The sequence below is a fragment of the Paramacrobiotus metropolitanus genome, unplaced genomic scaffold (genome assembly GCF_019649055.1).
Source record: "Paramacrobiotus metropolitanus isolate TYO unplaced genomic scaffold, Prichtersi_v1.0 Parri_scaffold0000017, whole genome shotgun sequence".
Lineage (NCBI taxonomy): Eukaryota > Metazoa > Tardigrada > Eutardigrada > Parachela > Macrobiotidae > Paramacrobiotus > Paramacrobiotus metropolitanus.
This window is the reverse complement of record NW_026570237.1, coordinates 920,177-987,452: the sequence shown is the minus strand read 5'-3', so window position 1 is coordinate 987,452 and position 67,276 is coordinate 920,177. Positions and strand designations below refer to the sequence as shown.

The following is a 67,276-nucleotide window of genomic DNA, read 5'->3' as shown; positions in this document are numbered from 1 at the left end:
TGCGAATAAACGGCAGCCGGAGGTAGAACCATGTTGCAACTGCCAAGTAATGGGATATATAGAGACGGAGATCCGACCAAGATTCTGCAGTTGTTTGGAAGATGGAGACGTTGAGCGGAACGACATAACGGGCAGTAAAGACGAAAGGTCACCATCCGTAGGAAAAGTCCAAGTGAAAGGTCAAGGAGCGAGTGCGAACGCTAAAGGTGTAAAAGGTCAAGAAACTGACTTGACACTGCGAACAGCGCAGCAAAAGAATAGCGAACCAGCACGACAGAACTCCGACGACTCACTTGTGGATGCAGTAACGCTGCAACAGAAGGAAATGTGGCACAAAGTGACTTACAGACCAAAAGGGAATCACGGGATGTGGATACCGGTAACGCCGAAAGCAAAGCAAAAAGCGGGAATGTCACAAGAAGACTACTGGGACATGCGAGAATTGCGAACGCAACATGAGAGGAAAAGATTAGAAGAGTTGGTTACCGGGAAACCAGCGCAAAGGTCACCGAACCCAGTCCCAGTATTCGACGAAACTGAATACAAGAAGGCACTCGCCGATATGAAAGATTTGCGAAACGCACCGCCAAAGGATAAACCGTTGAATTATGGAGAAAAAGTTACCATACAACAGTTGGCAGGCGGCGGATTTGTCATTCAGCGCAATGAGAGGTCACAGGACTTAGCGCAAAATGAACAGAAAGGAAGGTCAAACGAGATGGCGCAAACGGAACAGAGTAGTGTAATTGAGAGGTCATGGGGTTTATCGCAAGCATTGCAAAAGGTTGCGGATGCCAACGACAAGTCACCAGCCAGAACAGATGGAATGTCCTCGCAAATTGACCCAACGAAAACGAACAACGAAGTATCGGCGAAGGTGATCGAATGGATGACTCAAAAGGGATATGACATGGTCAATGTCATATGGTATGAAAGGTCACCGGATGAGATAAGAGACAGCGAAGCGTATGAACTGAAGAGAGCTGACCAGATAACAAACGAAGTCATTGAGAAGTTACAAGATAAGAGTAAAGACGAACAGAAAGAGGAAACGCTGTATCAGATGATAACTGAAGTGACTAAAGGTCACACGACCAGCACAATAGCGAATGAGCAAGTGCACACTGTTGAAAAGGCCACTACAGATGAAACGGCTGTAAAAGGAACGATTAAAATGACTCGAGACAATTTTAATTAAAAAGACAATTTTACGACATCCGAACTGATGTCCCACACAGGATTGATAAGCGAAATACTGAAAGGTCACAGCACTTCAGCGAAAGGGCAAGTGCTTCCTGATATGGATCCGGGACCTGTATCGCTAATCTCTGTGAAATGTAAGATTCACACGTTGAAGATTCAAAATGGAAAATTACCCAAGAGAATCGAAGCATGTACACACGAAGTGAAAGTGGGAGACATAAAGGTCAACGCAATGCTGGACACCGGCGCCGAGACGTCGCTGATCAGCAAACCGTTTTGTGAGAGAATGGACTTCATATGCTCCCATTGCCACCTGACAGTCTGGTGAAGATAAACGGAATTAGCGGAACGTCAGGATTCCTGGTGACACATTACTGTGTAGCACTGTTACGTGCTTATTTCGTAAAGGCGCGGATGTTACTGTGAGCTTTAATGATAGAATAAGCTGAAGGATACAAATGTCAGCCGGCGCTTTACAAGCCGAGCTGAGTTCCAAAACACATATAAATAGATTAGGGCAGGCGCAAGAAAGATACTTCTATGATACACATATAAGGAGATATTATTAATAGTTAAGCTAATGTATACTCGTAACACTTCCTTCTTAAAATTAAGCTGTCCGCAGCTTAAGAAATTAACGAAAATAAAATGAAAATAAAATTCAAAGAAAATTGAAAATAAAATTATTTCGGCTTCCTCCCTCCTTTGGCTTTCGCTTCCGCATGTTATATCGTGGTTGCGGGTTATTCGTATCGTCCGGTTGCCTTTCATGGTCAAGGGTGTTATGTCCAAGCGGATTATTATCTTCCGGTAAATTTGGGTCATCGTTACTGAAAATAAAATCCTGACTATCGTCATTAGAAGAAAAATTTAAAGGAAAATTGTCGTCTGCTGATTCTTTAGGCTTATTAGCCAAATAAATTATTTCATCAAACTCTTCCGTATCCGGGTTGATTCTTTCGTTGAACTTTCGCAGGCGGTCAACATGTACAGTATCAATCTTTTTCGTCCATTGCGGTTTCTTATTTTATAGTTGACAGGAGAAGTTTGTTCGATGATTTCCCACGGTCCATGCCAATTCTTTAAAAGTTTCGTAGTTAATTTATTCTTACTGGTGATTGGCTGATCCATGTCGTTAAGAAGTTTAGGCGGTGTCCATAGTAAAACTAAATCTCCAGGTGAAAATTCTGTCTGAACATGTTGTTCGTTGTAACGCGGCGCATTCTTGTCGTGTGCTGAGTTGATACGAAGTTTGGCTAATTCTTGTGCTGATTTCAACCATTTATGTACTGTATCCACGTATTGCGGGATATTTTGAATTTCGTGTAATCCATCGTATTGCATTTGAAGGTCGAAGGGAAAAACAGGTTGACGTCCGTATAGGAGTTCAAAAGGTGAAAATTTTGTAGTTTCGTTCTTTGATGTATTGATGCACCAAACTAATGAAGGTATAAAAGCATCCCAATCGCGGTGATTAGAGCTGACGTAATGAGAAATTGCAACGCTGATGGTACGGTTCATTCTTTCGGTTAATCCATTCGTCTGGGGATGATATGCTGTCGTAGTTGCGTGTTCTATGCCCAGGTAATTTAATAAATTATCCATTAGGGAGTTGACGAAGTGTTTCCACGGTCGGAAAGGAGTCTTTTAGGTATTCCATGGCGGTAAACTATAAAATCAATTAAAAAATGTGCGGCGTTCGAGGCGGTTGCGGAGCGGACAGCTTTCGCTTCAACCCATTTCGTTAGGTGGTCTATTGCCACGATGAGGTAGGCGTTTCCTTTAGAACTTGTTGTAAACGGTCCAAGATAGTCGATTCCAACGGTATTGAATGGTCCTGAAACTGGTAGAGGTTGTAAGTATCCAGAAGGTTTACTATTCGGCGACTTCGAAATCTGGCAGGACTTGCACGAAGTTACATATTGAAAAACATCTTTAATGCAGTTTGTCCAATAATACTTTTGATGAATTCTTTCGTAAGTACGGGAAACTCCAAAGTGTCCGGAGGTGTCGTGAGCGTTCTTGAGTACTGTCTGTTGTAGTGCGGCAGGTACAACCAGGAGAAAATTCATTCTGTTGTCACGGAAAACAATACGATAAAGGATGTCGTTCTTGATTACAAAGTGCACTCTTTTCTGGCGGTAATTTAGTGTTGTCGTATCTCCACGGAGAGTGTCGATAATCTTTGAACAATACGAGTCTTGCTGTTGCATTAAGGCGATGTTAAAAGATTCTAGGAAAAATAAAGGTGTAGATAGCTGGTGTTCAGGTGGGACGTCTATTGCGTCATAAGGAAATCTTGACGAACAGTCGGCCATATTATTAACTTTTCCAGGTCTGTATCCAATTCGCATGTTGTAGGGGCGTAATCTTAGGATCCATCGGGCTAGTCGTCCAGTTGGGTTTTTCGCTTTCAGTAGTCCAGTTAAGGCGTTGTGATCCGTTATTATGTCGAAGGTCTTTCCAGGGTTTCCGACGTAAGGGTGAAAAATTTCTACGGCAAAAACTACGGCGGCAAGCTCTTGTTCGGTCGTGGAATAGTTCTTTTCTGATGCGGTGAGGCTTCTTGAGGCATAGGCTATTGGCTGAACATTTCCGTTGTTGTCCACTTGGTTGAGTACTGCGCCAAGTCCTAGCATTGAGGCGTCTGTTTCCAAAATGAGATTCTTATTCGGGTCGAAGTGTGCCAGGAGAGGCTTGCTGACCAATTTCTTTTAAGAGATTCAAAGGCAACTTGTTGTTCATCGGTCCACCGGAATGGTTGGTCTTTCTGAGTAAGGCGGTTCAAAGGATTGGCAATAAGGGAAAAATCTTTAATAAATTTCCGATAATGATTGGCAGCGCCCAGAAACGATCGCAGTGTCTTTAAGTCTGTCGGCACGGGAAACTTCTGTATAGTTGCTACTTTATTGGCATCAGGAGAAATTCCATCAGGTGTTACAGTATGTCCAAGGAAGTTGAGTTTATTGCATCCAAAGTGGCATTTTGAGGGCTTGAGCATCAGGTTTGCGTCGAGAAATTTCATTAGAACTTTTCCAGGTGTTCCAGATGAGCTTCGAACGAAGGGCTGTATACTTGAACATCGTCAAGGTAAACAATGACGAACTTGAACTTGAAATCTTTAAGTATGCTGTCCATTAGACGTGAGAATGTAGCCGGGGCATTACAGAGTCCAAACGGCATAACTTCGAATCTGTAAAGTCCTTCTGGTGTTAAAAAGGCTGTCTTGTCTTTCGAGTCTTCATGCATTTCAACTTGCAGGTATCCTGAAAGGAGATCCAGGCCGGTAAACCACTTTGATCCTTGTAGTACGTCTAAACAATCGTCAATTCTTGGAAGGGGATACAAATCTTTCTTCGTGATTGAATTAATGGCACGGAAGTCGATACAGAGACGGAGCTCTTTATCCTTCTTCGGGACTAGAACAATGTTACACGCCCATTCGGAGTTGCATGGAGTTATTATCTTTTCTTCTATCCATTGTTTCACTTGCTGGTTGATGAATTCGCGTTGCCAAGGGCATGGCGTCGTAAGGCTTGATGCACAGGGGTTTGATCCGGTGTCAATAACGTGCTTGATTTTGTTGGTTCTTCCAACTTTCTTTTCTTTCGAGGGGAATAGTGTACGGTACTTATAGAGTAATTGAAGCATCTGATGACGTTGGGACTGGGACATATCTTTGCCGAAATTAAATTGATTAGAAAATTCTTCTATGGAAACGTCTTGTGATTCCGGAGAGCCATTTTGTAGCAAGTCTGTTGGGCTAATAAACTTTTCATCTTTAAATTCTGTATGTGGATCCACTTGTATATCTGTACGTGCACGTGCTGCCATGTTGGCAAGGCCGGGAACGGGAGCTGCAGACTTATTCCGGCTTGTATCCAGTGTACGATGAACGTTCACGGCTGAACCGGCATTGTTGATGGAAGGTTGCGCGCTTAATGTCGATTCAGGGCCACGAAAGTTCAAGGTTGGACTAGGCAATATACTGTATGAAGTGGGTATGCGTACGCAGGCGACAGGAATTGATTCTTGATTCTCCGGGTTGACCAGCTGGCTATCTGCAAAACTTAATAGAAACGGTGTAGTAATTAAATAATCATTGCCCAATAATAAATCAAAAGGAAAATTATGTAGGATTGCTACAGTTAATTCGGCATTAAATCCTAAAAGTTGAATGTCCATGCGGCATGCTTCTATTGGTTGCACTACTGTATTAGAGACAGTCCCAAGTGAAGGTCCATTATAAGTCATACGAGTAAATAAATACTTTGATGCAACACGATCACTAATTAAAGAAATACCAGACCCAGTGTCTATTATAGCGATGAGTGGCTCATTGTTAATGAAAGAGTTAAATGATAATGCGCCTGTATAGAAATGACAGATAGGTATTAGTGACTTACGATCCACAGCTTCGTGAGCCAGGGAAGCTGTGTATTCAGTTTAAATATTGCGGAGCCGGCAGTGCATGAACAGTTGGCGGATGCAGCATACTGGCATACGACGGCTGGATATTTCTTTGGCCTTGATTATTTTTATTTCGTTGCCGGCATTCTTCAATGGTGTGATTGGTACGCTTGCAGTAGTTGCAGAACTTTCGTGTGTATCCTCTCTGTCCTCTAAAGTTTCTCTTCCTCCTCTGCCGAAACGACGGTTCATATATGGTCTGGATCCGCTCAGTGTCATCCTCTCAATCGCTCTTTCAATGGCAGTTAAACGATCGTCCATATTAGGATTGCTGTGACGTGAATCAGCGCTGTTATTGAATAAGGCGGCAATGACAGGATTCTTCACACAGTCGGCAACTTCTCTCCCACTGCTTATTCTGGTATGCTTTCTCTCACTACCTCTTTCAGCTTAATGAGGAATTCATTCGGCGTAGATGGCATATTGCTCACGAATCCTGACTTCAGCTGCGGTGGCAGCCCATCGAACAGCTTATTCACGACTTCGCGTTCGGTCGGCGAGTCAGAAATAGAATTGAGGTATCGCATGACATTGGCGTAGTAGTCGTTTGGATTACCAGCGTACGTCAGCGAGCGCTTGGTGTCTTTAGCCAAGTCGTAGTCAAACAGCTGTTTGGCGAAGGCATCGCGTAGCAGTTTCTTCATTTCTGTCCATGTCCCTTCAGCAGGCAGCGTGTTGTATATGCGCAGGGCAGTTCCATTGAATGCACGGTACAGATTACCGATTGCGTCTTCATTAGTCCAGTCGTGCTGTTTAATGCAAATCTCGTACTTTAACAACCAGTCTTCAAAATCTTCATCTTCTTTGTTTGCAAACTGCGGTAATTCTTTAGTTGGCACTTTCTTCTTATGCGTCTCAGAAATACCTTTAATGATGTCAGTTGCACCGGCACCGTTCTCTGCTAAACCGCGAATTTCATTCAGTTGTCGTTGTAAGTAGTCGGTTGCAGCCATTTGCGCACGGATGGCGTTTGCGTGGTTAACGAGCGTGTCCTCTTCTTTCGCCATTTTGTTGTTAAAATCCCGGTATCGCTTCGATAGTAATTCGAAAAACGATGTTTCTTGTGGTTGAATATAAGGTGGACTTTCTGGACGAGGCGGTGAGTCAGGTATTGGGTCGAAGAAGAGACGTGGATTATCTACTTCCTCTTTTTCGTTCTCTTCGTTTGCTTCGTTCGCTTCGCGTGGCTGGAGGGCTTTGGCTGGGCGGTTTGCTCGTTCAAGGGCGGCGTACTGATCGTGAATTGGTATAGCTGGTAAATGGAGTCGAGAACGAGTGGATACCCCGGGGTTGTTGCGAGAAATCTGCTCGAAGAATCGTTCGATCTGGTGAGTCGTCACATTCGCTAGCGGATGATTCGTCGTTGGAGAAGTATTCTTCTTCCCGGAACTGGACTTCTTCTTCTGCGGCATTAGCGTGAGACATTAGCTGCGTAGCGTACGTACCGGTTTACGACATAACAATCACTGGTGGAGAGGGTTGTAAGGTGTCCAAGTAATCCGAAAATACGTAAATAAATGATGGAAAGGTCACAAAAGTATCGCGGTATATAAAGATACTTTTTCAAAAAGAACAAAATTTGTCATGGGCACTCGTGTTAACTGAGTAAAACAGTCAACGGCCCCGGAGCCACCAAGTTGTTACGTGCTTATTTCGTAAAGGCGCGGATGTTACTGTGAGCTTTAATGATAGAATAAGCTGAAGGATACAAATGTCAGCCGGCGCTTTATAAGCCGAGCTGAGTTCCAAAACACATATAAATAGATTAGGGCAGGCGCAAGAAAGATACTTCTATGATACACATATAAGGAGATATTATTAATAGTTAAGCTAATGTATACTCGTAACAGCACCAGTGACCTTAAGAAAAAAGACTAGCGAACACTCCTTCTACATCCGACCGAAGTGTGACGACGTACAGGTGTTATTGGGATTCGACTTCTTGGAAAAGAAATTTGTACTAATGGATAATGAAGGAGAAGAAGAGAAAGAAGATGACCCAAAACCAGTTGCCAAAATTCAAGTCGGAAAGGTCACCGAACTTGTAAAGCAGACGGGAAATGCCCAAACTCCTAATAAAAAGCTAATCCCAGTACCAGAGGCACCGGGAAAAGAAAAGAAAAAGATGGTACAAAAGGAATTGTCGGTATTTGAACAAATGAAAGTGTTTCATAAGGAAATCGAGAATACGTTAAATCGGTCACTGCTGACACAAAAGGGAAGAGAAAAGGTCATCCCAGTACCAGAGGCACCGGGAATGACAAAAGTGCAGCAGAACGAAATGAAAGTGCAACAAACTGAAATTACCACAGTACCAGAGGCACCGGAAAAGACAAAAGGAAAAGGGAATGAAGAAAAAGTTATCCCAGTACCAGAGGCACTGGAAAAAGGAAATCAAAGGTCACCAGCACCAGAGCGTACTTCGAATTTTTTCGAACCACGATCTGCTACCAATGCTACCAATGACAAAACGTCACCAACGCTTGAAGAGATAGCTGCGATAGAGAAAGAAGCGGTAGCTGCAGCGAAACAATCGCTCGTGCCTGGATTGGAGTGGGCAAAGCCTATCCCAGTACCAGAGGCACTGGGAATAAAGATGACTAAAATCTGGAAAGACAAAAAGAATGAAAGGTCACGCATTCCGTTAAAACAAACAGTTGAAGAGGAACAGATGTTTGCGAGCGAAATCCGCAACAAGGCCATTGAACAGTTGAAAGGTCACCGATCCAACAAAGAACCAGAGGCTATCGAAATATCCTCCGATGAGGGGAGCGTAGTTTCAATTGAACAGGAACAAAGAGATCAAATGGAAAAAGACAATGGAAAGGTCACCCAGTCAAATAGGACATTAACTCCAGAAGAACGAATTGGGAGTTGCGGACACGGCTACTACGAGGATCCGCGTAGAGTGCAACCACAATGGGAATGCACTGAATGTTGCCAAGAGGCCTCCCAAGATGACCTTTCAGAATGGTCGAGATGTAACGCTGCACTGGCGATGACCTTTACCAGGGAGGAAGCGAACTACGCTTGTCTGCATGACGTCCCTCCGTGACTTTATGGATCTCATTTTTAAGTCGTACAATTGATACGCACCTTATTTAAAAGAATGAAGCAGTATTCCTAAGTCGTACTTGATACGCACCTGATTCTCAAGCGGATTGTGATGAAAAAGTCGCATTACGTATGCGCAGGATTGCTTAACGGAGCGGAATGGGCCAAAGTGCGGAAAACGGTGGACAGGACCTGTGACCTTTACGAGTCAGAAATGGAGGATCCTAGTCTACATTTTGATTAATACTTCTGTTGATCTGTTTAACTGTTGATTTGATAGTATTTTTTATAAATGGATCTCTTTATTCACATCGTGTTAATCAAATTGTGCTTTACGGAATTGATGTGATAAAATGGATTAAGAGAGTTTGATGTTTTTGAGCACGCACAGACACCGGCGACCGTCGTCTTTTCGTGGATTCTGGAGAGTGTTGAGCCTCAACGGAGCTCGGCATCCCCCCCAGAGGCATGTGAGGCGAGGGATCACTAGCGTTCACGCCTGTGGCGCTAGGCGCTACGCCATCGGATTATGTGTCTGTGTTGTGTCTCGCTTACGATTGGCTTGCGTTTGTTAGTGGGCGCGGCATAGTGCACGTGCTGCACAGTGTGGATTTGGCTCTACGGCCTCGTCCCGAATTCGAAGCGAATCTCGTTGCGTTACAGCAACTCCACCTCGCGAGGTGGCTTCGCGTACCGTATCTGTAGGCGTGGCCACTGCATACAGCCACCTCGTGGGGTTGAGCAACCGTACCATAGCGAGATTCGCTTTGAATTCGGGACAAGGCCTACGATTTACGATCGAGCTGCGCCGATCAGTGTTGATTTTCTGCAGTCCAGACTTTCAATTTTAAAAGTTAGCAATTAGCTACGCGGCATCGCGTGTTATTTCGCTGTTCGCAATACAGGTAGCATTGCTCACTACGCGGAATCAGTTCTGTTCTGGTTGCCGTATATAGATCACATTGATCTATCATTAGACGGGGTTCGATTCCCCCATCGGTGCCTTTTTCAGCCGTTTCTCGGTTTCCCTCGGATTGCGCCCTGCTTAGACCCGTAACCGGAATGGCATTGCAAAGCGTTGGCCGATTACACCACCCGAGACAAAACCAAACACAGCCGATTGTAGAGCACACCGATCCGGAATTACAATCGTTTCCCATTGTAAATCTGCCCAATGGTAAGCCTTTTCGCTCAGTAAGTCTACAAAACACTGGGAAAGGTTATTGTAGGTCCTTCAATGGTTTTACGCTCTGAGACGACAGCAGAAAAATCCAGCCGCGAAAATCAGATTCTCTGCCTGTCTCACTTGAACGATAAACTCGAGCAAGAGCTGCGTTATGTCAAGGCTAAACTGCGGAAAAAATGTAGCCGGATTCGATCGTTTCGTCGCCGCTCTAACACGGTCCCATATCCAGTCAAAGCATGCGGGAATGCTGATGTCCCGGGCGTCGTTCTCCCTTCGACCGTTTATCCGGATCCGGTTTTAGCCCGTACCGGTTCTCGTTTACGAAAGGCGCGTGCAACAACTTACAAGTTACGATGTCAACTGAAGCGCTTACGAAAACGCCATTGTACGCTACAACAACGCTATGCTGGCGGGGATGGAAATGTCGACAGATTAGAGCGGGATTTTGCAAAACTGTCGCAAGACTCTGCCGGAACAGTACAGCTCGCTTTTATATTTGGATTGCGAGCAGCAGTTGACAGTTGTCGGGAATTGCAGGAAAAGACTGCTGTATCACGGTGTGTTCACGGCGGGATTGTGAGCCGCTATCTCGAATTTGTAAGCCCGAAGTTAAGAGATCACAGCTAGTGAGCTACAAAACGGAAATAAAGCGGAATTGGCTGTTGTTGCAGATTGCGACGATTGCGGAACATTTCTGGAGGGGCCGTGCTTGCAGCATGCTAAATCAGGCGCTGATAAACCCGTCATTCCCTACGCTGTCGCCAGCCTCCCGGACGTTCTCTATCTGGACTGCCCGGATTTGTCATGGTCGCCTTCGTCACACAGTGGTAAAATCCCATCATGCACTTATTTATCGACCTTGCCGTATTGTTAATATGATTGTTTTAAATCATGCTTCATACGAGCACGTTTCGTCTATCTGATTTTATTTTCGCCACAAAAATTTCTGGGAATTATCAAATGTGCAACATACTGTAACAACCTGGTATCACCAGCAGTTGTAAGTTTCTTATACAAAAAATTTCATGAAAAATTTGGAAGTGGATATGAATAGCATGCTCCTATCAACAGCATATTAAATTATTAATTGCCAGTATTACTGATTGCACGAATCAGTACTCAAAAGTCAAAATCAGTACTCAGGAATAATAATTCTCGTTTGAAATTGTTACTAACTGTAGTCATCCGCTACGCCGAAACTGAGGTGAATTTTATGTACTTGAAGTATAGTTTTTGCCCATTGCGAGTTAGTGACTCGCAAAAAGTTTCAGAGCTTGTCAGCCACGAGTCGCTGTCGCTTTGTATTTGCAGGCGTGTCATTCGAGTCATTATATGTTTAGAAAGAGCCGTGTTCGCCCGGTCCTCTCTTTCCTCCAACACGATATTCGGCCCGTTAGTGGGATCCGTTTCCGACACAAAACCAGCGCAGTTCGACTTTGTATGTGGAAGTGCCGGGAAAAGTTCGATGCGCTATTTCCAGCTGGACAGCAACGACACGTCCAATTGGATGAAGTTCGTTAGGTTTGCAGTGACCCCGGAAGAACAGAATGTGGTCGTTTACGAGGTACAGCTCCGGAAAAATCTCGGGCATACCGTTATAACTCTGGCTGAATTTGAACTGATTTTGTCCCTCAATTTTTTCCCTTAACTGTGACTATCATAAGATTTTTTTGTAAATGAACAACGTGATTTTACATAACTGATTAGAGGGATTTGAGTTCCGATTGCTGTAGAATTTTTGTTTGATTTCCTTCTTTTATACATTTCGTTTTGGATCATCTAGCAATTTGATCGTAAACGATGTAGATTTTGTTATTTAGGCCGAAAGAAATGATCAGTCAGCCGACTGCAGTAGCAGCGTAATCTTAGTCACAACGCGAGCAATTGCTGAACATGGGGAATTGAAGATAGGTTATTCGGTTGATTATGCCAGAATTATCGACAATCTCAGTCAGGAAAGGAGTTATGAAAAGACAGGTAAGCCAGGGGCGTATACTGGTTTATTTCGAAATGAAAGGCTAAGTTTTGCTGTTGACTTTGCGGCAGGGCTTCCGATATTGTAAATTTCTGTTTGTAGAGAAACGTGCTGCAGGATCCGTGTCACAGATGCGTTCTGTGTCGCCCACAAAACGATTGCGTCGAAGGCCGTCAAACCACGATTCAGTCAGTTCTCCCGATGGTGCAGTGCAGCACACGCCGACAACCGTTCTTCCAGCTTATCCCGAATTCCCCCCGAGCCTCCGGTTGCCATCGCTACCGATCGTTATTATCGGGAGAATTGTGGGGCGCCGAGCGATGATTCCAACGAATCCGATGCAGGTCACGGTTAAAAAGAATAATTTCGTTGGCTTTTTTAATGTCCCCATCGGTGTTGTACTTATTTTTCTTCTATACTTCTATCAAATCTAGTTGAATTGATTGCTAATTAATTGGATGGGTAGTGATTGCATAATGAGCCGGTTTAAATTTCTTTTCGCAGAAGAGAACGCAGGAAAGCTGACGCGCGGCAAACACGGCAACGCTAAAAACTGTACCAGAATGCCGATGCCCATCGAAAAGGACATTCCGGGGAATTCGGTACCTGTCTCTTTTGGTGACCTCCCTCCTCCCCTTCCGGTGCTCTCTAAGAGCAGTGATTCTGTCTGTGAAAAGTGCGGAAAATCTTTCAGAACGAAAGCGAACCTGAAGTCGCACTGTGCGAGTTCCGTGCATAGTCAGATAGCTTCTGTCCCGTGTCGCAAATGCACCAAATTGGTCAACCCTAAACGAATGAAGACGCATGTTTGTACAAAAAAATGAACAGCTGAAGTTGCAAGCGAAAAATCAAAACTGATTATTGATAGTACGTGCAGTGTACGGTGTCATGATCTGTTGTGTCGCAATGTACGTAGTCACTGAGCAAAAATATAGCAACAACTGGTTAAAAAGAAACTTTAACAGCACGGCGAAATCATTACGAAGCTTCGTATCTGTACTTTATAAATTTGATGTGTTGCATACCACCTGCTTTCACTTCCATAACCACATAATGAAAATAACATGGATAACATTGATTGTATTTAAACACATAGTAAAATACATCAAAGTTGTTCGCTTTATTAGATGTCTTCTGGTCTACCTTTGTTTATTAAACATATTGTCTGTTTGTTTGAGTCACACAACCAATGCGAATGCGGGCATGCAGTTGTAGAAGCCTGTCATGAAGACAGTTCCAAGAAATCTAGGCAAAACCTAACACACTTCCTGTTTACAAGAGCACAGACAATAGTCGGCAGCGGGCACTTGGATGACACTTGTTAATATGCGGAAAGCAGTGGATGTCCGATTGTCGTAATATTCCGCTATCTCGAAACCATGCCTCGTAAATCTTCTCCCGGAAATGACTGGTAATCTAGTCCGGAAGTGCTGATTATTCAGTTGGTTACCGACTTCACACATAGAGACAACAGATGCAGGATAAATTAGCTAGGGTAGGAAGGAATAAACGAATGCAGCTGTCAGCTGATATTTTGTATATATAATGCGTAATTAACATTAAATCTTCTGTTTATTGCGAATACTTCTGCAAACCATATGGTTGCCATAATTTCGACGGTTTCCGTTGTTACTTTTGAAGAACTGTTGAAAAGCACCGTGTAGGTATTTCCGGACGATATTCGAAACGGCAACACTACCTATCGAAAAATGAAGGCAACACTACTCTGGTGGAAGTGGATTCTTTTGTGCATTTTCGCCGTGGCACTGGTTCCAAGCCTGAGCAATGGGCAATCGGTATGGGAGTTGTGCATGGGTAAGTGGGCGGCACTGTCAGTTTCCTTATTTTCATACGATCCGTTTAGTGCTAATTCATTTTTCCATTGACATAGTTTGGTGCTCCCAAATCATGTGTGATGACGGGAAGCCGGCGACCTGCGAACCCCCGTCACCAGACTGTCGGTGCCGTTAAGCGTTGATGTCAAAGAAAACCCTTATGGACAACCGTGTCGTATGATTGGTCACCTACTCTGCGTAACTGTATATATTTATATGCTACGAGCACTGCGTGATTTCTTTCGGTATGTCTTAGTGAACCGACGCTTATTAACGTCGCTCACCTAATAACGTGTGTCGTACTGTATTTCGCGACTCGTGTTTGCCGAAACATTCGTGTTTTCTGTACTTGCTTGGGAAATTGATCGACCGCCGTCCGAGGGTAGAAAAAGCCGCAAAACAAATTAAATAACCAATATCACCAATATCCTCGTAAAAGGAATTTTGTGTTGCAGCTGCAAAGTTGCAGCGCTATCGCTTGCGCAAGTCACATAACAAAATACTCGTAGATTACAGATGCTGGTTCATAATTATGCAGATGTCTATTTATCTGACTTTACTTTTTTAAGCAATAAACGATGCTGCGTGTTACGATTTGCGAATAAAAGGGTTTGGCAGTTTCATCGGCAGTTTTGTCCACAGCAGATGCAACAGATCTTGATAAAATAAATGCTTGATTTACTGAAAAATTATCTTCCGCCGTTTATTTGGTACTGCCATCAGTGTCGCTTGCATCGCTCAAGGAATAACTGATATCAATTTCCGGATCCGTGGAGCGCGCAGCTGAGCGGCGCAACTGTATAGGCCGGGCTGCTGCGACTTCCGGTTTGCACGTCTGTTTCCGCATGAGGAACTTGGTGCAGGACGTGTTGCGTATATCCCACTAAGAAATTCGCAATACATGAGCATTGCGGTAGACAGTTAGCCGAGAACTCGTAGTGATGAAGTAATTATACAGAGGATCATGAGGATGTACTCCATCATACAGTCAATTATAATAATATACAAATATCGAAAAACCTCTACAATCACCGGCTCAGATCTACGTATTTAATTTTGCCAAATCGAGAACATTACATGCCTAAAACGACTCACCTGGTCTATTACAACGTTCTCCAATCCCGAATCTTCGTCATCAAAGACGTAGCAGCTGAGGGCCGTGACCTTTGCGTCCACAACGTCGTTCTCGGGATTCTGATCCGAGCTAAAACGAATAAAGCGATTTTAGCAAAAAAAGAAACACACAAAGTCACCGTTTAACGGAATTGAAAGACGGCCTTGATTAATTGGCTATACCAACCAGTTGGGCTCCTAGCGTTTTAAATGAATTTTTCAGCAGCCACCTGGATTGCACTTGTTTTTACCTTCGTGAATTAGGCAAGTTCTGCTTCTTTTTTGATTTAGTTTGGTGATTTATCATTACCATTTACCGGAATATACATATTGTAAACCTATTGTTAGAATTTTAGTTCCGTGTCAAAACGATCTTAAGCTTTATGCGCCTTTTTCTGCCAAATTTGAAAAGATCGGTTCTTAGTGTAACCTTTTGTTCACCTTGCATTCAAACTTTTCGGAATCTTATTTCGCCCACAACTTTCCAAATGGATGTTACGCGCACAAATGGTTTTCACACCAACGTATGCAAATCATTTTGGCGTCAGAATGCCACAAAACGATGCAAAAAAGTGTTTGGGAGTGCGCGATAGTGGAAGTTTTCGTGTATGTACCCAAACTTGGCAACATGTAGCGGGCCACTTCCCTTAACTTACGTGAGACATAGCTCCAAGGTGACTTGTTTGGCATCCTTGTCACATGTGACGAGCTTCCTTGTCACATTGACATTCCAGTTCGTTTCGCGTCTAACACTGTGCCTCTTTCGTTCCGATCCCAGCGGCGTGTCTGTAGTCGCGGTTATTGCACCCACATTGCGGTCTCTATTGTACCGACAAGCCACAATCGCTCGGCACCTGCCTGGTCCCGCCGTACTCAGCGCCACCGTACTGGCCGGCAACGGCACACTGAGGAACTGTGGTGCAATCTGGTCGGGATCTACACGGACCGTCTGTGTCTGGCCGCTCTCAAAGGTCACCTGCATCTGGCACGGTTTGCTCTCGTGGACGAAATCCAGAGCGACTTCGCTTATGGCAAACAACGATATAATATCATTCTGCAACGGAAACACAACACACTGAACATAAACAGCCGGTTTTAATAAAGGTCAGTTAATTCTGGGCGCCCTGAAACTTGTGACCGAAACTTGCAAATACGAGCTTTTTGAGTTGTTAACAATATGATTTACGAAGGACGCAAGTCTGAGCGTCCGCGACTGATCATGTTATTAGAAACTTTGCTAAAAAGCAAACGGAAAGTAAAAAGGCGATGTTGGTACCGCATACCTGTACCGCTTGGAAGATATCGCGGGGACTGCGACGTGATGTCAACCAATTAACAATCGGTCCGACATCCGTGGCAATGGAGAAATTATTCAAAGCCAGCAGCGCGTACGCAGTCGTCTCCACATCGATATCAAACGATAATTTCCCGTGCTTGACCTTTGGAGCACGCCAGTACCGTACTCCCGGGGCGTACTGGCTCAGAGCCATCAGCATTTCCGCACATTGGGCAAACGCCACACTGCCTACTTTCCGTAGAGCGAAACACGTAATCGCCACTTCGAAGGCGTTGTTCAAGGTGGGAAGCCGGCGTTCTAATGCAGCCTGTGCGTGCAGCAGGAGTCAACTGTGCAGCTTGGGCGTACGCCAATAAAACAAAAGCAGTTAGGCCGACGCCACTCCCGGCGCCACCTTGTTGGGCAATGTCCGAGACGGTGCCGCGTTCTACAAACTCATCGCGGTCGGCATCAAACCGGCTGTCCAGAAAGGTCACGGACTGCAGTAGCGCCGCTGCGTTGACGGGAACGATATCGCTTGTTAACAGCTGCGCGCGAATCGCTGCCGCGGTTAACCAAGTCGAACCTGGTACAGACCGGCTTCCCAGAAGGCTGAAATGACCATGTATCAGGACGTTTTATTGATGTACTCGCACGGTTATCTGCGTCTACGTACTTGTATGAACCGTCTTTTGTATTCAGAAATCGCCGTAACGCTTTCTTCCGCACTGAAACAGCAGCAAGTTCTCAGTGTATGTGAGATTATGACACAAAGGTCATACGGGAAAAATATAATACTAGCACTTCAAGAACTGTTAAAATTACGATCAATGAAAAACGTTTTATGATGCTTAGCAAAGAACACGTACAGTCTGTTATATTATGGGAAAGCTGCTCGAGCAACGGTTGTAGCCCGCCCTGACTTCCGCTCGACTGAATCCGCAGGAGATGCTGTCGTAGGTAGCCAATGGACAGCAGCCAGGCGACCGTTTGCTCGCAGGATTTGCGGTTGCATGTTCGGTACTTCACTATACGATCGTAGTCTTTAACATTGTCTGGTGCGACCACTTGTTGCGCTAGCGATCCCCACGAATCACCTGCAGGGCACGCATTTGTGTGAATAGGAAAAATGGTCCAATTAGATAATCGTGACTGCAGTAATTATACTTAGCTGGTTCATTTTAAAAACCTAATAAAACGAGCACCGATAATCTGCAGGATGTGCTACACAGGACACAGCTTGTGACCTTTAACATTTAACTACAATTAGTAGCTCGCAAGTACTTTAATTGAGGTCTTACTGAACATCTGTAAACTGCAGCTTTGCGAGTCTTCTGCAACGGATTCACTGTACGACACCAACGGTAAGGCTACGGTGAAGCCGGTAGAACTATCGAGCAAATATATTTCCGTTGTATTGATCACGCTAACGCCGCTTTGGATGACGATGATGTTCTTCCGTAGCCGGTCAACCACTTCGTTGCCTCTCAGCAGCGAAGCTGTGACGGTTTGTATGCCGGCATTGTAGGGACCGAAGCGGAACTGGTACGAGCGCGCACTCTTTCCATCGTACTGATAGTCAAACGCGAATGTATTCTCGGGGAACGGATGCCCGATTTCCACCACCAATTTCCAGGCTCCATTAGTCACCGGAACAGAACCCATAGCGAAGACAGTGGCTGACATGAAGACCACTTCGTGTTCGACCAGCGTACCGGCAAGTGCATTTCGATGTAGAAATCTTGGAAGACGCTGATCTATACGAAAAGCAACGGCAAAGTTCGATCAGTTGATCGATGGTCCAGTATTTTCAAAATTTAATGTCATACACAAAACTTAATGAGCATGCACGCCATGCAGCTACCTTGCAACTTAACCACCAATTACTCGTACGAAGGCGTGCCCAACGTTTGTGTTTTATTACGCCCATAAAACGGCGCGCTAAATCCGTCTTTTTGCTAGTTACTTTGAATATTGTATATTAAGTTTATATTATAAATCCAAAAGCTGCATTAGTTTTCATTTTTTTCCATCGCTCACCTCTGCTGGAACTGTGGTAACCGCTAATGGCTCATCGGAACTAACAGCGAACGCACTAAGCGTCCATACTGCAGTATCGTCTGGAATCGGTTCCAGCAGTCGCAAAGCTCCATGCTCACTAACAAGAGATTGATATCATGATCAGATCATCCGCACGGCTCAAGAAACGATCCGTAAAATTAATGAACCACCGTACTTGGTAACGGCGGTCCGAAACAGGAAACTGTCGCGAAAATCTTGACGAAAAATTTGTACCGGCGTGCTTTTTTCTCCTGTAAATATGTAAAAAAATAATTGACCTAAATAAATTTCAGGCAATTGACCTATCGTGCACGGTACGACTTAAATTGTCGGGTACCGCTGCGTACTTACGCTTTTGGGCAGGATTACAGCCACCAGAGTCCAAAGTGAAGAGCTGGGCAACGAGACCAGCGCTCTAAAATTGGGAAATTCATGATAGTGGGTTGATACTGCGGACTGCGATTAAAAGTAATCCGATGAGTGCGCCAAGGATCACTAGCTACGTAAGTATGTACTTCGCCGCACTTTTCTGTTTTGTTATTACAATAACCCAAGGGTTCTACACTTATTAGGGTACACACAATTTAAGCGAAACTAGCTTTGGTACGGTTGCTCAAAACCACACGAGGTGGGTGTATCAATTTTAAGATCCACAGTATGCAGGCATACATGTTGTATGCAGTGGCCACGCCTATACAATGCGAGCAAGAAAGGAAGCTACGGGTTTAGGGTGTGCGTTCTAGCGAAGACAGCGAAAACCGGTTTGTACAGCTCATACGCGCACAGACAGCCACACTCATACGCGTGTAAGTGAATGCGAGCGGATTAACCAACTCGCACACACATGTGCCGATCGATCGATACAACGAGGCAGCATTCCGCTTGCGCTTTCTGGCAGCACTGAAATCCTCTGTCTTCGGTCTATTTATAGTCACAACAGAGAGGCTGCATTAATCAATCAGCCTCAGCGGGCAAAAAAGGCTGTTCGCAGGCTTTTTAACATAGACCGTAGCCTCCTCAGTTAGTCAGATTGTAGATACGGTACGCTATATCGCAACTGGAGTGGCTTCGAATTGGAGACCCACCCTTCGTTAATCAGTTTTCACTGCTCATACATGCAGTATCCTCAAACGCAACTTACTGAAAATGGTGACAGGTCAGCGACGCCATTTACCGTGTCGTACAGATCGTCAGTCGGTAGTTTTTGGTTCACAATCTAGTTTCATACGCAACAAAAATCGTTTTTATAGCATTAAGCTCACCGCAAAGGAACAGTTTCTGGTGGTACCTGTTTAGCAATACTATCGAAGTCCGGGTCCAGTTGGCGAAGGCCCTTTTCCACTGCTAGTAAGCCTACCAGCGCGTTCTTTGTGGCGCATACATCTACTTGAATTTTCTCACCACGTCCTGGCAGAACATGCTTCCGGCTCGCATTCTCGGAAGTGACCGTCAAGGTCATCTAGAGAAAACCGTTGTTCTCAGCTGAATTGTCGAGATTTATACAAAAGAGAAGCTAGAATCTGGAGCATTACGCATGAAAGATACCAATAATGGCTTTCAGGGAATTATTTCTACTCGGTAGAGGCGTAAAGTCTCGGAATTTCAGCTAATGCAGGGTTAAATTAGGCATTATGAAATATACCGCCGAGTCGCTATTAAACATGCATTATACTAATCTAAGTATACAGTCAGCACAGGCTGTAGTCCGTGTCCCAGTGCCGAAATATTTTCGTCGAGTTCGACAATATTAGACTGCTGTTTATAATTACCCACATTTCTGAGCACGGAATTCTGCACAACGTGGAATTCTGCCATGTCGCTGCCAACAAATCCCGACGCTATATGATATGCTACAATTCGGGTCAGCGGCGCCATTTCCGCTGTGACCCGCAGAGACAACGGTCCGCTCTCCTCGTTGACCATATTGTAAGTTGTCGTAAACAGAATTCCGGATTCGCTAACCACCTACAACAAAGTTCCGCCAATCTGTTCTAATAGTAAGTCAGTATCGTACACTGAGAAAAAATAATCAATATACCACAACATCCATGGAAATGCAGCCTTGCGCACACTCCAGTGAAAACTCCACGACATCGCCTACACGGTACGTTCGCCCCACGTCAGTCCGAATGGCGGCGAAGTTCCCGCTGTGCTCTTTAAAGGTAAACACCCGAATGGCCTGGGCTACCCTGCATTTCAGTTCTATTGAGCCGGCATTGGAGGGCGTTGTCACTGGTACCACCAGTGTATTACTGTCAAGCATTATTGCGTTGTCTATCTTTAGCTGGTTCTCTTCATTCTCGTCCTCCTCTGGGTCTGATTCTTGCCCGTTCAAGCTAGATTCCACATCGATTTCCATTCGGCCGCTGCACGGGGTGGGGTTTTTGCTGGTGAGAACGTACGGCTGTCCGTCGTGCGTTATGGCTTTGATTGTTACGTTGAACTGCGTGCCCGGTTGGAAGGTTTGGTACTGAGTGGAAGCGATCAGTTTGAGCGGGTCGCAAAAAACGGGTACAGTTATTGCAGCGCTGAGGCTGCGGGTTGTGGTTGACGCTTGCGCCGTGACCTTCACAGTTAGCAAGTCTGCGGCGGTCGCGCTATTCTCGCACGTGATCTTATCGAGAATGATGGGTAGTTGGAAATGACTGGTGCCATTGACGCTCTATCAAATATGCACTCAATATTATCAAACAAACACACATTCTGCTGCAGCTCGAAGGAATTAGTAAAGGTCATGTTTAAAAAGATTGGTTCGGTGAAGCAGCCGTAACCGTCTGAATTTTGGAGCAGTGATTACCGGCACGTAGCAATAACATTCTGCCATGTACCAAGTACTTAATATAGCGTGAAAAGGACTGGCACCCAACGTTTGACGTCATCACTCTCGCATACATGGGAGCGGCTATGTAACTGCATCATTGAACGGTGCGAGGCCAGTTTGTGTATTTTTTGTTTTTGTATCTGAATACGGTTACGAAGCGCTTCGTTGCATGCAATTGTTCACCGTTGCAAAATTCAGATAAATACAGTTAATTCACACAAAGTGCCTCGTACCTGTGGTAAATATGGCCGATCTGCTGTTTTTGACGTGCTCAGGTTAATATCGACGATGCCAGAGATGGGCTGTCCGAAATAGTCCCTGCATTAATAACTTTGCAATAACTGAGACATTCAAAGAGATCGGCATGCATGGAAAAGGCAACCGTATTTTGCATGATTTTACCTCAGCGAAATATTCACATGCAGGTTGTTGTCGCTTCGCATGACGTAAGAAGCACTGCTGACATCCACGACAAATCGGGGACGTTCTGTAACAAAAGGATGTGTTTGTGGTTTGGTCATTTTGATACGACACGACTACAAACGGCAGTAAAAAGCCGACTCGTAGTAGCGCAATAATCTGGGATACGAGAATACAATGCGAAAACGAACTTCCCGGCAGTCACATGGGAGGAAAAACCAAAGTCCGCATAACGTAATCACTGTAATGTTATTCATACGAATAACTCGTATATTATACCGTAATCGGAAACCATGATGCTTTTAACGGCTAGCTTGACACGATCTGACGTCGCTACAAGGACTGCCCATTCTCCGGGTTCAGGCTCGAGTGGCAACGGCCCAAAGGACCCGTTGAAAAATCCCGGAACTGCAAACAAAAGCATCAGACATCAACACCTCATACTGTTTTCCTAATTACAGTCGGCATCCATTTGTAGCCGGTTTTGTTAGTCTCTCGGCATGCATATTCTTCTATAACTGAAAGGGTGGCACCCACATTCGTCATACTGCCAAGTCTGGTCCGTGTGCTCTTCAAAGTCGCCTGTGGGATTCTACAACAAGGAGGTAGGTATCAAGAGGCACCGAATTTCAACGAGGGTAGGTTATGTAGGAAGTATCCTACTTGTGGGACCGCATTACAATAAAACCGCTCGAGTACGGCATTGGTCAGGTTTAGTCGCTCACCTGCAGATATAGACCAAGGGAAGGAACATCCTGAGCCAACCGTAGTTTATCATCCAGAACCAGAACGCGATAGTTAATGATATCTCCCGGTCGGTATTGGGGTTTGTCGGTCTGGATAAGCACATTACGGTGAACCGTCATAAGCAACAAATCCCTAGTCGCGTTCTCCGTTATCGAATTATGGGTGATCGACACCACCAACTGGTATTTTCCATTGTGGGCCACCTCGCCGACCTGAAAAACGACGATAAGTATTTAAAATACCGTTGCCCGTAGGTGTATTCAAAAAACTGTTGAGCGGTCCACACTTGACCAACGCTGCAACGCACCCTAAACACAACAACCAACAACTATTGAGAGCTTTTTTCAGTTGCGTAAAAGAGTCAAAACCTTAATAATGGAGTTGTCTGCGACTACAAACAGCATCAGACAGTTTCAAAGAAAAGCGATTGTTAAAAAAGAGTACCACTGAAGTGTTAAAACAAAAACAAAAAAGAAACCGTTTAACTGGACTGTTAAAACTGACCCTTACCGGTAACCACAAGCGCTTCGTTTCGTCGGGTCGCAGATAGCTGGAATTTCGTGATATAGTGCTATGTATGACGGTATTTTCAATGCTGGCTGTTACGTGAAGCAGAGGGGCGGCCGATGATTTGACAGAGAGCTCAAAATTGTTGTTGGCCCGAAAGAACTGATGCCCAAAGACCAGCACTACGCCATGATTGCCATCATCCTGAGCTTGCGACAGTCCCGACAATGCCAGTACAAATAATGCCATTAGTACAGGCATTTTTAGCTTGTTCTTGAACTGTGAAGCAGTCAAAATAGCACTATGTTGAATCTTGCACTCATAACACGGCACTACCGCCTGCTTTCCGTTGCTGCTATCTTTGACTACGACTACGAGTACAAGTACACTTATGACAGCGGCACTGTTATAATATTAAACCGAAAAACAAAGTTGTAAATGGCTGTGTTGGTTTCACGCACCAACCGGGGTAAAGGTGCAGATGGAAAACGGTGATAAATGTTAACGTTAGACAGTACACGCGGAAATTACGCGCATGCGGTTTCCTCCGCACTGACACTTTACGCACGTAGAACTTATAAGGTATATACTATACATACGTTAAATGTGTGTGAAGTTTTTCAACTTCCTGTTTTAATAATTACCTCTTAGGGACTCGCCGATGGTCAGTAAAACACGAAACAATGTGCGCAAAGACAACATTTTAGGGAGAAAAATCTGTTTAATTTTCCGAAGAGCATTCGATGGATTTATGCAGATATTTACCGTAGAAAATCACACTGTTAGAGGTAAGTCAAACAACAATTATCACATTTTTAGCGCTAGGATTAGTTTCATTTTGAGAATGCAAGCATTCTTGGTGAGATAGCGAATATTGTTCGTAGTACGCTGCTGGCGATGGATAAACCGTCTCGTTAGTGTCGCAGTTGAACAACGTCCGCATCGTATCCACATGCACAGCCGTGTTAACAAAGGAATTGGGAATATGATAAATGTCACCTTTGGCTCGCGACTGGAACAATGCGGGGAACGACTCCATCCAGCAGTGAAACCAGCTGTGCTTTCCGCAGTGAAGGTCGTATAAATACGATCGATAAGCCGGTGACCTTTGCATTACGCTTTGACCAGCGTAATCCAGGGAGAGACTTCGCAGCTGCGGCAGGTCACTGAAAGCGTTCGTCTCCAGGTTGTATATGGTGCAGTTTTGCAAAGAGAACATTCGCAGATTTGGCAGATCTGTAAAGTGCTGCTTTTGGATATCCAGATCCACGCAGTTGGACAAGTGGAAACGCTGTAAATCGCGAAAATTCATGCTGAACGGCACTTGGCTTGTTGAACGCCGCGTGCAGTTCTGTAGAAGGAGGATAACAACCAATCTGCTAATTCTGTGGAATATCGACCATTCTAAGTACGCCTCGTTGTCATATAGAAAAACACCGACGGGGCGCGCTAGCAGATGGAAACGCCGAACTAATATCTCGATTTCGTCAATCGTCACATCCTGCGTACAACGCATTATGGAAGCGTTAACATCCATTTGTTGCTGGAAAGTCGTTGAGTGCCGACAGTTCGTAGGATTTTGATCTGTTTCAGGGTAAACAGTCGATGATGGAGCCGGTTTTGTGCGATGTTTTCTTGTAGAGGATGGTGTTCGTGGAGCAGCGTCTACGAATACATTTAATTGGGCATAATTTAGTTTCTTCTGGACAGAATGGTTGAATTCTAGACAAAGCACGATGTTATGCGCGATTTTCTTGACTGTGAGCGATGCTTCTCCATACATAAACTACAGTCGAGATAATCTGATTTTTTATAGCGACCAATTGGTATAAGTGGAGTGCTACACTACAACTACAAGTCTCAGTAGAGTAACTGTCTTAGTAAGTACTACTACACTACAAGTCTTAGTTTTAGTCCGCTTTCTGCCAATTTGAATTACGGATCCATCGAGCAGTATAATCGTGGTAACGCAGTTACAAAACCGAGTCCTTTTCGTACCTGTGGCGGTTTTGGAACCGGGCGTGACTTGGCACTTAAACGCCACTCGAAGTTTAACGAGGTCTAGTTCGCTCAGAGCGTGAAAAGCTCTTGGCGCGTGCCGTTCTTAAAGGTCATTATAGGCTGCGACTCATGGATGGCAAACTGTGGTATAAATTCGTTGTAATGCATGACGGAGTGGATGTCGTAGGGGACATTGTATGTCTCCATTCCGGGCAAAATCTGAAACTGCTGCTGGATGATGCCGTCGGGTTTTATGTTGTTAGTATTGATATGCACGTAACGGTCTCGATCGGGGCGCTGGTGTTCATGGGAAAATCCCAATGCGTGCATGATTTCGTGGATGATGATGTTGACATGCATGCAGTCTGCTCCCAGTTTAATCGTTCTGGTGCTTTCTCCGGTTTTAGTGAATTCATCTAGACAGAATTTCCTAAAATAAAGTAACGTTTTTTGAAGTCTCGTCGCTAAAAGTATTATCGCTGGCGAAAAATGATATTTGTGGAGTACCATTTACAAGCAGTTCAGAGCACGGTGTACCGACTGTGAAGTGTGAACTTACGATTTCGGGTGAGGGATAAACTGTATGTGTATAATCCCAGTAGGCTTTCTTAACTCCTTGAAGATGATACAGTTGTCCGTGTACAACGATATAATACGCATTGATTGATTGATGGTATTTTTCTGTTCCAGATCTAACAGAAACAGACGTACGTACATCGTCGGTTCACAGCAGACGAGTGGTCTCTACTTCTACAGTTTTTGCAGACTGAGCTGTAAATAAGAGCTCCTGTGCGCCACGTTATCCATTTAAATGCCTGTCAATCCACTCTTGCAGTCGAAATACAATACCGAATATAGACGATATTAACTCTGCTCCATGACTAAGTGCATTTGTTACAAAGTGTTACTTACTTTTAATTTTGGAGTCGAAATAGTACGAAACAGTGTTTTGCCGCTTGTTAGGTGTAGCTTCCGGCTCGCTCTCTATTCGAGCAGTAGTATCACGCTTTATCAAGCCTGAAATCAATTTATTAAAATTTTAGAACCGTTTTAGTGCACGTTGTCGACGAATTTATAGGCCAAATCAAAGGCTGTTTAATACACAATGCCTTCTTTTTACGTTTAGGCTTCCCAACCTGCACAATTTTACTGCATCACATAATTATAAAATACGGTCAAAAGTGAGAGGAAATTTCTTGCAAAGCCGGGTACAGACTCATAAACATCAATCGGCTCGCTCATATTTATTGACGAAGTGCTTATTCGTACTCGTACCGGCTTTTGATAACAGCACGTGATGGCCTGCGATGACCAAAATGCAGACAACAGAAAACACAGCCAGTCCAAGCGTTTTAATATACATTGTCATATTGGTGAGTGTATCCACGGTCTACTCAGGTTGTTCCTGATAAAGCTGTAAGCAGAATTCTGGGGACAGAGGAATCTAGAATGTCTCAAAGGGAAAATGCTGATTTTCTTGCAGTATGCGGAATCTCCATGGAGCTGCTGAACGTACAATAATAACAATTATTATGGCTTTTTCCGTGGAAGAGCTGGTGCACGGCACTTTAAAAGAAATTTTTAATATTCACTCGCGTGATTCCAAAGAAAACCGCACGGAAAAGCGCAATACGAGTAATAGACGTCTGGCTCGTACAATGACAATCGACGGTTTCGCGATATAACGTATTTATAATTATACTGGTATCATGAGTGGTATGTGTTAAACGATATTAAAAATAAACTTCATAGTTTCAAACTGCTGTAATATACGTTCCTCATTACAAAGACGTCGTGTGGTTTATACGGTCATGCAAATCAGCCGGCGTACAAAGAGGTTTAAATTTTTTCCATATTATCTACAACAAGAATCCATCGAATTATTAGCGCAAGTAGAGTTTCTCAAATTTCTTGTGGCATGCAAGCCGCTGTAGAATCGTTTGCGATGTAACAGTTGTCAGCGGTTTGAATGCCGGCTTTCATTTCCGCTCCTATCACCCATCAATCTGCACTTCTTTATCGTCTCACGGGATCTTTCGACGTTATTTTTGTCGATAGCTCAGACTTCTCCATCTGCTTCGCTTCTACATAAATGTAACTGCTTGCTATCTTTTCGGGACTGAGAGGTTAATAATATTTTGATCGTTGAAGGTCGAGTTAGTCCAGTTTTCCGGAACCCTGCGCCGGAATGATATTATCCGCACTGCTATTGTCGCTACTTCCTTTGACGTGGGCGAGACAACCGCGGGTGCATTGGGCAGTGACAGCCAACGCGACAGGCAAAGATGTTGTTGAAGACGTGATCTATTTGATCAGTAAACTTCAAGTATTTCCTGATGATCATGATGTTCTCCGGCGAATCGCCTGCTTTGATTCGGAATACGGGGCCAACTGGGAAAATCTGGCGAAGAGTAAAACCGGAATATGGCCGGTATGAAGCACATATGCATACTTCGGTAAGCGTGTTACTGGAAACACGTTTCTATACAATACATGCATATCCAATACGTTCCTATAAAATTGTACAAGAGGCTAGTACCTTATAACGCACGTGTCTCTAATAATAATGTGATTACCGAAGTATGCACCATCATTTATGTGTATTACTCCCCAAGTCGTCACCCTCACTGTCAGTAATGCATTTGGCTAGTAACAGTACCAAAAAACCTCAAAAGTGATGCTTAAAGATTGTTTGTTCATCATGGGTGTTGTCAGTAGCTAATGTGCTTAATTGTGAGCATTGTGCCGTAGATTTCACCCAGACGGTTCTTTCTGACCCGTGAGCTGGCTGGTCAGCACAAATTTCTACAAGCGGCGCATGCTCAAATCAAAAAAGAATTCGATATCAGTTGGACAGATGTTGATTCACTAGATCTACTCAGGCCACTTTACTCCGGCATTGCAGCTCGCTTGACCATGCTGCTGTGCAGCAACATTGAACCGAGGCTCAGCATCCCGGACGCGGACGATGATCTGGCTGCGTACTGGCGGACCTGCGCCCATGCGGTCATCGAGGATAAATTGGTCGAAAATCGTAAAAGGGCTTGCACAGTGGAGAATTGCGCAGCGCGTATGGATATGTGCATTATGGTGGATTCGTCGGGCAGCATCGATGCTGTAGATTTTCAGCGATCGCGGCTGTTTGTAGATGATTTACTCTTCTCCTATGACGGAGAACAGGTATGCTGTTGTGTTCCGTCAGGCGTCAGGTAAACTTTTTTGTCAACATGGCAGAAAATATTCGCAGGATGGTGTTTTTGTGACATTTTCTACGGTATTTTCTAACCTAAACTTTCTAACCTCTTCTAACATTAACTTTTATTACCTGAGTTGTGAATCTGTAAGTCATAAGATTGAAATGATGTTATCAGAGCTAGAGCATCTTAAGTTCAGCTCGAACTGCTTCCAGTGCTCGCTCTGAGGGAATAATTCAATGCATATCCTGAAAAGGATGAAAGGTCACTAATGCAGCTATAATTTACGATATCATAAAGTGCAAACGCGGATTTAAACCCATTAGAGTCAAAATTTTAAAATACAAAAACTTTAATGATTACCTGCATTCCCTTCCCTTGCTTGCTAAGTTGGCTAGAATTTTGAGCAGCAGAACACGGTAAGCCGATTAGATAGAAATTGGATTGTTCCACCTTTGCTTTGCAGGTGCGTACGAACGTGCTGCTGTTCTCAAGCACAGTACTATTTGTATCGAACTTTAACAGTACCACCGACGATCAACGTGCGGCAGTAATGCGTGCACCCCATTTACAAGGAGGAACCGCAACAGCGGACGCTTTATACTATTGCTACTACGCGCTGCAGAATATGCCAACCATATCGTCAGCCACACCCAAAGTCAACCTCCTTCTAACGGACGGTGAGTCGAATGAATGGACGCATGAAAGCCTGAACTCGGTCCTCTTGCGGACTGCTGCGGCCAACATAGTGTCCTTTGCAATCGGCGTCGGCTCATGGCTTAACACGGAAGAACTGAAGTCCATTGCCGGTAACCATTCTGAACGTGTTTTCAACGTCCGTACCGCATCAGATCTTCAAAGCCGACTGGGACAGATCCGCCGCGCCACCTGTCGGACGCCGCAGACACCCGAGTTCGAGCAGCCATACGAGGAGGCACTCGGAAAAGATGAATGCCGCCCTATCAAGTAAGAGATACAGCACAGCAAAATTCTAGACTCAAGCGTAACTTATGTACCGAATATCTCTGTCACTCTGTGAATAAGCCATAATTATACACTATACAATATAGTGAATATACGTAGTTATTCACTGTCAACTTTATCAGTTTCTGGTACTCGTACAGCAGTTCAGCTTGTGGTCTAAAGCTGGAGATCTATCATAAATGCGCGCCATGAAAACCACAATAAGCCAGCGCTTTACGTTATTAAGGTCTTTTGAATATTTGTGCAGGCTGCGTTGTTTATTAGTTTGTCGTTTCCGTTACTCGTCAACTCATTTAAATTTGATCCAGTTGTGGTAACGCAAATCATAAACTCGGTACGCATTTTCCGCACACTGGAGAACACATTAAATTAACGCTTTCTTTTGACTGCTGCCTTGTTATTATATAACCACATTTTTTGTTACGCTAATTAATAATACGCCATTTATTAACATAATAATTATGGCATGGACCTATGGCGGATTGACGACCTACACATAATTACAGGATCGACATTCCCGAAGAATTAACTGAAATTGCTCTTGACGTGAAATGTACAGAAGGCAGTGTCAACATTCCCTACGCATGGGGCTACGAGAATCCATCGCGGGCAGCTCACGACGGCATCTGCCGCGCTCCGGGTTGTATTATACCGCGTCCGCAGGAACGATCCCGCCGAAGTACAGCCACGCTGCCGAGCCAGCCGAGCGACACTGCTAAATCGTATTTGTACCTCAGTGTCATTGGAGAGGAGAGTTTTAACAAATTCATTATAACTGCCAAGGTGATCCGGTCACCACCTGAGCCTGTTCCGTCTGTTGAGACTGTTGGTGAAATGGTTGGCAGCGATGTGGACACAAGCGATATGGTGGACGCTGCCATGATCCATCTTGTGCGTGAATACAATCGAATCGAGTACATTTGGTAATTTTGTCATACTTTTAGGTTTTCTCTCAGTCAATTACTACTGAGTGTGAGCCAGTCCAATGCAAAACTTCAGTCAGAAAACAGTTTTGTGATTTTATTGGTCCGCATTTCAAAAAAACGAAGGTCAAGCCGCTGAATATGAAGCGCAATCGTTGCATGTTCAATCTCTGAGAAATGTTCAGAATAATGCCAGCAAGAAGTTAATCGAAAACATTTATTAACGTTACTATTTGGGAAAATAATTTATTTCAGTGTTCCTGAGTCTGTGTGATGCTCAGGCCATTTTTCGAAGAAGAAAATGCCTTAAATTCCCGCTGCGCTCGACAATCTAAGTGTAAACGCTCCCGTACGGGTTTGTACAAGAATGATCGCAATCGCTCACTAAGGAATTCAAATACGTAACTACGTCTACATCGTATTAATCAATGTATCGTAACACCGGTTACACGTGGCTTCTCACAACTAGCCTGAGCAAGCACGCACCGAAAAAGTGTATCACCCGTCCCTGTACGAAGCAAAGGTCAATGTCCATCTGACGACTGTTCGCAAAGTCTCACAATATATATATACATATATATGCTGTCATGATTATCCGCTTGTTACACATAAGCTTTTGCACTTGGATCATAAACTGGGCACAATAAGAAACTTGTTTTCTAATGTAATTTAAGCAGTATTGCGCTGCTTGCCGTTGTGGTCATTACGGATCGAAATAAAGATATACGAAAGGAACCTCCAGAAGTTCTATGCATTAACTGTGTTCTACTACAGTATAGCATTTCGTCATTGAGCGACTGAAAAGTTCTTCAATTTTTTAACATCGAGGATAACAACCCTTTTTAAATGCGGCTTTTCAGTGCTTTATTAGCGGCTGTTGCATTGCTTGTTGATGTCGGGGAACCAGCATCGTGTAAGTATAATCAGGATATTTGAAATGCCGTCACAACTCACAAGAATATTTAATAAAGCATAACTTCTTGCTAGTGCCGGTTGCTGAGTAATGAATAATTTTGGGTGCGTTCACGAGAAAACGGCCCGGTAAATGGTGTATATCCAAGCACCAACTAAAATATAAACTTCCGTGCCCCTCCCAAACACTTTATGTCCTGTTTCAATGCCTTGCTAACGTATTTCTTAACTGTTGATAGATCGGCACACTATGGAAGAACGTTGTGGGAGTAAACTATTGCTCTCATATTCCACCAAGAACCTGCATAAACGAGGAGGCGAACTCCGATTCCAGAAAATGCCGCCACCCAATTGCAATGTTACCATCGGACTCTTCCTTCAGGGATCGGAGCTGCCTTCGCAGAAGGCAATTTATTTAAATGTAGTGTAAGTTTGACATATAAAACTTCTGTCGACATAATGTATGTCACGTACAGAATACAGTCCCGAACGTCGATTCCGTATACTGATACTTTCCATATTTCACAGGCAGTTGCACTTGGGCAGTGGACGATCGTTAGCCATCGTTGACAAGAGATCTGGACATAATATCTTGTTCAAGCATAATACGATACGAAGCGCACCGCATGCCAAGAAGTTTCTACCATCCGTGGCGCACATTCGGTCGATATTCCAGGAGCATCCTTCTCTGATGATTGTTATCAAAGGGGATGCTGGCGCTAGTGTCCCCGGTACCAGTTACTTCGCTACTATCGAGTACACCATTCTGACAAGTAAGTCGAGTTCTCGGCTTTCTGTTGTGTGTAAGTACCGTATTTTTAGTTATAGAACTTGCGCTTTTAGTGATTACTGGTTACTAAACGTTGGAAATTTCAGAAGAGCGATCGAGTGACATGTACTACTGTCAACCGCTGGATGGTTTCATCCCCAAAGCCATGTGCGACGACAACCAACGCCGGATTAGTTGTCCAGTGTCGTATAGTCCGAACAGCGCCGTTAGGGAACACAATCTATTGCAAAGCCACCCTTGTAATCGCAACCAAATCAACCTTCCACCTACCCTTATTGATACCGTTTCCTTGGTCGGTGGTCAGTGTACGTTAACAGCTATAATTACTCTTGTCTACTGGCTACTGTACTAGTGTCTAGCCTTTTCGATTTTTTAATCACTACTACGATATTTTTCTAAACAACCGGTCAATTTCGCTGTATAATATATATTTTTAACAACCGGTCACCATAACCTTTTTGTTCCCTACTCCTCCCTCATATTTATTCAAATAACCGGATGGAGACCCAAAATTGCACATTCTGTTTCAGCTGAGATCAGCAGTTAATCTTTAAAACGCCACATGTGGACTGGTGATTAGTTGTTCAAAATGTAAAGTAAGAGTGACCGTTTGTTGTATCTGTAAATACCGAATGGTAACTTTCGTAAAAAGTAAGTACTTCTGTACATAGATTCGCAGTACGTATATTTTTGATTAATCTCATGTACAAGTACAAGCATGTAAAAATGCAATAATTGTCAGGGAAAATGTTTTCGAGTGGCTTTGTCATGTGGAAAAACGAGAAGAACACCATGCCTCTGGTGTTCGATATGCGAAACCTAATTGTGAAAATGCCCAGAGAGCTAAAAACGTCGACGTAAACATGCTTGGCAGCGCATATCTGAACAAATTGCTCAGTTCAGTGTTTTTGCAGCTATTGGCACCGTCGGTTATTTCCTGTCTCCATTGGCTCCCACCCAGCTATCATACAGGCTTCTACTTGGTCCCCTCACTTTGGTAATCAGCGACAGAAACGTTGAGCTCGTCGGCGATCATGCGGACGACTTCGACGAAGTCATCATGAAGACCCCCGCTCACAGTCTCATCCACCCCAACGCCACACGCCTCACGCACTGGGTCTCTTTTTCATCCCGCAGCGCCGGCGACGACGCGCCACCTTTCATCAAATTCGGCCACGGCTACCAGATGGTAGGGAACATTCTGTACCATTTCCGTTCGAAAAGCAAAAACAACCACGACCCGACACTGCGGCAGATTCGTACCATCTCCCTGGGTGATCACATTCCTCTTTTCGACAAGATGAAACTGAAGAAAGAACCGGTATTGGTGGATCTCGAACCGATCATCATCCCCAACGACCAACTGACTTTAGAGCATCTGGCGTCGGAGAAGTTCTACATGTCGCCTAACAGCTGTCCCATTGTATCCGGTCTTCTATCCAAAGTATTAGCTGCCAAATTCACTCAAGATCATCTAGACGCGATCACCTTCTCACTGAAAACACCGGGTTGTGTACTGCATAGTATCCTGCAGATGAAGCAGAGCAAGAGCTTATTCGGCAACGCCAATTCTTCGTATATTCGCATTCCCTTGCGGCGTTCGCTGTTGATTTCCCCCGGACAGGATATGGTGCTGGAGGTGTGGCCAGCACGACACTGCAGTCCGGTGCACGATCACGGCAACTCCACGGCCGTCATCAAGATCCTACAGGGCTCCTTGAAATCCGAGTGGTACAATCCCATCGTTAACGGCAGCTATGAGCCGCCGGAGTTGATTAAGGCGGAGACGGTGTACGCAGGGAATATCACGTGGATGCGCTCGGATCTGTATCAGACGCATAAACTGATAAACGAGGATGATCACACGCCGGCGATTTCGCTGCAGGTGTACCGGTATGAAGAGGGCACCGGTGCGTATAACGAGGATTTCTTCTACTATAAAAAAGGTCCGGATGATCCGTATCTGGGGGCGTTTTTTCCCAGTAAGGATATCGATATTAAAGAAATAATTCACAAAGATGGGAAAGTCATGAAGGAGTATCTCGGACAGCGGTGTTTGGGTTTCTGATGAACTGTACGGTACCGAACGAAGAACTGTATTGTGGAACGAGTTTTGAATTGTTTGCTCGAGGCCGATGTCAGGACTTATAATACCGGATGACCAGCTGATGTGAAACTGATGAATACGTACTGCTTTGAGATCGGTTTGTGAATGATGCTGTAAATTCAAAACCGATTTCATCGAAACGGTTTACCTGGCACATTTTTCAGTACTGCGGTTTAGTGCTGTTGTTACTAATGCTCACGATTCCATGTTTACTGCATTGCTATGGCATTCGCTACGGTAGACTTGTCATTATCTCATTTTGGTTCAGTGCTATTACTCAACCCATAGTACGTACCAGAGTAGCATACCAACCATCGTAAAAACAAATATATATAAATTTCTTTGGCGTTAGCCTAAGTAGTGAACTCAGGAGTCAACGGGGTGCCATCATAATCACAGAAGTACCCATCGGAAAACGCCGTTAATTTAATGTCGACCAGCTGACTGGATTGTGTTGTTATCTGCCAAGAACATCAGCAGTATCAAATCTCAGAATGCAACTCAATGATGTTTCGCTACTGGTCAGTCTCGGCTGCAGGGATTCTCGCTAAATAGCGAATACATTTCATGCTGTCCACCAGTCGACAACGCAACGGTCTCGTTGGTCTCACAGTCGTACAGCACCCGCAGTGTGTCCACGTCCACCGCAGCGTTCGTAAATGATTTCTCCGTATGGTAAATTTCCTTTTCCATTCTCGACTGGAAATACTGGGGAAACGCCTCCAACCAACAACGAAACCAGGCAAATTTTTTACCACAATGCAGACGATATAAAAAGGCTCGAAAGGCTGGTGACCTTTTGGTAATGCCGGGACTTGCATAATCCAGCGATAGGCTGTGGAGCTGCGGCAGATTACTAAACGTGTCCCGGTCCAGATGGAGAACCGTGCAGTTGTGCAGCGTCATCATGCGCAACTCGGCTAGTGTGTCGAAATGCTGCTTGCGTATATCCAAATCCAGGCAGTGCGACAGCTGGAATCGCTGTAGTTTGCGGAAACCCAGAATGTACGGTGTCTCGCTCGTTGATCGCCGCACACAATACTGCAGGTTGAGAATGACAACCTGCCTGGATATAGGTTGGAATATCTGCGGCTTGAGGTATTTTTTGCTGTCGTAGAGGAAGATACCGACAGGATAGTGTAGACGCTCGAAGCGGTCGATGAGGATCTGCAGATCGGCATGCGTCACTTCCCAGGTGCAATGCAAGATGGAAGCGTGAGCGTAAAGATGTTGCTGGAATGTGGTGGACTGGCTACAGTGTTCGGGATTCTGCCACGGCGGTACAGTGTCGTCTACTGGAACTGATGTTGTCGCCGCGGGGGTTGTCGCGGACGATGGAATGCTCTCATCAGTATCTATACAAGCACACTTTTACAGCAACAAGTGCATCGATTCACAAAGCGTAAAAGCGTTTTCAAACGGCGGATAGTGACCTTTAGTGTTCTTAACGTGGCACTGGTATGCTGCTCGTAATTTCGCCACATCGAGCTGGCTGAAAATGTGGAACAGTGGCTGGCGTTCCTGCTTGAATGTTATCACCGCTTGCGACTTGTTGACAGCGAAATGCGGCTCGAATTCGTCATAGTGCATTACGGAGTTGACGTCGTAGCCGAGGCTGTAGGTTTCCATGTGCGGGAGAACGCGAAACTGTCGTTGGACGGATTCGTCGGTCTTCAGGTTGACTTCGTGTATGTGGACATGACCGTTGCGATCGGGACGCTGGTGCTCGTGAGAAAATCCCAGAGCGTGCATGATCTCGTGGACGAGGATGTCCAGATGCAGGCACTCGGCGCCCAGTTTTATGGAATGCTGGCTGTGCGCATGGCATTCATGCCTAAAAAGATTTATCCCCGAACGGAATGCCGTTTTTCCATGTACGGTAGTAACTATGTACAGTCTAGATACTGTAGTAAGAGTATCACTGACACTTGCCAAACTGTGATCGGAGCGGAAAGTTTGTGTCGGTGACACATATAATCTGAAGAATACCGTATACCTTTATACTTACGGTTTTGGATGGTGTTCGAAATGGATATGCTTTGTGCTGGTTTTCCGCGCTAGTTGTTTGAATTTGATGCAGTTCTCGGTGTAGAGTGACACGATGTTTAATGCTAGGACGATCTTGTTCCTTGCCGTTTCATCTTTGAAATATACAAGTATGTAGGCATATATATCAAGGTATCAAGGTAAAGATCTATATTACAACGGAAAACCCCGTACGATCTGGTCAGAACAAACCAAAAAATTAATCGAAAAACAGCTAACGCCATTCGATTCAGCATGTCTGGAAACCGTGTCACATGCATTTTGTTTGACAATTATCCGCTCCGGCTCCCGTTCACAGACGCCGGTGCCGGTAGAGCTGAAAGCTCAAGGAGACCTTGAAAATAATTTCAAAGTCCGGTTGAATGGAGCAAATTTTAAGTGGTACCTTTTTATATCAATAAATTAAAAAGGTTTAAATTTTTGCTCCTACAGCCAATTAGCAGAAACACAAACGATGCTGCTAGCGGATGGCTTCGTTTCTATAAATCGCTAACAATTTAAAAGCGCTCAAAAACATAACTTAAGAATAAGAAAGCTCGTGAAAAGCCATTTGAAGGTAGCTGCAAAAGAAACTGACCATAGTAATCGTTCAAACGGCCTGACCTTTCATTGCAGTCCGAGCAAAACTAAGGGCAGTAATCAATTACTCAGCATAATTAAATTAAATTATTCCTTATAATACGGAATAATAATACGGTATCTACATTTTAGATCTTTATTACACGAAAAATAAAAAGGGAATTCACCCAGCTTCCACTATTATCCAGAGCCCACTGCCCAATAGGTGAACGAGTGACGGAACTACCACTACTATCCAGAGCACACAGCCCGCTAGGTGAACGAGTAACCGAACTACCGCTGCTGTCCAGAGCAGGGTGCCCGCAAGGTGAGCAAGTGACCGAACTTCCATTACTGTCCAGCACACGAAGCCCGCTAGGTGATGGACCGAACTAATCCCAGCATCTATTGCAAGCATTCTTCAGGTTGAAATTAAGTACCTGGTGGACTCAAAGTCGGGAGAGAAAAATTAACAAAAATCTCCTTCTGAATAAAAGTGAATGCGTATGGGTGCACAAAAGCCATAAATTCAGTTTTTGTCCTATCTGCGTTTTAGTGCTATTTTCGGACCATTTTGTTTCCCTGAAGGAATAAGCTGTTAACTTAATAACTGAATGAAATCCTTTGAATAAACCGGCCGTAGACTGGGGATCACAAGAAACGCGGAGGCGAAGCCGAGGCTGTTTCTTGTATGTATTAATTCAGCGTATCATAACAATTTGTATGATTGTGCTTAAATTATTCTTCGTTTTTTTATTCTTCGTTTCTTTATTCTTACAAGTACCTAAATTTGTTAGACTGGGTCTTCTGTAATTGCTATCTTACAACTTCATTTGCTAAAGCATTTCTCGAATGACCGAAGAAACTGTCAGTAATCAGTGTACTTTAATTTCCCTTTTTACAGTAAAAGTGGACATCCTGACCAATTGAATTGTTGCGTTTAGGTTCAACATCTTATTTATATTATTTAGTGAACGTATTCAGAAAAACTAAAATTGTTACATACAAGTACATTTTAAAAAAAGTTTAACGTATTTTTTAATGGCTTCGACTGGCTTTTGTTCACACCGATATGTTCGAGTGCTGTGGTTTGTGAACATCCCATATTATTTTATTACTCGTACAATATTAAAATAATTATATTACATACATGTATTGCTTACTAATGGTAAGTACAAGTGCCGAGTTCGCATCAATGTCATTTGCCATATAAAATTGATTACTCAACCAAAGTACACGGGAAGCTTTCAAAATCAATTGCGAAATGATGTGATTCAAAACGTTCAAAACCTTCTGACAACGTTTAAACCGGAAGCGGAAATACAGTAGGGGCGTTGTTTTTTAATCTTACTTACTAAGCCCGGAAGAAATGGAATAGGAGATGGCATGGTGCCAAAACTGCCGAAAAAATGGGCGAGATGTTATTCCCGGATCGGCATCTGTTGTGAAAACAATGGTCCCATGTTACGCTGTACAACCTGCAGTAAACAATTCTACAACGGTTTTTATTGTTTTTAATCTGGAATGAGGGAATAAATGGAGTACTTGCACTTCAAGACCGCGCTAATTCTCGTATCAGGTATCGAGTTTTAACCACTAAAATAGGCCGTGCATGTATTGTACATACCGGACATGTACATAATGCTTCCAAAGATGGCGCAAGCGCTAAGAAAAACAACACTCCTAATGACGGTCATTATACATTTCCAGCCAGAACGCACAATTTATAACTGCTAGTTTGCGCGAATAATGGACTTATCAGTCATAATGTACTAATATACTAACAGAATAATTAATCCCGTTTCCCAAAAACTAACTGCCAAACCGTCACAATGCATACAAGAAAGCGTAATACTGTACACGAACTGCGAACATAATTATTATTAGTATGCCTGTACACTGCCGTCGTGTACGTAGTAATTTGCCTATGGGATTCAAAGCAATAAATTCAGTATTAATACGGCTGCTCTCAGCGCGTGAAGAACCGAGACTTTCGGGGCGGTTTTGAGCACACGCGCAAAACGACTTTGTATTTCACTGATTTGTATCAGTTCATCTCTATCCACTTAGCAGTACAAAGTACGTGGTTCCGGAAACTGACAACGAAAGCTATGGGCGCATGTACAGTATCTGCGCGACCGACTACTCGAACTACTGAAATTGTTTTTGTTGCTTCTACATGTATTATTATGAAATTTATATTCTTCAGGATGAGGTGGCACGTAGGACGTACATTACGAGTTTGAATAATCTTTGCCTTTTAGGTATTTGGCAGCGCGCCGTTAATTCATTTGACTACTGCAAAAGACCATCGGTCAACGGATAAAATAGAGCAATACTGCAAATATATTCATTTTGCAGCGAGCGTAGCGAAATGCTACGTCAAGAATAAACTTTTGCCTTTCGCCTCAAAAAGCGTTAGACATCATGTTTCCAGTTTCACAGCATTACGTATGATTGCCGTGCGGCTATTCTGGAGTAGCCATACGATTACAAAAACGTAATAAACCAAAAACAAAAGCTCGATAATAAGCGCGGAAAAGACCGCTGCACTGCTAATGGGTGCGAAAACTGATAGATATGCAATGATTGGCATACAAATTTTTCTAAGTGACGCGAGAAACCACGATTGTCAGCACAAAAGATGTCAGGAGAATGGCAAGACTGGCTCTCATCGTGGCGGCGGAGTCTTTCGCGGGAGGAACGGCAATTGTCCACGCACTGTCGCTGGAAGGTAACGTGCTGCTTGGTATGCTGACTGTGACTGCTCTTTCCACTGATGTTGTTTCTTCAGTCGTGGTGAACCGTGAGACGGACGGCGATTGGCTGGTTGGACCGACGAATGGCGATTGACGTGCATCTGCACTGGACACTGCATTCGTAGTGACCTCATCAGAGACAATTGTAGCCTGTTCAGACGGTACCGTGGTAGAATGCAAAATCCCGCTCGTGATGTCGTTGACGGTTGCTGTGGTTGTATTTGTCTCCAAACTGGTAGCCGCAGACGTTGACAGAGCCGACGTGGTGACATCGGTAGATGCTGTGTTGTCTTCCGCAGTTGTGGTCGACGTGTCGACCTCGTCCGTTTCTTCGGCGTCTTCGTCCGTCGGCTCGTCGGTGGGCACGTAAGCAGGATTTTCCGCTGCTGGTTGCGCGCTAAAGGTGATGTTATTTAGGTCCTCCGTGCCGATGATGCTGATGTACACATTTACTGGGGCACTTTGGTTGCCAGTTGCATTTGAGGGAACAACGTCGCGACGCGGCCGCTGTCTCGGGTATCGGATGACGCAGCCCGGCACCGTACATACGCCGTCGCGGAGAGCCGGTGATGGGTTCTCATGACTGAGGCTGTAGTATACTTTGGCGCCGCCTACCGGGACGTCCAGGGAGATTTCGGTGTCTTCCGTTATTTGTAACCTGCAGTCAAATTAGTCTTATCTATTCGCTAAAGAATTCACAAATAAAGTACACATTGTGGTAAGTTATTAACTAATTGACCACTGCTCTAAACGCGTGTTTAATTTGCGGGTTAAAAGTCTACAAGCCCGTTTCAAAAATGAGTGACCACTGTAAGCGTGCAGCACATAGGCCGCCTATAACGTATGAAGAGGATAACGTATGAAGAGGATTGTAGAGCAGTGGCTATATGCAGTGCTGTGTTATGGTGGATGCAGCCAGTGAATTAAACTAACAGCAAACCAGGGGCGTAGCGCGACGTAAGTTTTAACTGGCTCCAGCTTGTGTTCACGGAATTTCACGGCTATATATTATAGTGGTCACCCGTTTTTGAAACGGGCTGGTATTTCGATATGCGCAAGCCCGTCCAGAAAGAGAGATATAAGTGCAAGCGTTGGGTATGCGTTGGCTGCAGTACAGCACGCTATCGTGACAATATTGTCTTCTTCATACTTATGACCATTGCACTATGATAATTAATCTGCTTATCCTACGCAGACCGTTTATTTCGCGAATACATTTATAGCTCTTTTTCTGGACGATTTGATACTTGAGCAAACGCGTTTCATCCTTTCCCAGCGTTTCCAACACTTTTTCCCTAGGCCGGGGTGTCTGCGGTGTTCGGCAAGTAGCCTTGTGAATTTGTCCCAACCGGTGCTGCAGATCGGTGGCGGCGGTGACGCTGAACACCCGCTCAGCCCGGTTGCCGGCAATGGTCAGTAGTTCGGCTTGGTTGGGTGCCGGGCCAACGCCGACAGCGTACGAAGTGATGCTCGCTAACGCGCTTTTCTGTAGAATGGAGTCGAGGCTTTCGTATCGCCATTCGTTGGACTGGCCATCGGTTAGGAGGAGGTTGACCTTGGGCGTTGCGGCCGTGGTGGTCGGCCTGTTCTGGAGTACGCCGTAGCAGTGGTGAACGGCGTCCGCGGTGGCTGTTCCGCCTTGAAGATGCGGTGCGCTGGCGATCGCTGCCAGTTTCTCCGCTGTAGTGCTCTTGAAATCGGTGACTTGCTGAACAGCACTGGAGAACACCACGATATGAGTACGTACCTACAATTTGCGTGTAAAATTTATTAAGCAGCCAACAGGTTTATACGTTCTACCAAGCTGCTTCGACAGGTTCGAATAAAAAAAATGTCGTTTCTGGTATTTATGTGGCTCATAACCGCCTCGAGTAAAGAGCGTTAGCTTTGTAGAGGCTGATAATTTTCGACGGAACCGGAGATTTCCTTACTTACCAACCGAATTCAGGTTAGACTGCAACTTTTTTTTGGAAGTTTTTTCTCCATACTTTATGATCGTTTTTTGGCGAATTTCCAAACTTTTTAACCGTTTCTAACCGTTGACATCTCTAAGTTTGACAAAGCAAAAAAATCTGTAAAACGATTCTTTGGAATTTAAAAAAATCTTTCATGTCAAAAACCGACTTTGTTGACGCTGAAAAGGACTCCGTTGATGCTGCATTATTATTACGGTTTGTGTTCTTCATACATTCTCGTATTTACTGTCAGTATTCCTCCGCCGTATTGCTTTGGAAAATTGCCGTAAAAAGGTTTCAATGATTGCGTACCGAGTCGTTGGTAATAACAGGCTCCACCAATTAGCGATAGTTATTGCAATTAGTTGTAATAGTTATTACAGTTAGTTGCAATACAAGTAGTTGTATTTTTTGGTAGTTCAGCAAGCCGTGACAAATCCAATGAATAGCGTGAGGTCCGTACAGTTCACGCCTAATTCACTGTACGAAAGTGTCCGAACTTGAGGGCCGAGGCTACATTATGGTACTTTAATGTTTAGTGAGTGCTTACCGAATCTCTTGTACGCTTTCCATTATTGGCGTTTTGCTGAGGATCGTATGCGCGCAGCAAATCGCGTACAAAGTCTCGCGACCGTTGGAAATCCTCCGTACCAATACTTCCCGATGCGTCCACCATGACGCATATATCCATGCGGACGCCACACTGTCGGTCAGTGCAGGCCGGCATTCGGCTGCGCACGACATCCTCCGCGAGCGTGACCTGGGCGCAGCTTTGCCAGTAGGAAGCCAGGTCGCTGTCGGATTCGGGAATAGGCAGTACCGGTTCGATGGTGCCGCAGAGCAGCATGCAGAGTCGCGCCGCCAAGCCCGAGTACAGGGGGATCTTCAGATCATCCTGACGTACCGAGCGCCACTGGATGCCGAAACTCCGGTAGATTCGGTCGTGCTCCGCCGCCAGGAAGCTGTAGCTCTGCACATTCTGCGTTGATCGGAATCGCTCGGGAGATATCTATGGTGCGCAGCACAGGCGAACATTATCTCAGCTACCGGAAATCGATTTCGAAATTCTGTTTTACTTTGTCCTTGGCGCCAGGTTTTAGTAAGCAGTTGCATATATTTGCACTTACATATGCAGTTTTAAAAACCAGTAATTTAAAAACTGACTCTATAGATACATGCTGTGTATACGCAGGTTTTCATAATTCTGTGATGCGAGCTGCATACCGTGAAATTTGCCTGATACTGTAACTGCAATTGTAAAAGATTTCATACACCAAAAAGAGGCACTTAAGAAAACCAAAAAACCGGTAAACTTCGTGAGTCTAATTATACGTTTTCCCGGAATACTTCCAGTAATGTCTTGTGTGAATACGAAAAACAGAAGCAGTAACGAAAACAAAATCAAACATTACTGAAAAGGAAAGGAAAACATGACTATCCTGAAATTAAGATTGTGTGATAAAGTTTATTTTATTTAGCTGTATCGCACGCATCAAAATATTAAAGTCTCAAACGTGCCTGCCATATCCCGGTGGCACTCCGCCGTAAATCCTGTCTAACGGTTCCGTATTGCGATGCAAAACAGGCCAGACGTCGCAAGAAGTCCTTATCGTCGCCGTACACTTTGCCAATCTGTTCCACTACTGCCTCCACCACAGCTCTCCCGTATTCGCCGGATTTACGGGTGCGATCGACCTTTCTGGCCGTCACCGCGGCCATCAGAGCAAAAGCCACAATCCACCACCACCATAGCCTCATTCTTAATCTAATCCTTGAGATAGTGACGTGCGGTGTAGAAAATTAATTTAACACTAGTCGATCAAGGCCGTTATTCTAATAAGCCGGAATAAACAAACTTCCGTTCCACTGTAAGCGCGCACGTTGCCGGCAGGTACACCGTGATACTGACAGCACCGCGTAATACTTGGTAGTACAATACTGTATTGTACGCTAAGTCTTAACACAGAGTATGCCGGCCGAATAGCATGTGACTATCAACTAAAGCGCACACGCGTAAAGCCGGCTCGATCACACGTCAGTTCGAAAAACATGTGGCGCACATTTCGGTGACCTTTGGCCAGCGCTTCGAATTCAGTTCTCCGTCACAGGTGTACCGGCATGGTAACGGAATCCACAAGTATGTTAATAAATATTTTCCTTCCCCGTTGCAGTAAAGGCTGTTTTGGTTAATCACTGCCCGTGATCTTTGCTCGTTATCACACTGCGGTATCTTCGTGTCAAGGCCAGTGTTGACATCCTCACTCGGCGTGTCGCGTATGCTGTTATAAAGCACAGCTTGGCTGCTCCTCACTGCCAGGCTGCTGCCCATAGCGGAAATGACGATTCTTGTAAGTATTTTGTAGGTTTGATACGATCCGAACGGATGCGCCGAGGAACAGCCGCCATAAACAAGTATCATCAAACTGATCAAATCATCAAAGTAAGTGAATAGTTTCAAAATGGCCAAACACGTGTCCCAGGTGGCATTGTGGTCCTTAAGTTATTCCTAATCAAAATATATGTAACATTAGACACACACCACCTCATAACGCTAAAAACCCGGTTTTTTGTTGTTGGTAATGTTTTAGCCTGCAATTAGCGGAGTTTTTCCACTGATCAGCGCTATCTCTGCAGATCACACATTTGCGAGCGTTGAAGAGTTCTGGACAAGAATTCATTGAAAATGTGCTATCTGTGGGTCGGAATCCTTGGAATACTTGCCATGGTGATGGTGGATACCGCAGCAGAAAACTGTACGGCAAAAGCTACCGATATAAAACTACCTATACGATCTGATTTTTGCAACGGCTTATTTGTCAACTATATACGCGCGCGTACATCATATCGACAACTGAATGAGTAGACTTGATATTAACAATAAAATACAACTAATTTAACAGGGTGCGACTATTGTCACCCCCTTGCACCCCCTTTTGACTACTGCCACTCCTTAGTTCTTATAAGGCACAGTAATTCGCATTAGTGAACCACCAGAAAGGTACATAGTACAAAAGCTGCCGGCAACCCCTGGATGCTGTTAAGGCGGAAAGAGGGGCAGCATATGCGCTTATGACTCGACGCTGCCGGCGAAATCCGCGGTACCACCTCTGTCGGCACCACTGATTAAGAAAGTGTTGAGAAGTGAGATCAACCGGAAGCGAGGACATCGGATTTCTTTTTTCTTGGAGCACCAAAGGAGTGGCTATAATTGTGGACTTTGGGCGATCGCATTCGCTGCGGAACTCATTAAATTTCCTGTGTCCATAAGCTTGGCTTGGCGCCTTTCCGTGCCGGTGCTGGTAGGAAAAGAAATGAAAAAAAATTATAAGCAATAAATTGAAAGGTGGTGGCAATAACCAGAAGGAGGTGTGTATTTTATTTAAATAAAGGGGTGACAATAGTCAAAAGGGGGTTGCAGGGGGGTGACAACAGCCATTTCTAGGTAATTTAATAACCAATATAATATACGTATGTACTGCACTAGAGCAGTTTAATTGTGAACATGTTGCACGCATTTCAGTGTTTAAATTTTTAATAATATCATGTTAATTCATTTTAGTTTTCATTACCTAATTATTACTCAGACTAGGTTCCTTAAATCCTTACACATAATAATTATGTATTATTGATTCCGGTATACCTGCAATGTATCGCACAGCTGTTTGCAGGGTTATTAGAACGATACTGCGGCAGAACGATCCACATTGGCTGTTCAACCGTTAACAACACTGGTCAGATGTCCTTCTTCAAATTACCGCCCAACCGCTGCACAGTGCGTATCCAGGTGTCCGCCCGGTGTGCAGCCGGTACTGCGATTTTTTTACAGCCTACGTAAGCACAATATAAACAATCTACTTATGTAATACAGCATTAATTATTAAATTGTTTTCTTATTAATATTATTGACTGTCTGATTGTAGTCGTGCATGATATTATTCATATGTGGAATATAAAATTAGCATCGTCATATCACTTGACTTAATGGTTGTGATAACCAACAAGCTGCACCGCCGGGACTAATCATTAAGTAATGATTGTCTGTTATAGGTCTTATGCTCTGGACGCTTCGCAAGAATTACAAATACTAGACGATACGGCACCCCAGCGGAAATTGCTCCATCGTATCGTTGGTCAAATGGATAAAGCGGACACAACCGCACATATCGTTTCCGCTTTCGGACGTACCTCTTCGTTGCAGCTGATTCTCAACCCGTCGTCCTCAACCACACAAAAACGACGCCCGGTAGTTTCCCTACGTTACGCCCTCGCAACCAGTACGTATGATTCGGTATGAGCAATATTTCGCACTACTTCTGCAGCTATTATCAATAACTTTATTGTCGTTTGCATATATCGAGTAATAAAATCTGACAAACAGCAGCACAAAATAAAACTTACGTACATAAAATATTAAATTATGTCGCTTAATACACTGTACTTACAGACTAATTATTAAGTCCCTGTTTATTATAGCAAATACATATATGCAGACTGTATTTTAAATATTGTACTTGTGTCGCGTATCACAAATAATCGAAAGGAAAGTAAAGCGAAGATATGTGGGTATTATTAATTTCGGAAAATTCAGATGGTTTGAATAATGCAACATAATCCAATCATGCTAACAGAGTATTTATATTTAATATCTATCAGATCATTTATTGCTCAGTATCTGCTGAGTCTTAAAAATTTTTTTACCAGAATATATGCATCCCAGCGGCCGGATGCAGTTTTGTCCTATCATCAGTGCCTATTTACCGTCGACGGTGTGCCGATCCCCCCAAGATTGTGCCTGGTGCCACGACACTCTGACCACGCCCCACTGTGACATTCCCATTAAACATCCAGACAACCGCGCCCTGGCAGCCACCCTCAACGCCACCATCATCAGCTGCAGCGCCACCGTACCTACCGCCGAACTGCTGTCCCAAGTCCAGCGAGCCGCCCGGCAGCCCATCCGCCCGGCGGGCATCTTTCTCACGGACCACGCCCATATTTCCTCCCGCATCTTCCACCCTATCGCCGCGCATGTCGCCGTTCTCCTGCTGCGCAACTGCCAGGACTCGCGCACTACCGGCAAACTGGCCGACCTTCAATTTAATCGGTTGCTGCGGTTTCATCTGTCCGGATGCCGGCAGCTAGATGTCCGGCGGGATGATTTTGTCGCCACGCCGGAAGTGAGGATGATCGCGTTCCAGAACACCACCATCAAACACTTGGAGCAGTGGACTTTCATGGACCTACCATATCTGCAGGCGCTGTCGTTGGAATTCGGCGCGCGGGCCGGCAAAGCGCCTTCAACGGCCGATTACAAATACTACTTGAACCGGTTGCACTGCGGCTGCGAGTTTGAGTGGTTTCGTCAGTGGATGGATCGTAACCCCAGGTACAGGACAGTTACAATAGTGCATACTTGTACATCTTGAATATTTTAATTCACAATATAATTAAACGAGCGTCGATCGATTACAAAGAAAACGCATTCGGAATAGCTTTTCATGAAAGCCGTACTTGCGGGCCATTGTTAAGCTTTACTGCAGAAAAACTGGGGCGGTCATTTATTTTTTTTAGGACTAGTGAACTACTAACAAAAGCATGTATCCGATTTAATTAGTTAAAATAATTATAAAAGATGGAATATTTATCAAAAGTGATACCAGGTTTTGTTGTACCGTCGAAAGTGCCCTCGAAACCCAAATAGCCATTTACAGATATAGTATATATACATGCAGAACATTTGTACATCCAGTACAGTACGTTTACAAGCATGTTAACGCGTTCTGATATTTTATTTTGTTTAAAATTATTTGTTTACACATAGTCTTAAAGGTGTTAAAACAACAGCCGGTAACGCTATGCATACAGGTTGAAGTGGGTATGCGTTAACACCATTTCGATGTCCAGTGTATGGTAATGAATGCTCACGCCAGTGACGCCACACGATAATTAAGACATCGACATTGCAGATATATTCAGTCCAAAGCGGCCCGAGCGGTGTACCACATCGATAACTCTTGGACAAACGATGCCTTTCCCTCCAGTATGCTGCACTCCCCGTTTATCTGTCGACGTGGAGGTCCAACTGTTGGATATAAATCGTCCGCTTTTTCTTTAGGCGACAATCCTTGCTTAGTGTAGCTTGCACGAAATTGCATTAATCCCACGGGGCTTTGTTGCATAGTCCTTTTTCTAGTGTCTCAGTGTCTGTGACCTTGTTTATTCATTTCGCCATTAGATGTGTCTGAATACTGTAATTTATTACGGCTCTGATATCGATGTCGTAATGTTGATCACTTGTCTCTGCCTTTTTTTGTCACACTATCTATATAATGCACAATCCAGGTACGAATGTACGAAGATGCACAATCCAGGTACGAAGATGATAAAATGCGTAATATCCGGCGTGCGCACCTTTGAACATAAACTGTTATCGTGCATTTGATCGTTATTTTCTACTGTTGTTTTTCTCTTTACGCATACTTTCATGCGCCATAATAATATCATCTTAGTATACTGTATACGGTACATACACACTTTCAGCACTACCAAAATTGCCAGCTCTTATACGGTTATACCCATTGCATGCCAGTCAGCGATATTTAAATCATTTGGCAACCGGAAATGATTGCCCTGGTGTTTATCACTGCGCTGTTGTTGACATTTTCCGGCTTCTCGGACGCCATCACTGACGACGAGAGAGACCGGGAGATGCTGCTGGTCTACGCTCACCGGTCATTCCAAGCTAACAGTCTCTTCCAGATCACCAGCCAATCCTTTATGCGGTCGACGTCGCAGCTGACCGCTACCATTCAAGATGCTACGCGAAAAATACTTGCCAGCAATGCAACCAGCATTTTGTCTATGAAGACGGAGCATCTTGCTTTAACGGTAATTAAGTATAAGGCTTACGCAATTTACGCTAACGTTAACCTGAAGTTTGTGATGTTTGCAATGTACTCTGTACCCAAAAGCGCATCCAAAACCGAAGCGAGCAGCTTGAAACCAGAAATATGATTGTATGTTTTTAACATTAATACACAAAAAAGCTGTTAATACAAAAAAAAATTACGACATCATTCAAAATTTTAAACAGTCCCGGTAGATCCGGTGGAATATGCGACGGAAATCTAAAAATTTCAGAAAATTTCATGGTATTGACGCGGTGGTGGTAGGAAGCGTCGTACATGTAGACTTTTGTACGAGATTGGTGTTGCTTATGTCGCCGCTAATTGGTTGATAATTGCTAGCTTCTGTGACTCACTAGCGCCAGATTGATCCCATGTTAATTGCGGCGTTATCTCTCTTGAATTTTGATATGCAATTTAGTCTTGACTGGAACATCTATGGAATTGCAATTTAATAACAACATCCTGAATCTGAGATCTCTCGTGTCTTCTAGTAGCGAAAGCAGTAGCGTGTACCTACCGGAAGTCACATCCCTTTTACTAACTCTGGATAATTACATCTTCCAGATAACTCTCGTGCACGTAGGAATAGGTAATAGTTTGGTAAGTAGAGCTTCGACATAAGAAAACATTTATCTTTCTTATTTTCCCACTTTGTCGATTGAGTAAGGTTTGGTCATCTAGTGCGGTAGTCGTAGTGCGACTTCCGCATAGCATGTCATGGCGCCCACCGGATTGTAACAACCCCTGGGAAACTGGTAAAGTGTTGAGTCTTGGTCGAAGTGGTAGAACCACAGGGATCCTCAGAGGACCTTGTGAGGATACGGTTCCTAAGTGGGACTGTACTGTGGTTTTGGTTTTCCCCAGCTTCTTAGAGGAAGTTTGTGGAGGACACGGTTCCTAAGTGAGAACCAGGTGTCTGGCACGGTTCCTAAGTGAGAACCAGGTGCCGGGAGTCTACAGGTGTAGATCTCCGATTGTCTGAGCGTACCTGGACGCGGGTACGTTGGGCGATCTTATTTGGCGCAAGGCAGAGGAATCTGTACTTGTACGGCGTATAACGTTCAGTTGTACTGGGAGTCGTAGTGCGGCTCTGGCAGTAACTGCGTTAGCCATCTGATCTAACGCTAGTGGCGTGTAGGTCAAGGTCAGTGATCTCTATCAGTAAGTATAGAGCTATTCGCTGTAAGCAGACAGAATGTCTTCAGAAACAGGAAATGCGGATGGCTCAGTGAGCGTATCATCCCAGACACCTGTTGAAAGCAGAAGTACGTTGGAGGAAACTTCCAGCGGAAAAACAAGCAAGTCCCGAAGAAAGGGATGTGTATCTGCAAGTCAATTTGCAGAAATGTTGGAGAAAGCAGATTATCAGGTTCCTCCAGTAGTGCAGTGGTCTGCACCAGAATCAGGAGACCTGGGAACATTTTTCACGCGGTGGAAAATTGTTCTTACCCGTACAGGAGAGTTAAGTCAGGAATGGGTGACTTATAATGCAGGGAAGTCGGATCGGAAGCCAGCAGGCTATGATCATTGGATCATGACGGGACGGAAAATCCCCACCAGAATTACGCATCATTTGACACTGGCAGATTATGACCTGGAGTACGGCACAGAGTTGCTGAATATTTGGCATAAATATTTAGATGCCAAAAAATCTGGGTCAGTGAAATCAGTACTAGTGGAAAAGGAGGTCAGTGAACTACCTCCAAGTGCAAGTGAAAAGCAAACGGAAACTGATACAGATAATACGGGAGACAGTATTATTGTGGATGATCAGTACCCAGAAAGCACGTCATCTCAAGATTCGCGACTAACAATAGTTGATCGTTTGGATTTGAATGACGTGATACAACTTGAAAAGGAAGTTATGGGAGAATCCACAATTGCACAGTCGCAAGATGATGTGGAACAAGTGAAAGATAAATTTGATCTAGAAAACCAGCTATTAACGGAAAATAGTGACGTTAAACTGGAATTGTTGGAAGAAAAGAAGAAGTACAATAATCTGAATGATTTGTACAAAAGTTTGGTTTCTGAACACACGGGATTGTCTGACAATTTTGATCGTTTGCAATCTTTTGCCGATCAGTTGAAAGAGGAATTAAAAAAGGCAAACCGTATAACAAGTGATTTGCAAAAAGATAAAGCAAATTTGGAAACGGAAAACAATTTGTTGAAAAAGCGGTTCAACACTGAACGTGACACAGCAAAAAGTGTCAATGATAAATTAGCAGTTGAAAAATCTGTGTTTGAACGAGACAAAGCAGAAGCACAAAGAATGCTGAATAAAACTGCTGAAAATTTAAAAGAACAGCACAGACAGTTTATGGAGGCTAAGGCAACTTTTGAAGCAAATGTTGCAAAGTTCAACGCAGATAGGGAGAAGGCAAAAGAAACGGACGGACAGATCGACGAAGGGTATACTCGTCGACAAACGTCACCATTGCGCTCTCAAATTCAGGAAATTTGTGGCAACATCCAAGATACGTTGAATCTTGGGAAGGAAAAGCCAACTGCTCAGACAAGGAGCGAGCAAAGGAATGAAGAGTACAGGTACATTCGTTCCAAAGTGCATAATATGCAGGAACGATTGGGAGATGACCGTACTCCTTCACCTACGATAACGGAAGCGGACACAATTGCCAATCAACACTTGGCAATGAAAGTCTTGGAACTTGAAAAAAGAGTGAAAGCGCAGGAAGAAAAAGGCACTAACCCAGAGGTAGTGCAAAATACGAAGAAAGTTGAAGAAACTTCTAGTTCAGGCGCACTTACCGCAGAATCATTGGCACAAGCATTGAAAGGTGCCATAAAAAGCGATGTAATGTGGCCGGAGAAATTCAATGGCGAGACAGATGCCAATAAAGTGGAAAACTTTATCGAAAGCGTGGAGAACTGCATAAAGCATAATTCTTGGACAGATAAAGAGATCGTGGATAAGTGTTTATCCAGATGCCTTACAGGAACTGCGCAAAGTTGGTACAACGATAAGTACCAAGCCCATAAGACGGAGACATGGTCGAAATGGAAGGAATATCTGCGAGAGCACTTCTCAGATGAAAAAGACATTATGGCCGTCAGAGATAAAATTGGTAACAGAAATTTTACCAATGATGACACGCCAAATACGTATGTCGACTGGTTCACAAATTCATTCAAAAAATTGAAGTTGAGTGAAGTCGAGCGCACGTATTATCTGAAGCAAGGCTTGAAGCTGTACCGGTATGGATGGTACAAATACATGGAAGAGCAAGACGTTCAGGATACGACAAAATTCCTGAATTGCTTAAAACTGCAGTGGAAACTGAGGAACAACAATCCGAATATTAAGGATGTTGACGGAAACAAGGGAACGGATAACACTGGCAACAGAAATAATGCCAGAAGTAATTTCAATAATTCAAGGAATTATGGGTCGAACTTTTCGAATCAAGGTTTCAAGAAGCCGTTTGTGAAACCAAATACGTATCAGCAGAATAAGCCTGATCAAATTGAAAAGAAGGAAGATCAGAAACCGAGCACCTCAGCGTCAGATAATAAGCCAAGAGTGAAAATTGACTTCGCTAAATGGTATTTTCCTGACGGGCAGGCGATATGTTTCAAATGCCACGGTGCGCATGTGAGCAAAAAACGCGCTAGTACTGCACCCCCGAAGCCGATCATGGCCGAACCGCCTGATCACGTGATCAAACAGTACATGATGAAGAAGTCGCAGACAAAACCGGAAACTGGTTGTGTGGAAGCTTTTGTGGAAGCAAATCCCACAATGCAGGCTATGGCTGCGGAAAAAAGGGAAAATATGGTAGATTATGAAATAAGTCCTACCAATTACCTCCCAACACTTGATGCACAAGCAGCGTATCTATCGTTGCGGATTAACGATACGGAGTACGTACGTGTTATGCCGGATACGGGATCAAGTTTGTCATTGATTCCCATGTCTATTGTGGAAGCATTGAAAATTAAAGTATACCGATGTGACGATCACGTTAAAGATATCGTGCTGTCTACAGGTATAGCTGATGTGAATCCGATTGAGCCATTATGTGCATTGTTTTATGTACATATTTTTGGCGTGTGGTATGAACATACGGCATTTGTAACAACCGGAAGTAAGCGTAACTGCGTCTTACTGGGAATTGATTTTTGGGCGTTTAAGCCGTTTTATTTTGACTTTGGTAACATGACAATAGTACCACAGTATGATGCAATGGCAGATAACAACAAGTCGGTATTTGTTGTGAGAAATTCTCCATTGTTTACTGAAGCGGTTAAACAGGCCGATTTAACCAGTAAAATTGATGAAGCGAGTGAGACAACTACAGTACCAGTAATGCTAGAAGTAGCTGATTACGGTACTGTGCGAGTCAAAAGTGAAAACTCAAAACCATCCAGTATTAATATGTCATATCTGGAGTATCAGGGTTTATTAAAAGCAATGGACGGTGATGAAAGTCCATGTGAAGTCAATCCAGACATGAATGCTCTGGATAAATCCAGAAAACCGAAGGTTGCAGTAAGGACAGAAGTGCCAAAGTTCACTGGCACTGGGAGACGATCTGTCAATAAAGTCCAGGACCGCGAGAATTTTCAAGCAGCGCAGGGCTCGCTTGAATGCGGGGACGATGAGCAGATGCCAAAGGAGACGGTTGTGTTTACCAATAAGAACATTGGTAATAGCCCGTTGAAAAGTAATAAGCCGGTATTCGAGGATTATGAATCCCCGGCATTTTGGAGGCTTAAGCAGAGAAGCAGCCCGGATACAAAAGATGGATTTATCTTTTTGAAAATCAGCATGCCGACATGAAGACGTTCGAGCGTGATGAGGTGAATGCCCTAACGAAGTGGCAAGGCATACTGTACCGAAAACGAGTCGGACCGAAAGGAAAGAACCGTATTCTCGTCCCAAATTTTTTCACGGACGATCTCATGCGGTTATACCACCGGAAGTTTCATGCAGGTGAACTTCCAAATGCGGTAACTTTTAGAGGAGAATTATTGGATAAATTTTATTGGCTAGGTATGCACGATGCAGTACGTGCAGTGGAATTATGCTGTAAAGAATGCAAAGAAAGACAGCAACAGTTAGATGCGGAGCCGCGGCTTGCACGGTTATCAGATACTGTGCAGTATGACTCACCGCCACCGCAGAAAGTGAAAAAGCCGGCTGTAGAGCAGACACAGCCAGAGGCAGACGATGAGCAAGTTGTAACTGTTCCATTATCAGATAAATGGGAACAACACAGCGCACCTGAGTGGGTAGCCAAACCCGAGAAAAAAGTGGAAAAATCTGGAAAAAATAATCCAGATAGTGTACCACTGGTGCAGAAAGCTGAAATGAATAGAATTGAAGTCTATCCAAAGAAGCAGGTATGCATGAAGCCATTTCAGTCGAAGTGGGTAACGGCAGAAATTAAAGACTACCGTAAACTGAAATCGGAGGACAGAGAAGATTTGCAGGAGCTTGCAATGTTTTTCCCTGATTCAGAAAATGAAAAGCGAATAATTCCGGAATCTGGAATAGTTCGGGTAAAAACAAACGGAAAATTGCAAGTGTGTGTTACGAACTTGTCTTTCGAAGCACAAGTTATTGACCGCACTGTACCGCTTGGAGAAGTGGAGGCGTACGAGGCAGTGACGTCACATTTGTCGACGGTGAAACCAGAAACCGACAATCAGGATGAAGCTGCGATGTACAATATGGAAACTCTGGATGAACCAGAAGTTGCTCCCGAACAGGAACAGTTGATTCAGTCAGCTAAGATCAGTTCACAGGCTTCAGAAGCTGAACGTGAAGCACTGTTAAAATTATTACGCACGCATTGCGTAATCGTACCAAGCAAAGAAAGGCCTATTGGATGTTGTAAACTGTACGAGCATCCGATAAATACAGGAACTCATGCACCGATACGAGTACCTCCTTACCGCACAAGTTACGCAGATAAGAAGTTTCTGCGTCAGAAGACGGCGGAAATGCAGGCAGATGGGATAATCGAACCCACAGATAGCGCGTGGGGTTTCCCGATTTGTCTCATACCCAAGAAGATGACGACCGAAAAGCGAGTTACGGTCGATTTTCGAAAATTGAACAGTTGTCTTGATGGATCAAGCTATCCGATGCCGAGGATTGATGATATCCTTAGCCAACTCGGAAACGCGAAATACTTTTCAAAAATAGATTTGAAAGCAGGATTTTGGCAAATCAAACTCAAGGAGTCAGATAAACATAAGGCCACGATGATAGGCCCAGAATCGTCGTACCAATTTAAGGTTCTTCCTTTTGGGATAAAAGATGGTCCCACCGCTTTTCAGAGAGCGATGGATATGACACTGGGAAATTTAAAAGGCATAATTTGTTTTGTCTTCGTGGACGATATTATTGTGTTCTCAGCTACAAAAAAACAGCATCAAAAAGACCTTGATGAAGTGTTCGCCCGCCTTGCGGAGGCAGGTTGGACAATAAATTTGGAAAAGTGTGAATTTTTCCAAGAGTCCTTAACATTCCTTGGGCACGTTGTGGATGGAAATGGTATCCACACTGATCCCGAAAAAGTTCATGCAGTTATGAACTTCGGACCTTTTCGAAATGTGAAAGACATCCAGCGCTTTAACGGAATGGCTGGATTTTACCGCCGATTTATTGCGAATTATGCAAAACGGGCCGAGCCGTACACACGCTTGATCAGAACAGGCGTCAAGTGGGAATGGGGCCCGGAACAAGAGGCAGCTGTGCAAGATATTAAGAAAGCATTATGCGATGCTCCAGTTCTTGCACGATACGATCCTCATGCTCCGATCAGTCTGTATATCGATGCATCCGGTATAGCTGTGGGTGCAGTTATGAAACAGCTGATCGGAGATGAATGGAAACCGATCGAGTTCATGAGTGCACAGTTGAAGCCAACTCAAAAGCAGAACTATTATCCAACAGAGTTGGAATGTTTTGCGTTGATTTCGGCGCTGAAGAAATGGCGTCATTATTTGTCGGGACAGAAGTTTGACGTCTATACGGACCATTCAGCCCTTCAGTACTTGAGAAACATGAAGGATATGGGAGGCCGTTTGGGACGATGGGCCATCATGGCACAAGAGTACGATATGGTCCAGAAATACATAAAAGGCAAAGAAAATGTGGAAGCAGATGCCCTGTCGAGAAATGAGGGCATACAGCCAAATGAACCGAAGTCAGGAGATTCCTGTGAGATTCCAGATTATTTACCTAACTGGAACGATAAGCAGGTGAATGCTGATGATAAAGCCACACTGGCTTCAGCAGAACTGCATCAACATATGAACATGTTGAATCATGAAGTTCTCGGTGTGAAGGCAAATGAGCAGTTCGAGTTCTTCAAACCCGATCAGGCTAAGTTTTGGGAAGAAGAACAGGAGAAAGATCCACAAATTCGGATGTGGATTTCTTTGGTAAATGATCCAACTCAGAATATGAGTAATGGACAGCGTAAAGTGTTGAAGCATCTCGTAATTAGAGACGGCGTACTGTACTACCGCCGTGTTCACAACGACGGTTACTTGTATTTGTTTTACGTGCCGGCCCAGTGGCGGCTGCAACTAACACATGAGAGTCACGATGTGCCGTATGCTGCCCACTTGGGACCGGATGCTACGTATCAGAAAATGGTCAATACGATGTTCTGGCCAAAATTACGGACGTTTGTTATCAAGTATTGCAAAACGTGCGATGCGTGTCAGAGGAGAAACCCTCTGAACAAAGCACCCGCTGGGTATGAACAGACAGTTCCGGTGGCTAATCCTAGAAGAGTGTGGGCGATTGATGTGGATTCGTCCCTTCCTCTCTCAAAGTCAGGGAACCGCCACCTCATCGTAGCGCAAGACTACGGAAGTAAGTTTGTTGTGGCGCAGGCTGTGCCGAAAAACGACAAATTTGCCGTGGCGGATTTTTGTTCCGCCGAATTGTGTCGGTTTATGGATGCATGGAAAAACTGATATCCGATCAAGGAACGAATTTCATGAGCGAGCTGTTTAAAGAACTCGCTAATTTGATGGGAATTACGCATATTCCGATTACCAGCCACCATCAACAGGCCAATGGCATGGTGGAGAAAAGGATCGGAGAGTTTAACAAAGCTATCAGTAAATACGTTTCGTCTAAGCAGGATGACTGGGATAATTATATCCCAGCATTGTGCATGGCTTTTAACAGCACTGTGAATTCGAGTACTGGCTGCACACCAGCATTGTTGATGTTTGGCACTGAGTTACGGCTACCGATTAACAATTTCGTGCCTGAAGTGGATAAAAACTTCGAAATTCCTGTGTACCAGTATACACAGCAGATACAGGATGCGTTGGGCGATGCGATTCAAATCGCCCGTACAGGTGAACTGATGAGGAAGAATCGTGATAAGGCACGATATGACTCTCATCGGAAAAGTGAAAGTTATAAGAAAGGAGACATCGTAATGCTACGGGAGAAAAAACGCCTCCCGGGCAAGTTGATGAAATTTTGTGATTTGTGGTTAAGCGGTTATGAAGTGCTTGAAAAACTAGATGAGATTAATTATCTAGTGCGTTCGCTTCGTGGCGGAAAAGCACGTATCGACAGAGTTCATGTCGAGCGAATGAAAAAGTATAATCCGCGGATGGCACATAATTATGTTGTGCCGGAAGAGCCGAAAACGGACGAATCAGTTTATGATTTTACGCATAAATCGAGGAAAATGGGAAAACAAGTCAAGGTCGGTCAAGATCATGAAGATGATCTTGATAACGACCCGGTTGAAGATGGAGATACCGAGAAAGACGAATCTAAAATTTGCCAGACCCTGGATCAGTGATGCCTAGCGCGCAAGGCGTGCCGGTGCAAAAGTCTCGTGCAGGTAGAACACTGCGACAGACTAAGCATTTCGTACAAGAGTAAAGTGTACGAGTAGTACTGAACGAGTACAGACAGTATAAAGGTAGATGCGAAAGAGCGCATCTGATTTAGTGCTGTTTCTGTCTAGTCGAAACTTCTTCAAGTTTTATTGATTTACTTGAAATTCGTGACCTTTTAATTGGGTCAGTGTAGTACTTATCCATGGTTACGGTAGTTATCACAATGGGTGATCGTTCATTGTATGACATGTTGGAGCTGGCCTTGTATGGACGTGGCCAGCGTCGTGGTCGATGGAATGCGCGAAACTATCGTCAGCGCCGAGGAGCCGATAATCAGGGCAATAATGGGCCTCAGGGAGCGAACGGGAATGGAGCCCAGAATGGGAATCGCCGTTGTTTCCGCTGTGGCCAAGCCGGTCACATGTTGCGTGATTGCCCAGCTACGAATGGAGGGCAACAGGGGAATCCCCCAGCAGCTGCCGTGAACCAGTTGGTTGTCCAACCAGGACCGGTCCAAGGACCTCAGAATTTGCCGCAAGAACCGGCAGGGAATCAGGTCCAGGTGGCCGTAGATGCTTATGATGCGCTGCCACCGAAAGAAGGATGGCGTGACTATACGTATGAGCAACGCTATACAGCGCTGGCTCGTTGGTACCGACACCCAGAGTTGGCCCCGGAGGACTGCAGCTGGGCCGAATGGGTCATGTATAAGGCCAATGTGTTGACTGCGCCGCCAGCCCCTGTGGACCAGCAGGCTGGACAGGATATGGACGCCAATCAAGATGAGTTGCTGGACTATGAGGATCCATTGTAATCTACCGGTATAGCGTGGTAGAATTATTTGGATTTTTTAACCTGAATTTTGGTAACCTTTGGTAAGGTTTAGCAACACCAGCAGGGGTAATAATGCTGGATTGTTCCTTGCTGAATTTAGTTGAAGAGTAATTAACATTATTTCAATCAGTTTTGTGGAATTAACTGAAGTTGTGCTATCGCATAAGGTTGACCTTTCGTTACAGCATTGCATGTCGCTGTACTATTGATTTGTTGTGTTAATTGTCTATAATTAATGGAGGCATTGGTTAATAGTCATTTGCGGTGTCGCGCAAAGAATGAATTGTAACATGCGAATGTTGATTAATAAAATTCCGATAAAAGACGAGAGTTTTCGCTTCGCTGCATAGTAGAAGTAAAACTGTACGAGTATAAAACGTACAGGAAATATCAGAACGGAATATGACCCAATATTGCATGCAGTAGTGCTGCACAAAAAGGAAAAGTACAGATCAAAAGAACTTGTGAAAGTATTTCACAAAAGAGTTGAAAATATTACTCAGAAATGAGAAAACTGCATTGTCGTTGCATGCGCAGAAACATAGCAGTATGAGTACGTACAAGTATAGAAGTATGTAAGTAGTGTATGCAATCAGCCAGCATGATTGGATGACTCATACGAAAAAAAGCATGCTTGAGCACGTGCTGCAACTTGCACTTAATTCGCAAAAAGCTCATTGCAGTTTGGTTCTTGCGTACGTTTTCGCGGTGAAAAAGTTTTACGTATTGACATCGTAAAAAGTGCATTTTGAAACTATTTTTTCACTTTGTCGGAAACATCTTGAGCAAAATTTTCAAGATTGTGTGCGTATCAGACGGTAAAATGGCAGGAAGAGGACGACTGCGCTCTGTAAACCCGCAGCCAGCGGTCCTGAAGTCATCTGGTATCGCGACCTTCACGGATGAAGATGAAGAGGTGTACCAACGCTACATGCAGCTGATCGACCAGGAGAGTGATAATCCTGGAGTTCCAGCAAAGGAAGTCCAAAAAGACGTTCGAGTAAGTGATCAAGTAAAGAAGAAACTTGATTGCAATGGCAGAATGTGTTTCCTGCATGTGGGTACCATATTGTCATATCTGGATGTATGACTTTCCAGATGCGCTCTCGATTTGGACGAGTGCTTGGCGATAGTGCACAGGAGATGGTGGAGAAAGTGCAGCCACCAGAGAAACCAGAGGATAAGCACGTTGCTTTTCAGGATCAACAGAAAAAAGTGGAGGGAAAAGAGAACCCTCAAATTCCGAAGTTTCGTTTGTTGGACGAGCAGAAAGAGACTGCTCCAAAAAATAATGAAATGGGCGTCCAAAAAGCCATGGAGAAGGAAAATGCCATGGGGAGAAACGCCATCACCTCCGACACCTTATTCAAGAAGATTTCCCTCTTGACAGTGGAGGAAAAGAAGAAACTGAAGATTGGTGGACTGCCTGCAGTAATTGAACAGCAGCAGAACCCTCAGATGGGCGACAATGATGGACAGACCACAATTGTCCCGAGTGTCATGGCCGTGCTGCGCGAGATGTTGCAGGGATCGTTGGATATGCGCTACCGAAAGATCTGCATGCGAATGTTGCAGAAAAGCGCCTGGACGGAGTGGCTGGAGATGCTGAAACAGATTTCAGCGTACGTGGATGTGCTTCCGCCGTTCCAGAATGTGAACAACGATCACTGGATGAATTACGAGCAACCTAATCTTGCTCAGTATATGGACGTCACTGTGACGATATGGCCTTTCGGAAGTTGCGGTTGTTCCAGCAAGAAGCCAACCAATTGATTCGGTTTCGCGTTGTGTCAGCGACGAACAATCGCCACATTACCACTCAAAAATAATCTCGTCATTCAAAATGTTGACGAACGTGGCTCAGTTTATTTGCGATCATATGGACCGTATCGAAGAAGTCCCGTATCTGATCTCATACGATTTTGATCAAAAAGCGTTTCACCAGAAAAAGTCGGTGAGGTTGGTGCAACAGAGCGCGGTGTACAAGAACACCGGATTGCTGCGGAAGTGCGCCAGACAGCGGGAAACCTGGTAGCGCAAAATTTTGCACGCGAACGAAACAACGTGCAGAAGCGTATGGCGGAAGCAGTGGATGACTTGCAAAAGATTCACTTTGGTACTCCATGGTTTTGGAGAGTGTTTCATGCATTGAAGGTGGTACTGGACGGACTGGCAGCGCGATACGGACTGCCACGTTACGTTTTCCAGCCTGAAGGAAGCGAAGTTGCCCCAGTATTTCGTACCTACGAACGTTGGTACGAGTTGGCCCCAGAAGCACAGCAGGCTGCCCGTAATGTGCAGGGCATGTATATTCTGGAACTCGACATGTTGCGAGCGCTGAAGAAAAACCGCCAGGAAATGGAACTGACCCTGGCTGCCTACAACCTTCCCCCACCGACGAACACCATCACTTTCCCTTCGGAACTCACCACGGCCATCAAAAGCCTGGAGCAGAAAGAACGCGAGGATCCAGTTGCGTCAAAGCGGATGTCGGATGCCCGACAAGGATGGATGACCGCGGCGTATGCGCTGAGTAACCTGGAGCGACAGTGAGTCCAGGACGGAACCGATACAGGACGTGTGGTGGATGTGACGGACCGCGATGGCCTTAAACTCGGTAGATAAACCTCCCTAGGGGAGATCTCTTATGTTGTTGCGTTTTTGTTGTTTTTGTTAGTGTCCTCCGCGGACGGAGGCGTTATTTGATGCGGGGATGACGCGGTGGTGGTAGGAAGCGTCGTACATGCAGACTTTTGTACGAGATTGGTGTTGCTTATGTCGCCGCTAATTGGTTGATAATTGCTAGCTTCTGTGACTCACTAGCGCCAGATTGATCCCATGTTAATTGCGGCGTTATCTCTCTTGAATTTTGATATGCAATTTAGTCTTGACTGGAACATCTATGGAATTGCAATTTAATAACAACATCCTGAATCTGAGATCTCTCGTGTCTTCTAGTAGCGAAAGCAGTAGCGTGTACCTACCGGAAGTCACATCCCTTTTACTAACTCTGGATAATTACATCTTCCAGATAACTCTCGTGCACGTAGGAATAGGTAATAGTTTGGTAAGTAGAGCTTCGACATAAGAAAACATTTATCTTTCTTATTTTCCCACTTTGTCGATTGAGTAAGGTTTGGTCATCTAGTGCGGTAGTCGTAGTGCGACTTCCGCATAGCATGTCAGTATCTGCTTTACTTATACGTACTTATATGTTCACTGCGGTTTCTAAGAGAAGTATCCCTGATTACCGCAAAGGATAATTAAGTGTTCAACGCTTGAATAATTCTATAGATTGGAGATGTCCCTCACGATGGGAGCTACCAACTGATTGTAGTGGCCACTTGTGGCGGGACCACGAGAACTGAAACAAGCGACCTGATGCTGATGGTTGTGGATAATACCGTTTTACTGCAAACCGATAAACCCATCTACCGACCAGAAGATGTAATTCACTTCCGAGTGATCGTTTTAGACGAGCAACTTCGGCTCTCCCGGAATGTCCAGACGGTCAGCGTGTATCTAAAGGTGAGCACGTCAAGGCGCAAATCTGCTCGTTCTTATATATTTTAAGAACTTCTAGAGTAAATAAAATCAGAATTTTACTTCCCCCACAACCGCCCAACCGGACGTTGCGCGCACAAACGGGTTTCCCGTCAATGGACAGATGCACAAATCATCTGACTGCAGAATGACACAGTGGAAAAAAATTGTCTCTGTATGGCAAAGTTTCTGTGCACGTACACGAAAATGGTACCATGCAAAATAATACTATCAGATTCTGCCCTCGTATGTATCGGTCTACTTCCTTAAGCGACCTACACCCAAGTGACGCAACTCCCGACTAATAACTTATGAAGAAGCATGTTACAGGACCCTGTGGGCGAAATTAACTGGCACAAAAGTCTTTCATGGCAGAACGACAAATGTACGCTAAAAGTGCTCATTACAACCCTACAGTTGACCTTCCATTTACAAATAAAACGCCATTTCCCCTATTGCAGTCCCGGGATTTTTTAACGGAACCATTGAACCTTTGCCGCTTGAACCCGAGTTGGGGGAGTGGTCTATCGAAGTCCTGGAGGTTGACGGCAAAAAAATAGCGTCGAAACGCATTTCGGTATCCAATTACGGTAACCAGCTAGCTGTCGTCGGCGAGTTGTTGCTGCTGGAAACTTATCGTACTGACAGAGTTTTGCGTCTAGAACTTCCTAAGTTCTCAATAAGCATCACCGGACCGGCTTATATAATGCGAGATGACAGTATAATGCTCTTCGAAATCTCCCTCAAGTAAGTTTACAATGTTTAGTGTATTTATCCGTTCTTTTTAAATTTTAACAAGCGCCAAATTGAAACTGCCTGCGCAGGGATCACTTCGGGCACCCCATAAGAGGAGACGTCCAGATCTTTGTTAGCGAAGGGGAAAGTGTCATCCAAGAATCTATGCCCCAGGTAAGCTCACACTCTAGACACCACTTGGTTTCAAAGTCCACACGATTACTGAATGGGTTGGGTTAAACTGCACAGATGATCACCGCCAGCGGCCGCATCACCGTGCCCATCGATCTCAACGAGGACGGTAAAGTGAACTGCAAGGGCAGCGCAGCCGGTCCGCACATGCTGAACATAACAGCTACGGCGCGGGAACTGACAACCAACCGAAAGGTCATCACGACGCAGAACTTTCCCGTCTTCTGTGACCGCTTGCAACTGCTGGCTTCCATCCCGTGGCAGAGCTTCCAACCGGGCTTCGCGGTCAACGTGACCATCCGCGCGGTCATGCCAGACGGACAGCCGTATGTGCTCGGCCCATCCGACTTTGACGAGGAACCGTGCAGCGGCGAGCAACTAGATGATACTGAGCCAGAAAGCAATGAAGACCCCGACGACAGCGAGTCACCAGAAATCAGTAGCCCGGCGTACTCTCCTTTGACGATTGACACAGCTTTTCGGATGGATGCCAGTACGCTGGTCATACCGGTGACGACGGCGTCCAGTGCTAAGGAAATGGAGCTGACCTGTACCGTAGGCGAACTGAGCCGGAAATTTAAATTTCCACGACACAACGGTGTGTTGGCTACCATCCAGATGGAACGCGGGCAAATGTTTCGGGTTGGCGATGTCGTACGGTTTTCTGTGGCTTGCACGCAAGGCTGCACTACGATGGAGATAGTCGTAAGTTCGACCGTTCCGCATCTATGTGTGGAAATCGATTTGCCTGGATTGTGCAAATGCGTAGGTCGCGTCCCGACAAAACGTCTTGTATTCAAGGACCTATAACATGACGAACGAGCACAGCGGGCCGCTATCGCTTCAAGTGACGGCAGATATGGTCCCGACGACCAGCCTTGTCGCTTATTTTGTCGCATACGGAATCCCTGGCAGTGACATGGTGGAATTCCACGTGCAGCAAGCCTCCTTGTTAACAAATGTACGCTTTATATCTTCTTGACAGTTTTGTTATCGGCCAATAACTGACAAGTGTAAACACTAAAATTACGTCAGTTGCATAAAGCTGCAGTATAAAGACAACGTCTGCACAGTTGACCGTTACCGCCGTCCCCGAGAATCTCCAACGCGCACACCTTCGTCCCGGATTAGGGGAGAAGGTGCGGATCAACGTACAAGCATCCAAGAACACTCTAGTAGCTTTCTTGGCGGTTGACAAGGGGCTACGGCAGTTGGATAGCACATTCGACAACATAACAACCGAGGTAGCCAAGTGTGCAGATTTTCCAGGGTGCCGCAATGGTATGCTAGGAATGTGTGTGTAAACAGATTGGATCGCATCCTGCACCACCCGCAATTGCATTCGGGTCGGAAAACGATGATCTAGCTGCTTTCTCAGTACGAATTCCTCAAGTTCTCTTAGTCATATAAATGTTGTTTCTGATTTCACGCATTGCTATGCTTCAGAACGCTGGCCTTATCGTGCATCTCTTCACCCAGGACATTCCTGATTCATTTTCATCCGGCAGAAAACGTATGTACTTGTTTTTCAATGTCGCCGAAATATTATTTTTTAAATTATTACCACATTTGACACTATGCACGGTTATATCTTAGCGTTGACAATGTAATGAACATTATAGGGAAAAACAAGCCCGCCAAAAAACCGACCGGTAAAATTCTGCGGCAGGATTTCCGAGATAGTTTTCTGTTCTACACTGGGGCCACAGAGTAGGAATGCGATTCAGTTAAGGAGAATTCTCCTGTCAACGCGTGGTTTAATTGCGCAGTGATCAGGGCAAGCTGCGGCTTGTGGAACAACTGCCGGACGCCATCACAACGTGGTCCATAACCGCATTTGCGGTGGGCTTGGATACACCGCTGGCAATCACAACGACTCCTACAGAGGCTAGAGAAAACCTTTGCAATCTGCTTTTTTAAACGCTTTGAATATGGCGAGCATAGCAACGAGAAAGACGGTAGCTGGATTGCTCTATTTGATAGGTTCACGTCGTCCAAGACGCGTATATAGACATGCCCGTACCGGTAACCTTAATCGAGAACGAGGTGGTCTTCTTGAAAGCCACCGTCTACGCCAACGCTTCCGATCCTCTGCGCGCAGATCCTTGGAAACTCGTGGTGGAGATTGGATATCCGCTGCTCTCCAAGACATTCGCCTTTGACTACACCGGCAACGCTGACAACGTCCAGTTTTACCAGTTTCGTTTCGGGCCGTACAAGGCTAGTACACAGACTATCACTGCTTCACTGCTGCAAGGCAATGAACTGATTGACCGGGTGCGCAAGAACGTCACCATAATCAGGAGCGGTACAGTTAGGATTCGCACATCGGATACGTACTTGCTAAGAAACGGTAGTACGATCCATGTGCCGATCCCGCTGCCCGAACATAGCGCAGCTGTGGTGCCGGATTCAAAACAGTGCACTGTTCAGATGTACAGTAAGTTGTAGTTGCTCCTCCGAAGTTTAGTGTCAGGCGGAATTTGGTAGTGGTCCTGATGCAGCATGTATGTGCGTATGCATTGCAGGTGACGCTTGGGGCTCGCTGCTGCAACAGGTTGCGTCTTCTACCAATGTTCAAGATTATGACCATTTAGCCAAACGCAAACTAACAAGCCGCTCATGCGATCACACCGTCGCCTGGCTAATGACCTTCGGCCTTTTGCGGCAACATCTGCAGCGCCTTCAACATTTTGACACGGTCCAAGTTAAGGAACTACTGGATCGGCTCTCTCGTAATATTAGAAACCGTACGTCTTAGTAATCAGTTGCCATGTTTTTCTCATGTATACGGTCCGTACCATACAGTAAGTTTACAGTTGTTACGGTTTTCATAGTGCGAGTCGGCCAGCAGCCATATGGTCCGCAACGTTCCCGCAGCAAAGTGGACGGGCAGCAAGCATACGGACTGAAGCGTTTCCGCAACAAAGTGGATGGCTCGTACAGGTACGAATGTACGGTAATTTAGTTTACTCTATGCATAATGTCGATGGAATTCAATTAAACTCCATTTTAAATAAAAAAGCACACTCTTGGGCGAAAAAGATAAAGCGTACACTGAGTTAAGACCCGTCTTGAAAAATTTTTGATAACGCCTCGTAATTCCCTGAAACCGTTTAAAAATTGCAGCTTAAAAGGCACCCAAGCCACTCCCGGGTCGACATGGCTGACCGCATCGGCCATCCGCGCGCAGCTGCTGACCAGGGACGTGGTACCGGTAAATCGCACGTTGCTGTCAAAGTCACTGGCCTTTTTGGATAGTCGCTTGGACGGCGCCACCGGCATGTTCGCCGAGAAGGGCGGTACGCTGGATATTAGCATGCAGGGTGGTGCGAGAACACAAGTCAGCCTGACCGCTTTCGTCCTGCTGGCGTACATCGAGGCGGAGCACCATAGTACCACCATGCAAATCGCACAAGCCGCGCTGGAGCGCCATTTGTCCGGATTAAACAGCACCTATGAAATGGCCATCACGTGCTTGGTACTGCAAAAACTGCAGAGCCCGGCGTACAGCCCGTGTCCGAGCAAGCTGCTCGCCGCTGCCGAAACTGCTCCAGGAATTCTCTACTGGCCAGCACCCAAGATTCGACGCAATCGCAACGCATCGCACGACATTGATGTGGAGACCACCGCCTACTCCCTGCTGGCACTCCACGGCGCTGACAACGTCACCGATGTGGGACCGATTGCCAACTGGCTGATGTCGCAGCGGACTCCCAACGGGGAGTTCCGAGCGACACAGGTACGCAGTGTGCCGTTGTTTAGCCGGTATGATCAGCAATGGATTTTCAGGATGTTTGCAGAATGAAGTCGTATTGCTGTACGCCATGAGTGAGATGGTGTTGGATGTCGTCCATTCCACCAAACCTTGCCAAATCCATGTGGATTTTGACAACGGCGAGTCATGCGAGATGCATTTACGCTCGGATGAGATTGAACCGCAGATGGAAGACGTACCGCTGTTGTCTAGCGCAGTGACGTTGAGCAATTCCGGGGAAGGCACCTGTCGAGCCGTGATCAGCTGCCGGTACAACGAGGTCGTTGTACAACTTGCTGAGCAAGCGAGCCAGCTCAGTGCGAGCCCAACCGACGGGGAAGTGGAAATCACAACGAAACTGGTAGCCGACACAGACGCCAACCAACTCACTCTGGAGATTTGTCTAGCGTGAGTTTACGGAACAGCTTGGTTAGTTGCACCTGCATCTTGTACGAGCTTGTATTACGACTGCTTTATGCAGCGCGGATCACAATATTATATCGACCGCAAAGGTCAATCGTCACGAAGGCGTGGGCAGAAAAATTAAAACCTTAGAAACCTATGAAAGCTAAGAAGCTCGAACCTAGGAACACAGCACGGTATCCGATAATTACTGTAATTATGTCCGCCTAGGTTCGACGGCAACAGCGAGGAAGACCGTGTTGTGGACGCTGAGGTGCCGGCATTAAGCTGCTACGTTTTCGAAGAGAATTCCGGAGAGGCAGTCACCGTTATTACTGATGTAAGAAGTAGCCGGCAAAGTGTTTTTTAAAGTGTTGAAGTTTCCGCGTGTGTAATATGATGTACTTTCAATCAGCCAAACCTTGTAACGCTCAATATGCTATCGCAGTGGGATACCCAGATTCAGTCGTGCAAAGACTTCCTCATGTGGAGACAGGTGTGCACGCCGGAAATTAGCGCGGCCCGTACAGTGCGAGTTCGTCGTTCGACCCAGCCATCCAATGACATAGTTGTTAGTTATTCCTTGAGCGACGCAAGCAACTCCTGAAATTCGGCTAAAATAATAACTACTGCATGGCTTTTCCAACGTTCACCACAGTCATTGATTTACGATTTCGTAAGCGCATCACCGTATGCGTACTTATTATTCTATCTTTGTGCAGGCAACTTGTCATCCAACCATTGCGATCCTACGGTAATTGTTATTGCGAAGTTTGCACATATCCCTAATTTTTACCTCAGAGGCAATAAACGCAACTTTTTGATTTAAAACAAAGAAGTGGCTAAGGGCAGGGCCGTTCTTAATAATTGGGGGTGCAGCAATGCACACGGAAGTGTAATGCGGAAGACGCTACCCGTATCGTTGCTTAATGTTTCGTCAAGATTTTTACAATAGATAGCTGTACTGTTGTTTGGACATTAAAAACGGTGACATGCTGGCTTATTTAATCAGATGTGTCTGTGAGTTTGTGAGGTACCTGTTTGTTCGATAAGCATAGAAATGCTGTACTACCCTTCTCTGGTGTTCACATTGATTTTACATTTGCTCGGTTTACACTTCTGACGATTTCTCTTTACCAGTGATTTCGATTGCCT

The 67,276-nt window shown here is 44.8% G+C and overlaps 9 protein-coding genes and 1 long non-coding RNA gene across 16 annotated transcripts; 6 read left to right on the top strand and 4 right to left on the bottom strand.

Moving 5' to 3' along the window:
• Positions 1-10,356: 10,356 nt before the first annotated feature.
• On the top strand, positions 10,357-12,711 carry LOC129585611 (uncharacterized). The gene is made up of 6 exons (XM_055478361.1): positions 10,357-10,470; positions 10,585-10,740; positions 11,254-11,477; positions 11,734-11,890; positions 11,991-12,232; positions 12,393-12,711. Exons 3-6 carry the CDS (start codon positions 11,379-11,381, stop codon positions 12,411-12,413), a joined length of 519 nt encoding a protein of 172 aa, XP_055334336.1. The 5' UTR covers positions 10,357-10,470; positions 10,585-10,740; positions 11,254-11,378; the 3' UTR covers positions 12,414-12,711.
• Positions 12,712-13,362: 651 nt separating this feature from the next.
• Positions 13,363-14,148, top strand: LOC129585521 (uncharacterized). Its single transcript, XR_008690038.1, has 2 exons — positions 13,363-13,703; positions 13,780-14,148. It is a non-coding gene; the product is annotated as an uncharacterized LOC129585521 (long non-coding RNA).
• A 2,200-nt stretch (positions 14,149-16,348) lies between these two features.
• On the bottom strand, positions 16,349-23,012 carry LOC129585520 (thioester-containing protein 1 allele R1-like). 2 transcript variants are annotated; one of them, XM_055478231.1, is made up of 17 exons: positions 22,672-23,012; positions 22,140-22,373; positions 21,952-22,006; positions 21,694-21,822; positions 21,397-21,481; positions 21,228-21,312; positions 20,212-20,835; positions 19,947-20,138; positions 19,462-19,632; positions 19,315-19,389; positions 18,525-18,588; positions 18,349-18,424; positions 18,153-18,270; positions 17,414-17,869; positions 16,982-17,209; positions 16,789-16,840; positions 16,349-16,724 (listed from the first exon to the last, which is right to left on the bottom strand). In XM_055478231.1, exons 1-14 carry the CDS (start codon positions 22,927-22,929, stop codon positions 17,759-17,761), a joined length of 2,277 nt encoding a protein of 758 aa, XP_055334206.1. In that variant the 5' UTR covers positions 22,930-23,012; the 3' UTR covers positions 16,349-16,724; positions 16,789-16,840; positions 16,982-17,209; positions 17,414-17,758. The 2 variants fall into 2 exon arrangements, with proteins under 2 accessions (XP_055334206.1, XP_055334207.1); XM_055478232.1 differs by lacking the exons at positions 16,349-16,724; positions 16,789-16,840; positions 16,982-17,209 and having other exon boundaries at positions 17,849-17,869; positions 18,349-18,421; positions 18,521-18,588.
• A 349-nt stretch (positions 23,013-23,361) lies between these two features.
• On the bottom strand, positions 23,362-26,512 carry LOC129585609 (zinc metalloproteinase nas-12-like). Its single transcript, XM_055478358.1, has 5 exons — positions 25,945-26,512; positions 25,582-25,686; positions 25,229-25,361; positions 24,667-25,099; positions 23,362-24,333 (listed from the first exon to the last, which is right to left on the bottom strand). Exons 1-4 carry the CDS (start codon positions 26,036-26,038, stop codon positions 24,739-24,741), a joined length of 693 nt encoding a protein of 230 aa, XP_055334333.1. The 5' UTR covers positions 26,039-26,512; the 3' UTR covers positions 23,362-24,333; positions 24,667-24,738.
• Positions 26,513-26,784: 272 nt separating this feature from the next.
• LOC129585606 (uncharacterized) lies at positions 26,785-29,978 on the top strand. Of its 2 annotated transcripts, none has more exons than XM_055478353.1 (4): positions 26,785-27,100; positions 27,421-27,849; positions 28,330-28,829; positions 29,354-29,978. In XM_055478353.1, exons 1-4 carry the CDS (start codon positions 26,858-26,860, stop codon positions 29,772-29,774), a joined length of 1,593 nt encoding a protein of 530 aa, XP_055334328.1. In that variant the 5' UTR covers positions 26,785-26,857; the 3' UTR covers positions 29,775-29,978. The 2 variants fall into 2 exon arrangements, with proteins under 2 accessions (XP_055334328.1, XP_055334329.1); XM_055478354.1 differs by having other exon boundaries at positions 26,959-27,125.
• A 419-nt stretch (positions 29,979-30,397) lies between these two features.
• Positions 30,398-33,914, top strand: LOC129585522 (uncharacterized). Of its 2 annotated transcripts, none has more exons than XM_055478234.1 (5): positions 30,398-30,683; positions 30,922-31,108; positions 31,211-31,455; positions 31,562-31,777; positions 32,387-33,914. In XM_055478234.1, exons 1-5 carry the CDS (start codon positions 30,617-30,619, stop codon positions 33,538-33,540), a joined length of 1,869 nt encoding a protein of 622 aa, XP_055334209.1. In that variant the 5' UTR covers positions 30,398-30,616; the 3' UTR covers positions 33,541-33,914. The 2 variants fall into 2 exon arrangements, with proteins under 2 accessions (XP_055334209.1, XP_055334208.1); XM_055478233.1 differs by having other exon boundaries at positions 31,559-31,777.
• Positions 33,852-38,144, bottom strand: LOC129585523 (uncharacterized). Its single transcript, XM_055478235.1, has 5 exons — positions 37,811-38,144; positions 37,539-37,622; positions 35,588-35,720; positions 35,013-35,413; positions 33,852-34,934 (listed from the first exon to the last, which is right to left on the bottom strand). The coding sequence occupies exons 1-5, from the start codon at positions 37,878-37,880 to the stop codon at positions 34,102-34,104; spliced, it is 1,521 nt and encodes a 506-aa protein (XP_055334210.1). The 5' UTR covers positions 37,881-38,144; the 3' UTR covers positions 33,852-34,101.
• A 312-nt stretch (positions 38,145-38,456) lies between these two features.
• Positions 38,457-43,017, bottom strand: LOC129585576 (uncharacterized). Its single transcript, XM_055478299.1, has 4 exons — positions 42,416-43,017; positions 41,448-41,906; positions 40,190-40,689; positions 38,457-39,600 (listed from the first exon to the last, which is right to left on the bottom strand). The coding sequence occupies exons 1-4, from the start codon at positions 42,653-42,655 to the stop codon at positions 38,790-38,792; spliced, it is 2,010 nt and encodes a 669-aa protein (XP_055334274.1). The 5' UTR covers positions 42,656-43,017; the 3' UTR covers positions 38,457-38,789.
• Positions 43,018-43,151: 134 nt separating this feature from the next.
• On the top strand, positions 43,152-47,302 carry LOC129585577 (uncharacterized). Of its 3 annotated transcripts, none has more exons than XM_055478303.1 (6): positions 43,152-43,337; positions 43,532-43,650; positions 44,566-44,728; positions 44,945-45,171; positions 45,599-46,283; positions 46,864-47,302. In XM_055478303.1, the coding sequence occupies exons 2-6, from the start codon at positions 43,581-43,583 to the stop codon at positions 47,033-47,035; spliced, it is 1,317 nt and encodes a 438-aa protein (XP_055334278.1). In that variant the 5' UTR covers positions 43,152-43,337; positions 43,532-43,580; the 3' UTR covers positions 47,036-47,302. The 3 variants fall into 3 exon arrangements, with proteins under 3 accessions (XP_055334278.1, XP_055334275.1, XP_055334276.1); XM_055478300.1 differs by having other exon boundaries at positions 43,486-43,650; XM_055478301.1 differs by lacking the exon at positions 43,152-43,337 and having other exon boundaries at positions 43,348-43,650.
• A 130-nt stretch (positions 47,303-47,432) lies between these two features.
• LOC129585589 (thioester-containing protein 1 allele R1-like) lies at positions 47,433-67,027 on the top strand. 2 transcript variants are annotated; one of them, XM_055478331.1, is made up of 21 exons: positions 58,172-58,492; positions 58,591-60,559; positions 60,787-61,020; positions 61,366-61,420; positions 61,497-61,625; positions 61,698-61,782; positions 61,860-61,944; positions 62,020-62,667; positions 62,732-62,923; positions 63,036-63,206; positions 63,271-63,339; positions 63,409-63,475; positions 63,585-63,672; positions 63,732-63,849; positions 63,946-64,402; positions 64,491-64,712; positions 64,800-64,908; positions 65,092-65,704; positions 65,766-66,127; positions 66,353-66,461; positions 66,570-67,027. In XM_055478331.1, exons 2-21 carry the CDS (start codon positions 60,395-60,397, stop codon positions 66,726-66,728), a joined length of 4,137 nt encoding a protein of 1,378 aa, XP_055334306.1. In that variant the 5' UTR covers positions 58,172-58,492; positions 58,591-60,394; the 3' UTR covers positions 66,729-67,027. The 2 variants fall into 2 exon arrangements, with proteins under 2 accessions (XP_055334304.1, XP_055334306.1); XM_055478329.1 differs by lacking the exons at positions 58,172-58,492; positions 58,591-60,559 and adding an exon at positions 47,433-47,785.
• Positions 67,028-67,276: the final 249 nt, after the last annotated feature.

Bases quoted from the DNA above. Each gene is read 5' to 3' on its own strand.
- LOC129585611 (XM_055478361.1), top strand. From the start codon at position 11,379: ATGCGCTATTTCCAGCTGGACAGCAACGACACGTCCAATTGGATGAAG. The intron at 11,478-11,733 runs GTACAGCTCCGG...TTTGTTATTTAG, and splicing joins AGAATGTGGTCGTTTACGAG to GCCGAAAGAAATGATCAGTC. The intron at 11,891-11,990 runs GTAAGCCAGGGG...TTCTGTTTGTAG, and splicing joins AAGGAGTTATGAAAAGACAG to AGAAACGTGCTGCAGGATCC.
- LOC129585520 (XM_055478231.1), bottom strand. From the start codon at position 22,929: ATGCCTGTACTAATGGCATTATTTGTACTGGCATTGTCGGGACTGTCG. The intron at 22,007-22,139 runs GTGAGCGACTAA...TCCTTGTTGTAG, and splicing joins CCCTTGGTCTATATCTGCAG to AATCCCACAGGCGACTTTGA. The intron at 20,836-21,227 runs GTACGAGGCACT...CATATTTGATAG, and splicing joins ATCGGCCATATTTACCACAG to AGCGTCAATGGCACCAGTCA.
- LOC129585609 (XM_055478358.1), bottom strand. From the start codon at position 26,038: ATGACAATGTATATTAAAACGCTTGGACTGGCTGTGTTTTCTGTTGTC. The intron at 25,687-25,944 runs GTACGAGTACGA...AATTGATTTCAG, and splicing joins CGTGCTGTTATCAAAAGCCG to GCTTGATAAAGCGTGATACT. The intron at 25,100-25,228 runs GTAAGTTCACAC...ACTTTATTTTAG, and splicing joins TTTATCCCTCACCCGAAATC to GAAATTCTGTCTAGATGAAT.
- LOC129585606 (XM_055478353.1), top strand. From the start codon at position 26,858: ATGATATTATCCGCACTGCTATTGTCGCTACTTCCTTTGACGTGGGCG. The intron at 27,101-27,420 runs GTATGAAGCACA...ATTGTGCCGTAG, and splicing joins GTAAAACCGGAATATGGCCG to ATTTCACCCAGACGGTTCTT. The intron at 27,850-28,329 runs GTATGCTGTTGT...TTTGCTTTGCAG, and splicing joins TCTCCTATGACGGAGAACAG to GTGCGTACGAACGTGCTGCT.
- LOC129585522 (XM_055478233.1), top strand. From the start codon at position 30,617: ATGCGGCTTTTCAGTGCTTTATTAGCGGCTGTTGCATTGCTTGTTGAT. The intron at 30,684-30,921 runs GTAAGTATAATC...AACTGTTGATAG, and splicing joins TGTCGGGGAACCAGCATCGT to ATCGGCACACTATGGAAGAA. The intron at 31,456-31,558 runs GTAAGTCGAGTT...TGGAAATTTCAG, and splicing joins CGAGTACACCATTCTGACAA to AAGAGCGATCGAGTGACATG.
- LOC129585523 (XM_055478235.1), bottom strand. From the start codon at position 37,880: ATGACCGTCATTAGGAGTGTTGTTTTTCTTAGCGCTTGCGCCATCTTT. The intron at 37,623-37,810 runs GTATGTACAATA...TTTTCACAACAG, and splicing joins AAGCATTATGTACATGTCCG to ATGCCGATCCGGGAATAACA. The intron at 35,721-37,538 runs GTAAGTAAGATT...TATATTTCAAAG, and splicing joins TTCCATTTCTTCCGGGCTTA to ATGAAACGGCAAGGAACAAG.
- LOC129585576 (XM_055478299.1), bottom strand. From the start codon at position 42,655: ATGAGGCTATGGTGGTGGTGGATTGTGGCTTTTGCTCTGATGGCCGCG. The intron at 41,907-42,415 runs GCACGTTTGAGA...TGCGCACCATAG, and splicing joins GTGCCACCGGGATATGGCAG to ATATCTCCCGAGCGATTCCG. The intron at 40,690-41,447 runs GTAAGCACTCAC...CGCAAATTGTAG, and splicing joins GAAAGCGTACAAGAGATTCG to GTACGTACTCATATCGTGGT.
- LOC129585577 (XM_055478303.1), top strand. From the start codon at position 43,581: ATGTGCTATCTGTGGGTCGGAATCCTTGGAATACTTGCCATGGTGATG. The intron at 43,651-44,565 runs GTACGGCAAAAG...AGCTGTTTGCAG, and splicing joins GGATACCGCAGCAGAAAACT to GGTTATTAGAACGATACTGC. The intron at 45,172-45,598 runs GTACGTATGATT...TTTTTTTACCAG, and splicing joins ACGTTACGCCCTCGCAACCA to AATATATGCATCCCAGCGGC.
- LOC129585589 (XM_055478329.1), top strand. From the start codon at position 47,519: ATGATTGCCCTGGTGTTTATCACTGCGCTGTTGTTGACATTTTCCGGC. The intron at 61,021-61,365 runs GTGAGCACGTCA...AGCATGTTACAG, and splicing joins CGGTCAGCGTGTATCTAAAG to GACCCTGTGGGCGAAATTAA. The intron at 66,462-66,569 runs GTAAGAAGTAGC...ATGCTATCGCAG, and splicing joins CAGTCACCGTTATTACTGAT to TGGGATACCCAGATTCAGTC.